This window comes from Phoenix dactylifera, unplaced genomic scaffold (genome assembly GCF_009389715.1).
Source record: "Phoenix dactylifera cultivar Barhee BC4 unplaced genomic scaffold, palm_55x_up_171113_PBpolish2nd_filt_p 000592F, whole genome shotgun sequence".
Classification (NCBI taxonomy): Eukaryota; Viridiplantae; Streptophyta; class Magnoliopsida; order Arecales; family Arecaceae; genus Phoenix; species Phoenix dactylifera.
This window is the reverse complement of record NW_024067991.1, coordinates 90,025-162,113: the sequence shown is the minus strand read 5'-3', so window position 1 is coordinate 162,113 and position 72,089 is coordinate 90,025. Positions and strand designations below refer to the sequence as shown.

Genomic DNA, 72,089 nt, shown 5'->3' with positions numbered 1-72,089 from the left:
ATATTTGAGAGAGACTCTTGTTTGTGAGGCTAGGGTTCTAGAGAAGAAGAGGATTGGGATCCTACTTCTTGTGCAAAGGGAATTCTGTTGTGAATCTCTTGTAGATCGATCGCTTGTGATCGTTCGGCGTGTGTGCTATCTCTGTAATCAGTTCATCCTTATTGAGATTTGGAGCGGTGGAGGACGTAGGCTATTTGTAGCCGAACCTCGTTACATTTTTGTGTTTGCTTTGGCTATTTTCTTCCTTTCTTCTTCCTTTTGATCTTTGATAATCCGTTGCGGTGCTCAAGTGTTTTACCCTACTGATACCACGGGGTAATCTTTTGCCCTTCGTAGGGCGGAGCGAAGAGGTGATCCTTGAGTCCGGAGTCGAGGGAGCGAGAGAGTGCTTATCCGTTTTGTATCTCTCTTGCTTGTCCGACGTCGGTGGCTGGCGCTGGTGTGAGTGGGGTTCCGGTGCGGGGCGCCGACAACAAATTGGTATCAAAGCTATTGGTTATTCTGGCAATGGCGGATGAAGGGAAGTTGCGAATTGAGAAGTTCAATGGCACGAACTTCGGATTTTGGAAGATGCAAATAGAAGATTACCTTTACCAGAAGGATCTCTATTTACCTCTTGGAGGTAGAGGCAAAGAAACCAGAGAAGATGTCCGATGAAGACTGGGAGGTCCTCGATCGGAAGACGCTCGGCACCATCAGATTGTCACTTGCATCCAAGTGGCATTCAACATCAAAAATGAGAAGACGACGATGGAGTTGATGGCAAACATTGTCGCGATGTACGAGAAACCCTCAGCATCAAACAGGTATTTCTCATGAAGAGGTTGTTTAATCTTCGTATGAAAAATGGCGGCAGCATAGCAGAATACCTCAACGAGTTCAATGGACTCACGGCCCAGTTGGAGTCAGTGGAGATTAGTTTTGACGATGAGATTCGGGCATTGGCTAATCCTCTCCGGATTGCCTGATAGCCGGAGGGCCTAGTGATGGCGGTGAGCAACTCTTCGGCAACGGGGAAGTTGATTTTTGATGACGTTGTGGGAGTGCTTCTGAGTGAAGAAGCAAGAAGGAAATCTTCTGGAGCTACGGAGTCGTCTGGAAGTGCACTAAACACCTCTGACCGGAGAAGACAAAAGAAGGACGGTCGATTTCGAAGCGACTCGAAGTCGAGATCCAGCAGGTCTCGAGCACCTCAGAACAAGGGAGCGAAGTGCTGGAACTGCGGGAAGACGGGGCACTTTAGGAGGGATTGCAATCTCCTAAAGGGAAGCAAGGCGACCACACCGAAGGAGTCAGCAAGGATCTGGCAAATCTTGCTGAAGACGGTGATATGGATGCCCTCGTTCTATCTTTGTCTACCTGTGACGAGTCTTGGGTGATAGACTCGGGCGCGTCTTTCCATGCTACATCCCAACGGAAGCTTCTTGGAGGATATGAGAAGGGAGACTTTGGCAAAGTCTACCTAGGGGATGGAGAGCCTTGCACCATACAAGGAAGGGGAAGCGCGGAAGTGAAGTTGGTTTCTGGATCTTCACTTGAGCTTGAGGACGTACGGCACGTACCTCAACTGCAGAGGAATCTGATTTCTGTTGGACAGTTGGCGAGCCAGGGGTACAAGGCTACTTTCACAGCTGATCAGTGGAAGATATCCAGAGGTTCGTTGACGGTGGCTAGTGGCAAGAAGGTTGGGACACTTTATGTCACCAACGGCACGGAGAACTCTATTGGAGTTGTTGCAGGCAGATGTGGACACCAAGTTTATGGCATTGTAGACTTGGGCACATGAGTTATCAGGGACTGGAGGTGATGCACCAGTTGGGAAAGCTGCAGGGTCTCAGGAAGTGTTGAGATGGACTTCTGTGAGGATTGTGTTCTCGGAAAGCAGAAGCGTGTTTTCATTCAACAAAGAAGGTAAACCTCGGAAGCAAGAAAAGCTAGATCTCGTGCACACGGACGTGTGGGGGCCTGCACCAGTTTTCTTCCATTGGTGGATCTCAGTACTATGTTACTTTTATTGATGATGCTACCAGGAAGCTTTGGGTGTTCTTCTTGAAGCACAAGTCAGAGGTATTTGGGGTCTTCAGGAGATGGCAGGCGATGGTAGAATCGAGACAGGAAAGAGGTTGAAATGCCTGAGATCGGACAACGGTGGTGAGTATTGTAGCAGGGAGTTTGAGGACTACTGTGCAGATGCTGGGATCGTTCAGGCAAAGGACAGTTCCAGGAACACCACAACAAAATGGAGTTGCTGAAAGGATGAACAGAACAATTAATGAGCGTGCCAGGAGTATGAGGATACATGCTGGATTGCCACAGCAGTTTTGGGCGGAAGCAGTTAACACTGCTGCCTACTTGATCAACAGAGGGCCATCAAAGAAACTTGAATTTGGGATTCCTGAGGAAGCATGGACAGCGAAGAAGATTGATTTGGCGCACTTACGAGTATTCGGTTGTACCAGTTATGTCCATGTTGATTCCAGTCAAAGAAGCAAACTAGACGCCAAATCAAAGAAGTGTATTTTCGTTGGATACGGAGGTCAACAGTTTGGGTACCGGCTTTGGGATCCCGAACACAAGAAGATCATTCGTAGTAATGATGTGGTATTCAATGAGAAAATACAGCAGAGCACTGAATCAGAAACAAAACCTGTTGAGCCGTGTTTTGTGGATCCTGAAGAGGAGTCTACAAATTCTGGTCAGAAGACTCAGTCAGAGCAAGAACCTGAAGCATTGGCACCCCCTCCACAACTAAGAAGGTCCACTCGTAGTACTCATGCGAAGCCTCCTCAAAGGTATGATGGGACTCTTAGTTATTTGCTGCTCACAGATAATGGCGAACCTGAATGCTTCACGGAAGCATTGGAGGTTGATACCCAGGAAGGAGTGGGAGTTGGCCATGGATGATGAGATGAAGTCATTGGAGCAGAATCAAACGTGGGATTTGGTGGATCTGCCCAAGGGGAAGAAAGCACTGTCAAACAAATGGGTTTACAGGCTGAAGGAAGAGCAAGGCGGGAAGAAGCGATACAAGGCCAGGCTGGTTGTAAAAGGATTTCAGCAGAGAGCAGGTATCGACTTCACAGAGATCTTTTCTCCTGTAGTCAAGATGAGTACTATTCGAGCGGTGCTGAGCATGGTGGCAGTAGAGGATCTTCACTTAGAGCAGCTTGATGTGAAGACGGCCTTTCTCCACGGAGATCTCGATGAGGAGATATATATGCAGCAGCCGGAGGGATACATTGCAGCTGGCACGGGTGACTTAGTCTGCAAACTAAAGAAAAGCCTCTATGGTTTGAAACAGGCACCCAGACAATGGTATCTCAAGTTCGATAGTTACATGCTTGAGATAGGATACAGGAGATGTCAGGAGGATCACTGTTGCTACTTCCGGGACTTCGGTACATCTTACATTATCTTGCTATTGTATGTTGATGACATGTTAGTTGCAGGAGCTAGCATGCATGAGATTGCAAAATTGAAGCTGAAGCTGTCAAGAAAATTTGCAATGAAGGATCTAGGAGCAGCAAAACAGATCCTTGGGATGCGGATCAGTAGAGATAGGTCTAAACATATCCTCAGACTATCTCAGGCGGAGTACATCAGCCGAGTACTCAGGAGATTCTGCATGGAGGGTGCCAAACCTGTTGGCACACCGCTGGGGTGCCCATTTTAAGCTCTCAAAAGGGCAAAGTCCGAAGACGCGGGTGGAGGAGCTCAATATGTCAAAAATCCTGTATGCATCGGCAGTGGGGAGCTTGATGTACGCTATGGTGTGTACGAGACCAGACATTGCTCAAGCAGTGGGAGTTGTGAGTCGCTTCATGAGCTACCCAGGCTTGGAGCATTGGCGCGCAGTCAAATGGATACTGAGGTATCTGAAAGGCACTGAGCACATGTCATTGTGCTATGGAGGTTCTGAGATCCGGTTACAGGGCTATGTGGACTCAGACATGGCAGGAGACTTGGACGGCAGGAGAAGCACGACAGGGTACTTGTTCACCTTGGGCAGTGGAGCCGTCAGTTGGATTTCCAGGTTGCAACCAGTTGTTGCATTGTCGACTACGGAGGCGGAGTATGTGGCAGCCACAGAGGCGTGCAAGGAACTAATATGGCTTCAAGGCTTGATGAAGGAGCTTGGGAAGGAACAGAAGGATTGCATGTTATATTCAGATAGTCAATGTGCAATTCATCTGGCAAAGAATTCAGCTTTCCATTCAAGGACGAAGCATATTGACATACGGTACCACTTCGTGAGGTCATTGCTCGAGCAGGGACTCGTCAAGTTGGAGAAGATTCATACAAGTCAGAATTCTGCAGATATGTTGACGAAGGTCGTCACGGTGGAGAAGCTGAGGAGTTGTTCAGCTTCTGCTGGTCTTCATGCTTGAAGACGTTGAGGAGGCATCGTACCTATTTCACTAGGATGATTTAGTTTCAGTGGGAGCACAGAGGAGAGCCAAGTAATAAGAGGATATACCCAAGGTCTCCAAGTGGGAGATTGTTGGGGTATGTGGAGACCTTTGGTGATGAAGAGAATTGAAGGAAAATCAATTCTGCATAGTTTTCTGTCTGGCGGACTGTCGGAGTCGACTCGAGCTTCAGTCGAGTCGACTCGGGAACAGTCGAGTCGACTCGAGGTCTGTCGAGTCGACCCGAGAGGAGAAAGCCGCAAAAACCATGTTTCTGTCTGGACTGTCAGAGTCGACTCGAACTACAGTCGAGTCGACTCGGAGCATCGTCGAGTCGACTCGAGATATAGTCGAGTCGACTCGAGATCGTGCCAGTTAAACTGGAAGTTGTTCAGACGTGCCAGAGTCGACTCGGACTTCAGCCGAGTCGACTCGGGCTCGCGAAAAATCGTACGGACGATTTTCTTTTGGTGTTTTTGGTGGCGTTTCGACGGCTATGATCATCTGAAGGTCTTGAGACTATATATAGGACTCATGAGAGCCCTAGGGAAAGGGTGATTGGCCGTATATTTGAGAGAGACTCTTGTTTGTGAGGCTAGGGTTCTAGAGAAGAAGAGGATTGGGATCCTACTTCTTGTGCAAAGGGAATTCTGTGTGAATCTCTTGTAGATCGATCGCTTGTGATCGTTCGGGTGTGTGCTATCTCTGTAATCAGTTCATCCTTATTGAGATTTGGAGCGGTGGAGGACGTAGGCTATTTGTAGCCGAACCTCGTTACATTTTTTGTGTTTGCTTTGCTATTTTCTTCCTTCTTCTTCCTTTGATCTTTGATAATCCGTTGCGGTGCTCAAGTGTTTTACCCTACTGATACCACGGGGTAATCTTTTGCCCTTCGTAGGCGGAGCGAAGAGGTGATCCTTGAGTCCGGAGTCGAGGGAGCGAGAGAGTGCTTATCCGTTTGTATCTCTCTTGCTTGTCCGACGTCGGTGGCGGCGCTGGTGTGAGTGGGTTCCGGTGTGGGGCGCCGACAACAGACTCAACGTTGGGTCGACCCTATTTTGGGTTGGGTCGACCCAAGTTCAGAAATTTTTCCTTTCTCTTCCTTTTCGCTTCTAAAAATTTTTCTCGCTTCCAATCCTTACAAATTCTTTCTGGGACAATGATACATGAGTAAGGAATCTATAGATGACAAGTTTGACTCATGTTCCATGGGTTTTTAGAAATGGGAGGAATGTATCATGAGACTGCTTGCTCCCTTTTATATCTCTTCAATAAAAAGGATCACATATGCCTAATTCCCTCCTTAGCGTGCAGAATCTATCTTCGCTCAAGGGTTTTGTGAATATGTCACCTAATTATTTTTCAGTATATATATGCTCAATACATATGTTTCCATTTTGCACATGATCCCTAATAAAATGATATCTTATTTCTATGTGTTTGGCTTTAGAATGTTGAACCGAATTTTTAGTGAGGTTGATGGCACTAGTATTATCACACTTAATAGGAATGTTATCTAGCTTAACTCCATAGTCCTCTAGTTGTTGCTTAAGCCACAGTACTTGAACACAACAACTGCCAGCAGCTATATATTCAGCTTCAGCTGTTGACGGTGCCACTGAATTCTGCTTTTTGCTAAACCATGATACTAAGTTGTTTCCTAAGAATTGACATGTTCCACTAGTGCTCTTCCTATCTAATTTGCATCCAGCAAAATCAGCATCTGAGTATGCAAGCAAATCTAGACAGGAGTCTCTTGAGTACCATAATCCTATGTTCGTAGTTCCTCTTAAATATCTAAGGATTCTTTTAACAGCACTTAAATGTGACTCCTTAGGATCTGATTGGTATCTAGCACATATTCCTACACTAAACACGATGTCTGGTCTACTAGCAGTAAGGTAGAGCAAGGATCCAATTAGTCCTCTATAAAGCTTAATATCAATACTCTTTCCTTTCTCATCTTTGTCTAGCTTGCTAGTAGGATTCATTGGAGTGCCTACTTCCTTATGATTTTCATCCCCAAACTTCTTTAATATTTCGTTTGTATACTTAGTTTGATGAATGAATATACCTTCTTTAGTTTGTTTGATTTGTAATCCTAGAAAGAAACTTAGTTCTCCCATCAAACTCATTTCGAATTCTCCGTGCATTAAATCAGCAAATTCTTTGCAAAGAGTATCATTTGTGGCACCAAAGATTATGTCATCCACATATATTTGTACCACTAATAGATTTTCGCCCTTTCTTTTGAGAAACAGTGTTTTATCTACATTTCCTCTACTAAAGTCATTATTTAGCAGAAATTTGCTTAATCGATCATACCAAGCCCTAGGTGCTTGCTTCAATCCATATAATGCCTTATGTAATCTAAACACATGATTTGGCAATTTATGATTCTCAAAAGCAGGAGGTTGCTCTACATATACTTCTTCCTCTATAAAACCATTTAAGAATGCACTTTTTACATCCATTTAATACAATTTGAAATCCATGAAACATGCAAATGCTAGAAGTAATCTAATAGCCTCTAATCTTGCTACAGGAGCAAATGTTTCATCAAAATCTATCCCTTCTTCTTGATTGTATCCCTTAGCTACAAGTCTAGCTTTATTTCTTATAACTAACCCATTTTCATCTAATTTATTTCTAAAGATCCATTTTGTTCCAATTACAGAGTTATGTTTTGGTCTTTCAGTTAATGTCCATACATTACTTCTTTTGAATTGATTTAATTCTTCTTGCATGGCATTTATCCAATTGGTATCTTTTTCAGCTTCTTCATAAGTAATTAAGCATAATCCATTTTCTTGCCTAAATCATGAAGATCTACCATGTAAATATTTCTTTGCCTTTGTCCTACAAGTACAATGCTATTATCTTTAGGATTTGTGATTATGCATACAGATCCTTCAAATGTGACTTTAAACCCTTTATCACAAAATTGACTTATGCTAAGTAGGTTATGTTTCAAACCCTTAACTAATAAGACATTTTCTATGAAAGTAGATGGAGTAATGAAAATTTTACCCTTTCTAATGATATACCCTTTTCCATTGTCTCCATAGGTTACTACTCCACCCTTCTTAGATTCCAAGGTGACAAATTGATCTACGTCACCGGTCATGTGTCTTGAACAGCCGCTATCTAGATACCATCGTTTTTCCACTTTATTAGCTGCAAGACACCCCTGCAATAAAGATCAAGAAAGAGCTTTAGGTACCCAAACTATGTTGGGTCCTTTAGGGTTAGTACTTGATGTTCCTTTTGGAACCCAAACTTTCTTGAATTTAAGCTTATGATTATTACTCAATTTGTTTTGACTGGACTTTCTATAGTTACATTCATATGCTTTATGTCCTAATTTATTGCAGCAATGACAAGTAATATTTTCATTTTTAGCTTTTACAAAAATGTTCTTTAAGTATTTTTGTTTCCTATTTGTTTTATATCCTAATCCAGCCTTATCATATACAGCTTTTTGACTATCAAGAATCATATTTAATTTGGTAGAACTAAGTGTAAACTTATCTACTAAGGATTTATATTTTTCAGCATCTTCTTTTAACTTGACATTTTCAGCAATTAGATTCTTGGTTTCATTTGTGAGTTTCCTACTTAATGTTTCATAGTTATGAGATAGTTTTAACTTATCTTTGATAAGAGATTGATTTTCTTCTTTTAGAACTTTATTTTTATTGATTAGTTTTTTATGTTCTTCCATAAGTTCTAAAAATGCATCATGTAATTCATCAACAGTAAAATCACATTCAAGTTCAGAATCTACCTCATCGTCATTGGCCATATGACATATTTGGGCCGTCTCTTGATGATCTTCCTCTTCCGAACTTGACTCCTTAACTTGATTAGTCCCTTCATGTGTGACCTCAAGTTTGTCCCAAATTTCTTTTGCAGAGATGCATGTAGATATTCTATTGAATTCACTTACATCTAATGAACAGTAAAGTACATTAATTGCTTTTGCATTTAATTGTGCTAATCTTCTATCACTTTCATTCCAATCCATTTCTGGTTTGGGTATGATAGTGCCTTCTATACTAATTGTGGATGTGTGAGGTCCTCTAGTAATGATATACCACAATTCATAGTCTAAAGCTTGAATGAATATCCTCATCCTAGCTTTCCAGTATGTGTAATTTGTGCCATTAAATAGAGGAGGTCTATTTGTAGATTGCCCCTCACTCATAGAACATCCCACTTGGGTTGTCATGATCTTTAACTCTTGATTGTGAGATCAATAAGTACTATTGGAGCACCTTGCTCTGATACCACTTGTTGCCCAAGGTGACAAGCCAAGAGAGGGGGGGTGAATTGGTTTCTCTTAATTTTAACTATCTTACTTATGTTAATTGATGAGTTAGTAGAATTAAACAAATCACAATACAAACAACAAGAAGCATAGTGGTTCGGTGCTCTCCTAAGCACCTACGTCCACTCCCCAAGCGACCCCTTGGAAATTTACTATAATCCCGCGGATTACAGTTGGATTGTTTTCTGGGCTCACAATCCAAAAACCTTTACACTTTGGATTTTCGGGATCACCAACAACCTATGTTGGTTTTACGGGCTCACCAACGAACCTTCACAATTGGTTTTACGGGTTCACCAACAACCTATGTTGGTTTTACGGGCTTACCAATAACCTATGTTGGTTTTACGGGCTTACCAACAACCTATATTGATTTTACGGGCTTACCAACAACCTATGTTGGTTTTACGGGCTCACCAACGAACCTATGTTGGTTTTTCGGGCTCACCAACGAACCTTTACAATTGGTTTTACGGGTTTACCAATCAACCTATACCGTTGGTTTTGCGGGCTAACCAACTAACCTTTATAAGTAGTTTAATAACTAAAGTAAGAAGATTTAAGCTCCTAGATGAGCAAATATAACAATATAATCTACAAAGAAGAGTTTAGAGAATAGTTATCGCTTGATGTGACTTCTCTCTTCTTTGTCAAGGATGCTTCACTCTTCAAGGATGGATGGAGCTCTTAATGACTCTTTGAATCTGCTCAACCACTTTCTTTTGACTCTTGAATGAAGCACTTGGATCAAGAAGATTAGGGCACTTTGTCTTTCTTGTGTACTCTTTGATATTTTGCAAAAGGATGATCTCTCTAATGAATAGTGCCACTTTAAATAGTTTTCTTCATCCATTGGACAAGCCCCAATGGTTAGAATTCAAAAACTAGCCGTTACTCACTGTTGAAAGGACAAAAAGTACTTCTGCAGAACTAGCCGTTATGCTTCTGCCCGTGTTTGGGTCGGCTCAACCTGTCCTTGGGTCGACCCAACTTTCACTTGGGTCGACTCAACCTTTCCTTGGGTCGACCCTCTCAGAACCACAGAAACTTGCAATTCAGCCTTCCTTCACTTGGGTCGACTCAACATTTCTTTGGGTCGACTCAAGGTTCAGTTGGGTCGACTCAACTTCTTCTTGGGTCGACCCTCTCAGGGTTTCCAGAGAACCTTTTCTCTTATGTATTCTGTCATTGTCTTTGGGTCGACCCTCTCAGTGTTTGGGTCGACTCAAGCTTCATCTTGGGTCGACCCTCTCAGTATTTCCAGAGAACCATTTTCCTGAGTCTTTGGCTTGAGGTTTGGGTCGACTCATGCTTTCCTTGGGTCAACCCAACTACTGTTCATCCGTGCCATTTTTGCAGAAGTGTGCCAGATGCTTTCTTTATGTGCCGGGGTCGACCCAATCAACCTTGGGGTCGACTCAATCCACACTTTGCTGCAACTCAAGGTTAGATTCATCCATATAAATAATGAAATGCATCTTTATCTTATTATACGAATATAATGAGAGTAACAGACTTATAAATGAAGTATCGAATTAACTTGTAACATACTCTTGATTATTGCTTGTTAATCATCAAAATAACACTATCATCCTCAACTACCTCCGTCGACCGCCGGTGAGCTTCCCTCCTCCTTGTCTTCGTTCTGTTGCCATTAACCCTTGGTTTTCCCCTCTATTTTGGCCCCAAACCGAGACCACTCTCTGTCTCTTCCTCCTTGTTGGCCACCGCAACGGCCGCCAGCCGCCATGGCGGCCAGCTGGCCGTCAACCGAGGGGTGGCCTCCGCCGCCCCGCCGCCCCCTTCCTCTTCCGCTCTCCCTCTCGGTTTTCCCCTGCCGTGGGGGGGGGCGTTGGGGAAGAAGAAGGCCCATGTGGGCCGAACTGGGCCAAGGCCCAGTTCACTGTGGGCCCAATTTGGGCCCAGTTGGAACCTGAAACAAAAAAAAAGAGATGAAACCCAATCCAGACCCGAAATCCGAAATCCAGTTCAGACCCGAAACCCGAAACCAGAACCCAAAACCCGAACCCGTTTAGCCAATAAATGAAATTTTGCAGATAAGCACTTGACAGTATATTATTTCACAAAAGGGTATTCTGTAATTTATGTTTGGTCCCTATAAGAAAGATTATTACATAAGGATCCCCAAATATATTTGATTGGTCCCTTCAGTAAAGTTTTATTATAGAACAGTACCCTATAATTAAGTATTAGTCTCTGCAATGAATTGTATTACATAAATAATCCATTAGAGACCAACTTCGGGGGCCCTATTTGGCCGAGTCTATGCGGGCCCATTGGGCCGTGTCCGATATGGGCCCTATCGGGCCATGCCCATTATGGGCCAACTCTGGACCCTGTTGGGCCGTGTCCAATAGTATTATTTTTGGATTTTGCTTAATTCTGAAATTAACAAGAAATTAATTAAATTTAAACAGGTGAACCTGATTCGCCTATCTGAAGTAGGGATTAAGCGAGAAGAGGTAAGTAACTTAACACTTCAAGTGTGATTTATAAATTATTTGATAAACTGATTAAGTTTTGACATATGTTTTGTATTCAGTAAATTGGTCAGGCATGTTAAATTTTATTTGAAAATCATGTTATATGCTCTGAAATCCGTGAACTATGACTAGATAATTTATGAAATCTATTTTTATATATATGCATTCTCAGGATGGCTATGATCTGTTCTGTTCTGGCCCCGCCAATGGGGATTATACGTTGGACCTGTCGACTTGTAATCTGTGAGAAACCGGTTTCGACGCCACGCCACCGGTGATTAGAATAGTAGTTTCTGAATACCGTTGCCACCGGTGACTAACAATAGTGGTTTCTGGCACTCTGTGCAACCCATGCCACTGGGTTACGTGGTCGTAGCCTATCATGTTGAGATTCTGGTATCAAAGTTTTTGAAAAAATGATAATAAGTTTTGAAAATAGTAAAACAAAGACTTTAATTATCCTGTATTTTGATCTGATATGCTCTGACCCTACTTTGGGGTATTTTGTTGCTTACTCGGGTAGTGTAGCTCGTTATTTTATTTTCAATATTTTTCAGATCCAGAGGCTTGATCGCATAGGATTGGGGAGTGCGTTAGATTTTTCGATAATTTCTTCAGTTATTGGCATTTTAGTTAGATTAGTTTGGATATTTAAATTTAGCAAATGTTATTTTGAAATTTTGTAAGATTGCTTTTGAAAGATTTTAATTATTTATGTTAATTTTAAGCATCTGTGATTAACCCTTAAATAAGTTTTGAACATCCGTGATTGCTCCGATATGATTAGTTGCCTTGCATGCCTGTGCGGCCCGCCGTGCGGGTGTGCGGCGTCTGCCGCGCCTCGGACTCGGGGCGTGATAGAAAAAGTCTCGGGATGCGGCTGAGGAGCTTTTGCTGCGCTTGCTTGAGGCCAAGCTCGATGATTTTATGATCTTGACCGACACTGTGAGCTGGATGGCTGACGACCCGCCTCCAAATGGGAATGAGTATGCGAATGAGGTAATTATATACCTTGAGACCTTGGCCTCCACTGCACAGCAGATACTGCCCATCCCAGTCCTCCGGCGGGTGCTTTATGGGGTCCTCGCCCAGGTATCTGAAAAGATCGTGGGGCTTGTCCTTAGTGATTCAGTCAAGAGGTTTAATGCAAATGCTGTGACAGGAATAGATGCTGACTTGAGGCTTTTTGAATCATTTGCTGATAACCAATCCCATTTGTTTGGAGATACTGAGGACTCGGGTGCAAGCGAACTGAAAATGCCTTTATTGGAAGCAAGGCAACTGGTTAATTTGCTCATGAGCAATCACCCAGAGAATTTCTTGAACCCAGTGATCCGGGAGACGAGTTACAATAAGCTGGACTGCAAGAAGGTAGCCACAATATCTGAGAAGTTCAGAGATTCGTCAGATAGGCTGTTCTCAACATTTGGTACAAGGGGTTCGAAACAGAACCCAAAGAAGAAATCACTGGATGCCTTGATAAACAGGCTCAAGGATGGGAGCTGAAAGCAGCGGCTTCATTATAGTAAGAGAGCATCTCTTTCACCTTGTTATGTTAAATCTTGTGATTTAGAGTGTGTTTGTCATCTACTGATTGTCAATCACTAACTACGATTGTCGATACTTTCCATATTACTGCCTTCTAGTTCTACTTTTTGTGATGCTAGATACCTAGTATATGCATGGAAAATATGTTCTTAGCTATTTTATTATAACCCATGCCCTGTTCTTCAACACAAGTCCATGGTTGGGAAGCGTTGTCTTTTATCTGGAAGCCAAGAGAATGGCAAATAGTCTTTGTCACATTCAGACCAAGGACTAAATGCCCAGAGAGCGAGAGAGATTCCATAGATTCACGTGAAGTGGAATAGAACATCAAGACAATAATGATCCAATTAATAAGACACATGTCACCCTCTCATAAATCCAAATTACATGGAGTTCATGCTTCCACAGATCAAGGCTCTCCCGTGGTGTTCATTTTCCTAACTGCTATAACAATAATTAATAAATACAAAATTTTAATTTGTTTGCATTAATTTTCTGCATATTTACTTATTAGTTAGTTGCTGAAATTAATATTTACCTATCAAGTTTTTATTCCGCTGCATTATATTTAAATTTTCGAAAAGCCCAATTCACTTTCTCTTGGGCTACATAATTGGAAGATGGGCTCCTCGATTGACATAATCTTGATTACCCATCCTCTGCTTTTTTCGAGCTCATTTTTGTCCTGCTGAGCCGTTTATGCTTCTACTTTCCGAACTTGTTCCCATCTGATTATCGTCCAGCTATCACAACTTTTTCTGCATTATATTCTTTTCAGCTCGGATGAGAAGCTCCCGATGGCTTTTCGAAATCTTCTCAAGAAAGAAGAGGAATCAAGAGGTTTCCATCCCATGCTTCAATGCAAACACAGCGACCAAAGGATCTAGGTCACACACTTCCAAAGTCACAACGTTAAAATAGTTGGCATAGTCACAAAGGAACTCTCAATTCGACTGCTTGATAGCAAATAGATACTCTGATCACTTCCTCTATCTATGACTGCTAACAAAGTGCGTCACAAATAATCGGCCAAACTATTCAAAGAAATGAATTGAGTTTGGACACAATATGGTATACCACAATCGAGCTACTTTCCGAAGAGTAGCTAGAAAAGCTCGGCAAAGCACTGCATCAGTGGCTCTATAAAGCATCATGAAAACTCTGAAACTTTTTTAAATGGTCTAGAGGATAAATAATTCCATCATATATCTCCAGCTAGGACATCTTGAATTGAAGAGAAGAATAAATGCCTCCATAATCATTACCAAGAACACAAAGTCGATATTTAAATCAACTCAGCCTCAAGCTTGGCATTACGACCTCTTAAAGCCTCACGACATTGATCCATCTCCTCCAATCTACAATCGAAATCAACCTTCCTCCTGAAGACCTACTCAGAACGATGGTGAAATCAATGCCTTGGCGTCAATCCCTTTTGAGACTGCAAACTCAAAGATTGACACTGCTTCGCTCCTATATTCCATGAGCCAAAATAGAGCTTGTGTCAAGCCAATATTGAATTCCAAAGACCAAAAAAGTGACTCAACTACACCAGATCCTCCTATTCTCACAAAGCATGAGTCAGTTATGGTAACTGCCGTGGCCACGATTGCAGCTACTACTAGTTGATGCCAGCTGCTGCAGATTCTAAACGGCGGGAGCAAACATCTTGACCTACAGCATGAGTAGATAAAACTCCTCTATGAAAATTACCAACAAGTCAGACTTTGTCTCGTATAGTGGAGGAGCCCTCCAAAAGTCCTATAAAGAGCCGTGAGTCTTTAGTGTTGCATTTTATTGGGCAGTTGAAGTAGTTGCCTAAATTCTCATTTATTTTACAACTGTGCATTGTTCACCTGATCCACCAAACCTCAAACCTCCGATGACAGAATCAAAACTCTTCCTCTAACATAAATCTGTTCCGGCTAGAAGCTCCCAAGTTAATAATGATGGCTGAAAATTCCTAACTCATCATCCATTCGAAACGATCAGATAACATCGTTACATACCTTCCCAATATAGCCAATATAAATCTCCTCTTCCATACTTTTCAATAGCAGAATTTACTCGAATAGCGTGAATACCATAAAACTACGACCGATACAACCAAATTGTTGCCATATATAAAAGCTAAAATTATAAAAAAATTCTCCACATTGTAACCTTTGAATGATCCAGACGGTAAATTTGATCAGTTCATCTTGTTAACATGGATTGTCCCGATAGGTAACAGTAGCATCGCTTATCTTCCACATCATTGTATACCCATTTTAGAAAACCACCAAAAAAAAGATAAACTTTCATAAATATTATCCTCCAAAGGGAGAATAGAGCGATAATCCTTTTCTGCCCGGCACACGGCAATCACACTTTCATTAGCAAGGCTATCAACGTCTCCGCGAAGCCAACCAAGCTAGCAACAAGCTTAATGCTCAACAAACGACGGAGCCGGTCAGAGGGGATGACGACTCCTTGCAGAGGCCAAGTAGTTCTAGACCCAAGCCTGACGGTATGTACGATATGCACGGTCACATCTAATCACGTCGCACGTAACAGCGAGTTCAGTACCCAGCAAACAAAACCCCCCATCTTTCTCCATACTGTTTTATAGCTCCCCTTTCACTCCCCGTAATTTCCTCTCTCTCTCTCTCTCTCTCCCCCCGCCCGCTCTTTAATACCACTCTCACGTTCTCCCATCCTTGTACGGCGCAGCGCAGCGGAAAGCAGCTGCAGGGAAGAAAGGGTACGTTCTTTTGGTTCACACCTACATCCCATTAAGGAATGTCCGAACGCACCTCCGGGCTTGGGGCTGCACTAACCGGTTTCTTTTCCAAAGACGTCATTTCGTTCCTTCACTCACACACCACACACACCACACCCACGTAGAACCGAGCGAACATTAGGAGAGAGAACACATAGTACTAGTAGAAACCAGAAGATAAAGACGGGCAGCTCCACGCTACCGCTACTCGCCTGACAAAAGATAAAAAAGTCTAAAAAAACTTAAAAGATTACAAAGAGGTCATAAAAAAAATACTGTACTGAAGACCATATTATGAAGTCCTCCCTCTGCTCATTCCATAGCCTGGGATGCAACGTGAATCCGCCTACAAACATACTCCGGCTCTGCTTGATTAAAGCCATTGCGGCATGGCTGGAAGCACATCGGAAGGAATTGATCACGCTCGCAGATGAATACAGAGTTTTTGAAGTGATCCTTGAGATCCTGTAAGCCCTAGTTTCAAGAATTGATGAAAGTTTATGATATTAGACTGTAGAAGTTAGCTTCATCAAGCCTACTACATTATTTCTTATCCCTTCCCCTTACAAAAATATACAGATGTTAAGTATAACAAAAATATAATATAGACCAAAGAGGTTCATCGTCCTTGAACATAGCTCAGAACGTGAGCCCGATACTAAACCATTCCTCTGGTACCATATGACCCAGGTACGGAAATTAGAAAATAACATATAAATATGTGATTAAATAAAACAACAGTAGTTAGAATTCATCCATCCTATTAGAACCCATAACTGAAGCACGGATGGCTGGATTTCCGTCCCTTCTATCAAAGAATTAAGGAGAAAAAAACGATATAGAAAGTTAATAACGAACTTCGAGTAGATAATAAAATTTGGGACCCGAATGTATGATGTCTACCTGGATCCTGGCGTAGGTAACCTCGCATATCTTGCGAGATCCGAAGCATTTCCATTCAAAGTCATGCAGATAGTCGTGCAGCCTCCGGGCTGCAATTGAGCTTGAGAAGTTCACGAAGGCGTAGCCCAAATTACTGCCGCTCCTGATGCCATCCATCCAACATACCCTCCATAAATATAGGCAAGTAAAACCAAAATGGAAACAAGGAGGAAAAGGAGGGAATTTCCCATAGACTTGTCGAAAGAAACCCTGACTAATGTCATGCACATATTTATTAATGTGTGGAGACGAGCGACGGAGAAATGTTTAATTACCTGAAGTCTATGGGAAGATATAAGAAGTCGAACTCGGATAGGGTCGTGACTACCTCAGCATCTCCCAGTTTCACATCAGATGCTTCCTCCTCTCTTTTTAAAGAGAGAACCTTCTTATTCTCTTCTAGGCAGTGCTGATCGAGTATGGCCAGGAGCTTCTCCGTGCTGCCAAAGAGAGTGGAAATATAAGCGAGAGAAGACAACCAAAGAAAAAAGATTTTGTACTAGATAAGGAGAAGGTCATATATAGGACTCAAGTACGTGAACTTATTGGGGAGATTCTTTATCATGACTGTAGTCTTGGCCTCACGTATTGAGTCTCCAGCGCCGGTCTCCACCTTCTTGAACTCGAAGTCGCCGGTGAGCTTTCTCCGGCGAAGGAGAGGCGGGAGCCCCCCCTGGCGTCGCACTGGCTTCTGTGCATACACTCTCTCCCCCCTAAAAGAACCACTCCCAGAGCCTCTAAACCCCTTCGAACCCGTGACACCCTTATCACCTTCCCTTCCCACCACTCCCTCTTTGACTCCTTGCTTCAGTTGGGTCTCGGAGACGACGTCGTCCTGGGGCTTATGTTTGTTCGTCTCCTCGCTTATGAGAGCTAGAGAAGCCCGTGGCTGATCGAGGCCACAAGGAGGGGGAGGGACAGGGACAGGGACAGGGAGTGGGAGTGCGTGTGGCCTCTCTGGGCAAGCTTGGGGAATCTGAAAGTAAGTAAACTCCTTTCTATAGCAACAACCGTAAGAGGTCGAAGGGGAGATACAATAGCAAAGGTCCTGCGTGTAAGGAGGCAGAGAAGAGGTATAGAAGACATCGTTTGGGTATGGAGTTTGGTTGTACTGGAAATAGAAGGGAGGCAACGGAGGTTGGTGAGGGAGAGGAAGAGGAGAATAGTAGCCGCCCAATGAAAGGAGGTGGAGAGATGGGATGTAGAGCGGCGCGTTTGGGTTCAAAGCGGCCATGTTTGAGGGTGGGAGGCCCAAAGGTCGGCAAGGGAGGAGAAGGGAGAATGCGGACGAGAAGCGAGGCGATGCCTTGGGGCTTGTGAGGAGAAGACGCCGCGAACAAGGGGATGCATAATACCGAAGATGTTATTGAGATCGTGGTATTGGGGTCGGTGAGGGGTAGGGACAAAGAACGCGGAAAGGGGGAGGAGAATGAAAGGCGGCAGACTCCATCATTAGTATCTTCTACAACCCTCAAGGGCTATTTAATGCATGGATTTGGCTTTCAAATCGAACTGTTGAACGGAGATACTATTGCGCTCGCTCTTTCTCCGGCCTTGGGAGTGCACCAGCCTGCTGGCTAACGGCCGTTAACGGTCTGTTATAACGGTTTGTGAGATCTGGCATGCTTCACGCTAGCTTGGTACTATAGTGTAGGCTGCATGTGCCCATTAGGATTTCTTAGAATGAAATATATATATATATACATATATATATATATATATATATATATATATATATATATATAGATATATATATAAATATATAATTATAAATATAGATATAAATATATTGGTAACATTCTTTTTTAGACAATAACAATAAATCTTTATTCAATTATATTAATATTATAAAAATAGAACAATATTTGTCCTGCAACAGTAAAACTTAATTTAACAATACCCACTGTAACATATGGTTGCTAGAATTAATTAAATCATAATTAAAATAATTATTTTGGTTAAATACTTCTATGTATTGCATAACGTAGTTTAAAAGCTCTCAAATTGTAGTATTGTCCATTATAATATCGTACTGGCTTTTACATTAAACATCAGTTATATTGACTCAACTTATTTTAGTTCAGCCCATATTGTGGTAGTTTATGATTCAGTCAACAATTAAAATTGTAGTCAAATATTGATTATGCTATTAACAATTATTGGTTGTGAAGCATTCATAATATTTCAGGCATTATTAAGCTTCTATTATTTCACAAATGTGGAACATATCTCTTATTATTTCTAAGCTTATTTATAGCCTCCTAGAGCTTATGAAAATAATTGTTATTTGTCTTTTAGAATATTGTTAATTAAAGAATATGAAAATCATGTATTATTTAGATAATGCCGTGTGGTAGAGAGTGAATGACATCTGAGAATTTGCTAATTTGTTTCATTCTATTTGAATTTAGTGGTGGATCCTAATTATTGTCTCCCATCTTTTAATTGCTTATTCTCTATATTGAGGCCTTCCTCTTCTTTTGCCTAACCCTCTATCATTTCCGACATCAATATTTTTTTATATTATAAAATTAAATTCATACTCAAATATTAATTTTTCTACTTTGAAAGATTCTATGGTGTAAATAGTTACATAATCAAATAATATTATTATCGTGTCATTACTTACTCATATTATGCTACTATAATGGCAAATGTTAATTTTGATAATAGAGATTATTATTATTTTCATAGCCAGTATACTATCACATGCTATCATATAATTCATCTAACGGAAATTATATTTATAAATTAAATATTAAACTCTTATCATCAAATCATTAATATTATTCTGTTATATGGGAATAAAGGTAGATAACATGTGATGAAATAGGTTAAAAATAGTAATAACTATAATGGTTGTTATTTGCAATTATAACATAACAATCCATAACAAAAAAAAAACAATTATTTGTCGAAATTGCTATCAACCTGATACGTTTCTTATGCTATGATAACATAAAAAAAATGCTTTCTCGAGGTAAGACAAAGATTTGAATTTAAAATGTAAATTTGACATCATAAATTTCTTAAATAATAATCAATTTAATATTTTCTGGTAAGCTCACAAAGGCAGAATAAACATGAAATAGATGCAAAAGAACGGAGTAGCTAGTCCTGGGATAAAAGAATGCCAATAAAGTACTTCTCGAACATTTTATGGCTAACCATCAATTCTCAATAAATGAGATGCAAATAAATAGTCTTTTATTTCGATTATATGACTTCTAAATATAGTACATATCTTTGAAATTGTTTATTATAGAATAAGAGAAATATAAATGGAATTTAGGAAAGAAAAAAAAAAGATAATCAGCCCGATGATAATAAATCTTAAGAATGTTCCTCTAGCTACAAAAAAGAAAAAAAATATTAGCGACGCTTTTTAAGATCTTTACCGACGTCGGCTAAAACAAAAAAAAGCGTCGCCAAAGCGTCGGCGATACTTGAATGGGAAAAAGTTTTTCCGATACTTTGGAAAAGCGTCGTAAAAGGTTGATTTTTAGCGACGCTTAAAAGCGTCGCTAAAAGCCTCGAATTTTTTAAAAAAAAAATTATAAGGGCCTGTCCATGGCATTCACTACATTCATCAAAATAAGGATGATTCTGTTCTTTAAGAGCCTTCAGCGTCATTTAGAGCAGAAAATCGTTACAAAGAAAAATCGTAACAGTCAAAGATCCTCTCGATTACTTACTTCAAGCATGAATGACATCCTGTAGATCGCTCACGGTGGCCTGCAAACACATCATAGAACAAGTTTTCTCAGTTTTTATACTCATCAGAAACATATTTCAACTGTCCCAAGATAGAATTTTAATTGCATTCATCCACAATAAATTTTAGATCCACAGGGTAATTTCAACAAGCGACATGGATGCACTTAAAAGACTAGAAGTATAGAACACAAAAAATCTAAACTTTGTTGGACCTAAGATTAACCGAGAGAACATAAAAATCAAAACATTTCTGGAAACAAAGAGAGAAAAGGAAAGGGGCACACCGAATCCTTGAGATCGATCTCGCCCTTGATGACTTCTCTGCCGTTGCGAGAGACAACGGTCACCTTCATCGCGTCCGAGCGTTCGAAGCCAAATCCACCGCGGCCAAAGAGGGAAGAAGGAAGAATGCGGCGTGGGGCAGATGTGGATCAGAGACAGAATAGGGGCGGCTAGGGCATCGATCGACAGAGTATAAGGAGAGGGGGGCGAGCGGTTGTGAAGGGCTTTCGTCGACGCTTAAAAAGCATCGTCGATTGCCTAGATTTATCGATGCTTTTTAAAAGCGTCGGTAAATCTTGGCGCTCAACAAAAATCTCCCGACGCTTGCCCCCGGCGTCGGGGAAAAAGTGTCGGGATAGCACATATTTTACAAGCGTTGGGGAAAAAGTGTCGGGAAAGCACATATTTTCTGTAGTGTCTCAATAAAAATAGTAATGGCAAAATAATCTAGAACGATGACGAAAAACCTAAAGCTAGCCTTGTTATCTAGACATCAATTTACATGATCCAAATAGATATATAACACATATTCGCCAACTTAATATTTATTAAATATTATTTTATAGTTTATTATATTCACATAATCCATTTAGATTATATATATCAATAAAAAAAATTTGTCTTTTTTGATGCTATATAATGCATATACCAATGCTTATAAACGCTGATAATTTCATTGCTGACAATTTCTAAAGCGTCGGTAATATCAGGATGAAATTTTTTTTTGCCAACACTTTACACGACGCTTCTTAGCGTCGTCGTAATTTTATGGTTGTCGATGCTACTTTAAAGTATCGACAAATTTTGGCGCCGAAGCTAAAGGTGCCAACGCTTCTACCTAGCATCGGCATCTATATGTCGTTATTCCCTACCTTTGCTGTAGTGTATATGTAGTGCAAATTGCATCTCATTTGAAATAATCTATTTTGTAAGTTTCTACAAATTATGAGTTAGTAGTGTTAAATTTTCTAGCTCATTCTAGACCCTTCTTCTTCAAGTATGTCCTTAGGAGTATGAAAATATATATATATATATATATATATATATATATATATATATATATATATATATATATATAGGGATTGATAACCTACTCTCTGTTATGGTAGGTTATCAATCTACCCATTTTTTATTAGACAAAAATGTCCTTAGTTTCTATAACTTTTAAGGGTGTTTTTTGTCTTTTCATAATTTCATATTAACTAACCCTCCCAACGTGCAATTAATACTCTCTCTCTCTCAGAATTCTTACCGTCACGGAGAGAGAGAGTATTTGCCGCCAAAATAGAAAGAGAGAGAGAGTACGCATTCTCTCTCTCTCTCTCCAACAATAAAGAGAGTACGCTCTTTCCATCTTGGCGGCAAATACTCTCACACACTCTCTCTCTCTCTCCATAAAAATTCTGTTCTTATGGCAGGGGGTTCTGTTCTTACGGCAGGGGATTGAAAATCATTGGTGAGCCTCTTTTATTAGTTTCTAAGGTATCAACTCATCCGTTGCAATATACCTTTTATTTCTCAAAATGCCTATTGCTCAATTTTTTTTTGCTAAGACCTTATAATGCATGTTACACTATGTGTGTCAGATGACTACTTCATACTTATGATATGTTTTTTCAATTAGATGTCAACAATTCCATTTATTGACACTAGTGGAGGTCGGTCAAAGCGAATATGTCCATGTGAAAGTACTGAGTGTTATCTTTTACAAGAAAGACATGAGGAAAGTACTAGATCTACTTGCAGTGAGCCCTTATATTCATATGATCAATTTGAAATTGAAAACTCTGTATGTGAAGATGGTGACACTAGTATTTTTCCATATGCCAAACAGTCATTCAATAGTGATAATGATGCCTATATGTGGTATTCTAACTTTGCTAGAAAGAATGGTTTTTCAATAAGGCGGAATTATCTTTTAGGAGGTAAAAATCATCCGTTGGGAGTCTATTGGAGGGAACTTGTTTGTCATCGTGCTGGTAAAGCTCAGCCAAGCAAAGTGTTTGAAGTTGAACGACAAAGAAATAGAAAATCTTCAAGATGTGGCTGTGGGGCAAAAATGATAATATCAAAAGACATTGTTGATGGGGTTTGTCAGTGGAAAGTTACTAAATTTGATAATGTTCACAATCATGAATTATTGAAAGATAATGAGGTTCGATTTCTTCCGGCATATCGTGACATAGATGTCATTGATCAACAGCGTATTAAAATATTATCAAAAGCTGGTTGTTGAATAAAAATCATAATGAGGGTTCTTGAATTGGAAAAGGGATTGGAACCAGGTAATTTACCATTTACAGATCGGGATGTTAGAAACTTAATTCACTCTCAAAGTTATCAAGGACTAGAAGATGATGCACTAGAACTTCTTAAGTTGTGTAAGAGTTTGAAAGACCAAGATGCAGACTTTTGTTATGACTTCACAGTGGATGAAAATCAGAAGCTGTAACACATTATTTGTTCTTTTGGTGACTCTGTTCGAGCATATCAGACTTTTGGTGATGTACTTGTCTTTGATACAACATATCGTTTGAATCGTTACGATATGCCGCTTGGAGTATGGGTGGGCTTGGATAACCATGGAAATTCAATTTTTTTTGGTTGCGTTTTATTGCAGGATGAAAAAGCTCCTTCATTTACATGGGCCTTGAAGGTATGTACATTTTTCCTAATGGTAGATTTGGACTCTATATATTTATCATAAAATTTTATTTAAGTTAATTTTTAATAAATGTTTATGCAGACTTTTCTTCAATTTATGAATAAAAAATCCCCACAAACAATTTTAACCGACCAAGATCTTGCACTCACAGAGGCTATATCAATAGAGTTGCCAAGTACAAAGCATGCATTTTGCATTTGGCATATAGTAGCAAAGCTGTCAACTTGGTTCTCTTTTATTTTAGGTGGGCGATATAATGATTTCAAGGCTGAGTTCTATAGACTGTATCATTTGGAGAGTATTGAATATTTTGAAAAGCAATGGGATAATATGGTTTGTCAATTTGGACTTGCTTCAGATAGACACATTGGTTTATTGTTTTCTCATCGAGCATGTTGGGCGCTACCATATTTACGAGATTTCTTTTTTGCCGGAATGACAACAACTGGACGTTCAGAATCTATAAATTCATTCTTGAAAGCATTTTTGAATGCAAGAACAAGTCTAAAGGATTTTGTTGAGCAGGTAAATTAGACTATGCTTTATTTATTTTTTTAGCGAACATATAAATTTAATATTTGAGTTAAAATTCTAATATTTGTCTAATGAATTCTCATTACAATTTTCTAGATGGGTATTGTTGTGAGTATAAGAAACAGAGCTGGGGAAGAAGCGGCCATGCATCAAACATATCTCAATCCCAGCATAAAAACATCTATGCCAATGGAAGAACATGCCTCCAGTATTTTCACCCCTTATGCTTTTGAATTGCTACAAAACAAAATGGTTTTGTCTAATCAATATGCAGCAATTGAAATGGGAGCTGAAATATACACAGTAAGACATTGTACGAAGAATGATGGGGGGCGTTTCGTGACTTGGGATCAAATGAATGAGGAAATTCATTGCAGCTGCAAAGAATTTGAGTTCTCAGGTATTTTGTGCAGACATGCTATAAGAGTTCTCTCCATAAAAAAACTATTTTCATCTCCCAGAGAAGTATTATCCAATACGATGGAGACGTGAAAGCTCATTAATATTGAAATTCAGTCATATCATAAGAAAGAAAGATGACAACTTGGAGCAAGCATTTCAATCTCATGTTGCAATTCTGCATTTAGAGTCTTCCAAGTCCAAAGGGGCGTGCACGATGTACTAATAAAGAGTTGCAAAAACTTATAAGCCTTATTAGAGGCATGCCAATAGGCAATGATTCAACATTGGAATTGGAAAGTTGCCTAGTAGAGTCATTAAATCGTGATGATTGTCAGTTCATTCGAAATCCAGAACCATCCAAAACTAAGGGACGTCCGAAAGGGAAAAGACTAGTTGGAGGAGTTGAGGTTGCTAAGAAACCAAGAAGATGTCATGTGCAGAATTGTGGTGGAACAAACCACGATTCAAGGAATTGCCCAAACAAAAAAAGGCATATTGAAGAATCCATTGTTAATTCTCCCATCAAGTACGTATTTTTAGTCTTTTTTACAAACTTATAATTACTTGATGCATGTCCATATTAAAAAAATTGTCTTCTTATTCTTGTATGTTAATAATGCTTTTAGGACACGGAAGGGCTAGAAACGAGGAAATGAACTATCTCAAAAATAATTGTTGCAGCTTTTGTTCTGATATTTGAGAGATTATTTTAAAGTAGAGTAGATATATGAGGCTCTTGGAACAGACGATCTCTAAGCAGGGACAGAACTCGTGTTTGCATATTCAAGCGTCCATCATGTTTGCATATTTTTTGTGTGGAATCATTCAATTTGATACTTACAGTGTACTCTCTCTTTCTATTTTGGAATCATTCAAATAGGGACAGAACCGATATTTTGATACCTTAGAAACTAATAAAAGAGGCTCACTGATGATTTTCAATCCCCTGCCATAAGAACAGAATTTTTATGGAGAGAGAGAGAGTGTGAGAGTATTTGCCGCCAAGATGGAAAGAGTGTACTCTCTTTATTGTTGGAGAGAGAGAGAGAGAATGCGTACTCTCTCTCTTTCTATTTTGGCAGCAAATACTCTCTCTCTCTCTCCGTGACGGTAAAAATTCTGAGAGAGAGAGTATTAATTGCATGTTGGGAGGGTTAGTTAATATGAAATTATGAAAAGACAAAAAACACCCTTAAAAGTTATAGAAACTAAGGACATTTTTGTCCAATAAAAAATGGGTAGATTGATAACCTACCATAACAGAGAGTAGGTTATCAATCCCCTATATATATATATATATATGGGATTGATAACCTACTCTCTGTTATGGTAGGTTATCAATCTACCCATTTTTCATTGGACAAAAAATACCCTTATTTTTTGTAACTCTTAAGGATGCTTTATGTCTTTTTATAATCTCACCTTAACTCACCCTCTCAACCCCCAATTAATGCTCTCTCTCTCCCTCTCTCTCTCTCTCAGGTGTGTGTGTGTGTATATGTGTGTGTATTTATGTATGTACATACATATGTATGCATGTATGTATATGTATGTATGTATGTCTATATATGTATGTATGTATGTATGTATGTATATGTGTGTGTGTATGTATGTATGTGTATGTATGTATGTATGTATGTATGTATGTATGTATGTATGTATGTGTATGTATGTATGTATGTGTATGCATGTATGTATGTGTATGTATGTATGTATGTATGTGTATGTATGTATATATGTATGTATGTATGTATATTTATATGTATATGTATGAGAGAGAGAGAGGGAGAGAGCATTAATTGGAGGGGTTAGGAGGGTGAGTAAATGTGAGATTGTAAAAAGACATAAAGTGCTCTTAAAAGTTATAAAAAGTAAGGGTACTTTTTGTCTAATTAAAAATGGGTAGATTGATAACCTACCATAACAGAGAGATATACACATACATACGAGGAGGCCTGTTGGTGATAAACTACATGGGGGTGGTACTCTACCAATACCCCTTAACTCCAGAACCTCGGTAAAAGTCAGAATTTAATATATGTCATTTGACACAACCATCAAAAATATCATATTGGTGTACTATATAGCACACTATTCGGTCATTGACTTCTAATTAGTCCCTATTTTATAAACTCACACGTTTCATTTATGTGGAAGAATTCTTATACTGACAGATGCAAGAGGTAGGCCGTCTATTAGTATCTTTACTATTTTCTTAAGTATATCATCACCATAGTTTTAAGAATTATAATCCAGTATAAAACTCTTCATCACTCTCCCTTTTTGTGAGCTGGGCATAAGAAATGGAGCTCTTCTACTCATATTTGCCCATTCTTTGTACCATGTCCATAGCCTTTTCCTTGCCAAAAAATGAGATTCTAGGTGTCTTATTCATTTCCAAGTTAAGAGACCATGATACAAGAGGATTGTCAAATCTGTTACGGACCAGTTTGGTCACTTCAAGGGGATCCAAATGGAGTTTTGGAGCATGATCCATCCGCATCCAGGACTCGATCACAAAATTGTGACTAGGCAAAATTTCTCATAGGACAGCCATTTCTGACATGTGCAAAGATCACACTAGTACTACAAGGGTGTGCAACCATTATTAGTAGAGACTTGTTTGTAACTCGTTGATGTAGATATTTGATAATTTAGGGCTTAAAATAGGTCTCTCAAACTAAAACTTTCTTTTCAAGCATACTAGAATTGTTGATATCTTCTAATCTAAGAAAAATTACGCAATACAAGAACAAAACAAGTTGATGTAGAAATAAAACTCTAAATCTTAAATAAGTTCACTCTAATATAATTTTCTTATTATTTTTAAAAGAAATTCTTTTTTGTTCAAAAGAGGAATCTAGTTATATTTAATTAAGGAGATTAACTTTACTATTATAAATAAAGGGATTTTGCATCTATTTATCATTAATCAATGAAAGTAAAATAAATTCAAAATTTTATTATTATTTTTATTTTTTTACTACTTTGAAGATGGCTGAAGCAAGTAAATTGAAGAATTTGCTTTATTAAATCTCTCCTCCAATGGATCAGAGCAATTAATAGAATGCATCAATCTCTACTCCGTGCTGCAAATTCTAGGTCTACCATTAAAACTATTTCTTTGATTAATTGTTGGCATACCATATGGCATAAGAAAGATTTCTGTAAGGGCAAATTCCTCATTGCATGGGGCATGTTAATAGTTCAAGAAAATATTTTGATTATAAATTGAGCCCCTATATGGCACATTTTCTCTACAATTATCTTAGTTGATATCCAAAACGATCTTTATTTATCTAACTATGATTACCTATGTACGTACTATATACCATACAGTACCAGCAGGATCTCCTACGTGTACTAACAGTCGCCAGAACTCTGAACATCACGACTGCCATTATTTCAGAGATGGCCCCAAAGTCCTCTCGACGTTCAAATAGCGTGCTTGCAGGGGTACAAAGGGAAGGCTTTATGTAAGAGCCCAAACTTTTGGATTAATGAAAATCTAAATTTTTGGATTAATGGTCGGCCTGAAGAGACGAGACTCATTAACCGGCAATCAAGATTGTTTGTTCCTGGTTGACCGATCATAAAAGAAGTGGAGAAGAACTTCCACCTCTCTGATTGTACTGAAGGTCCAACCACTTGCTCCTCCGAATTTCTCGTAGGGCATCGCATAAAAATTCTTTTTTTTCTTTCCCTTGTTCCGTCATCAAGATCAAGATCCCGACGCCCTCCACCTCATTGACAAGCACTACGGCATCGTTGCTATCTTTGTTAGATTTTTATTAAATAATAATTAAAAGTTTTCATACTTAAAACATATATATTATGTATATATGTTAAGAAGGGAGTGTGGTGTGGATGGTTGGTGTGCCCGCTTGAGGTGCTTGAGGTAGGTGGTTCGAATCTCTGTTCCCTCCTTTTTTAAATCTCTCATATGGAGGATTTATTTACGTGAAGGCTCGGTTCTGTGCCTGTGCTCGTCCGACCCGACGGTCTTTGCGCTTGAGCCTGTGCTCGCTCGGCCCTGCTCGTCCGAGGTTCCTTGCACTTGTGCGACCCAGAGCTGAGGTCGTCTAAGAGACTGAGGCCCTGCTCGTCTGAGGTTCCTTGTGCCTGTGCTCGTCCGAGGTGCCGAGGTTGAGGTCGGACCACAGGTGCAATGAGCCCAGAGGAGCCGAGGTCGGACAACAGGTGCGATGAGCCAAGAGGCGCATGAGTCGTGCTTCGCACCCTTAGCACGAGGAGCCACGTCGCTTCCTCGATAGCACCTCTTCGCAACCGACCTCGCATCCGCTGGCCATACTCCCAGTGTTTTTTCAAACTTTCTTACCGGTTTCGACCGTTGGATCATTTTTGGGTCGCGTCTGTCCCGAAGAAGTCTATAAATAGACCTCTTCGGATTAGACAGTATATAGAAAATTGAAAACGGAGAACTTCTATTCTTCCTGTTTGCTGTTTTTCTTTTAATCAACGGGCTTGCTGCATACTGATTCTGGGTTCGAAAGCTTCTTTGATCCGTGCAAATCATTGAGGCAGAAGGAACAGTGCGAGAGGCTGTTGTATCTCAGGAGTAGAACGCCATCCAAGCCTAGTGCACTGTAAGGCGGCGAAATCTACTTCAAGGAAAGTGACCAACATACCACGCCTCAGCATCTCGGGTTCCATTTTTCCACTTTCTCTATTTATTTTCTCTAAGCCTATTTCTGCCTATTATTTATTGAAGTAGAGTATTATAGATTTAAAATTTTCTGGGACAGTATATTCCCAACATTCTTGAAGTAGATTTCTTCCTACATATAATAGGCTAGTACTTAGAGTTACCCCAATGGCCAATGCAAGTGACCCGGTTCCTCCTGAAAAATTTAATGGAAATAACTTTAAGCGTTGGAGACAGAAGATGGAAATCTTCTTAACCACACTTGGGTTATTTTCCATAATCTTTGACTCTCCTCCAAATGAGGAAGAAAATGAACCAGCTAGAACTTGTAATTTGGAGGAATTTAAGAAGAAAGACTACCTGTGTAGGGGAAGGATTCTGTCCTATCTTACTGATCCCCTTTTTGATGTCTACTGCACTTTTAAAACCTCCAAGGAGATTTGGGATGATCTTAATAAGAAATATGGTATCCAAGATGCCGGAATGGACAAGTATGCTGGTAGTCAATTCCTGTCTTATAAGATGGTTGACACCAAGCCCGTAGTTGACCAAGCCCATGAGTTAACAGTGATTTATCATGAGTTAGGCTTAAGGGGAATGGGAATAACTGAGAGCCTTCAAGTTGCTTGTACCATTGACAAGCTCCCACCTTCTTGGAAAGACTTTGGGTTATCCCTGAAACATAAAACCGAGGATATGACAATGAAAACTCTATTGTCTGCCATTAGGATCCAAGAACAACACCTTGAGAAAGATAATGAGCAACTCATTAATTTCTGAGCTTCTAACCAAGGTGAACTTTGTAGAAAGCCAAAATAAGACCCATAAGTTCAAGAACTCCAAATTTGAAAAAGGGTGGACCTAGAAACAAAAGAAAACCTATGAAGCCAAAACACCATATCAATAAGAATGATTGGAAGCCGATTTGCTACAATTGTGGGAAACTCGGTCATATGGCTCGAGTATGCCGGATGAAGAAGAAGAAGTATCAGAACTATGAACATGCGCCTTCTCAACCTGCAAATCCACAAACCAACATGGTGCTATCCAGTACTGGTCCTACTAGTACTGATGATCGGTATGTAACTTTAAGTCCAGAATTAAATTTGGCAATTTGCTCTACCGATTGGTTAGTGGATACAGGTGCGAATGTTCATATGTGTACTGATCATACCCTTTTTACTACTTATCAGGTCCGGAGCGGCCTAACAGTAACTATGGGGAACTCCACCTCGGCACGAGTGCTTGGAACTGGAAAAGTACTTCTAAGGCTGACGTCTGGGAATGTGCTTACACTATTTAATGTGTACCATGTGCCCGATGGAAGGAGGAATCTGATCAGTGGATCTCTTCTAAATAGAAGTGGTTATTCTTTGTTATTTCAATCTAAGAAAGTGATTATAACAAAGAATGGAACATTTGTAGGCAAAGGTTATGAGTGTGATGGCTTGTATGTAATAAATAATGTATCTTTGTGTTGCTGGTGGTCCAAACCGAGAACGATTGGCACAGCGGTGTGAACGGGATTCCGTCTGAGCTGCCTTGGTTGATGTTGATTGTGCTCCACCTTCCACCGGGAAACCTGCAAGCAAGCCTCGCACCACCACTGGGGTAGTGGGGGCCCTCCGACGATCAAGTCAGAGGAGATTGGAGGAGAAGGAGAGATAATTGCAGGTAGTAGGAGAATGCTCTGGAAGTTCTTGCTTACCCCCCCCCCTTCTCCCCCCAGCCGCATATATACCTGGCTGGGGGGTCTCTCCGGGGGGTTTGTCATCGTGGGGCGCGATGGAGTGGCCACTGACATGGCCGTTACAGGGCGTCGTGGAGCAGCGCTGGGTACGGCCATGACAGGGCGTAGTGGAGTTCCGCTTTGTACGGCTGATACAGGAGATCGTGGAACAGCATCGGATACAGCCGTTGCAGGGAGTAGTGGAGCAGGAGGCCTCGGCGTGCCTCTGGGAAGCAGCCTGTCGTTATCAAGAGATCTCCGACTCGGGGTCGGAGTGCTGGATCAGGGGGCAGCCGACTCGGGGTCGGGCTGCGGTGCTGAGGATATCCGACTTGGGGTCGGATTGCTAGATTAAGGGGCAGCCGACTCGGGGTCGGGCTGCGAAGCCGAAGATGTCCGACTCGGGGCCGGACTGCTGGATCGAAGGACAGCCGACTCGAGGTCGGGCTGTGGAGCCGAAGATGTCCGACTCGGGGTCGGATTGCTGGATCAAAGGACAGCCGTAGTCTTCATGGGCGCGCGTGCCGGTCACGTGGAGCATGGCGGCTTAGTTCCCCCGTAACAGTAGCCCCCCACTTCCGAGCCTGGAACCAGAAGGGGAACGGGTGAAGGGAGTGATGCTTCGAGATTGCCGCCATCCCTCGGAGAGGCGCGCGCGCTTCGAGCTCCCCGCCTTCTTTATGGCGTATGGCGGTTGTTGCTGACCTGGCAGTCTGAGGATTTCGGCGGACATCCTTCCTTAATGGTGTCGATTCGCCTTTGGGGCGCGAGCGACCCTTCGGCGGCCAGGCGTCCTCTGGCGTCATCGAGGCATCACCCGCCTTTCCGCCTATTTAACCGGGGGCCCTCCCCTGTCCGTCTTCCTCTTTACAGACATTTTCGAGTTTCCCCTTTGCGCTGCCGTTGTTGCCGTCGGACTGTTCGCTTGCTTCTCCTTTGACGCTCTCGGAGCCGTTCTTCCTTCTCTTCCGGTGAGTTACCCCATTTTTCTACTTAGGGCTCTCCATACTTTCTCCTTTTGTACTAGTGTACCCCAGTCGTCCCGGTCTTTCCCCCCTTCTTGTCCCCGTCCTGACCGTAGGTTTATTGGCCATTAGGAATGGGCGAAGTGAGAGCAGACCACATTAAGTCGGAGCTGGTCGCCGAAGACTTAGACAAACTCGTGGCTCGGTACCACCTTCCCGAGGCCTGCAACGTTACGCTCCCGGGGCCTGAGGAGAGGATGTCCCATCCTCCTCCAGGGAAGATCGCCATCAATGAGGGCATTCTCCAGGCCGGGTTCCGCTTTCCTCCTTCGGACTTAGTCGTGCAGGTACTCCGGGGTTTAAGAGTTGCGCCGACGCAACTGGTGCCGAACTCGTGGCGTGCCCTGACGGTCTTCCAGGTTCTCTACCGCATGCACGAGATTCCCGCCACTCTGAATGTTTTTTGGGAGTTCTACAGCCTGAGTGGCCACCCCCAGGACAAAGGGTGGTGGTGCTTTGCGGCGCGGCGAGGGTGCGGCCTCGTCAAAGAGGCTCCTTCCTCCATTCACGGCTGGAAGGAGCGTTTCTTCTTCATCGATGTAGATCCCTCTTGGGAAATCAGGGCGACCTGGGAGACGCCGATGAAGTCCCCGATCGGCCTATCGAGACTGTCGAGGGAGGAATCCGATGGCTTGGCCGCCTTGAAGGGGTTGGTTGCCGAGGGCCAGCTCCCCCCGGTGGCCCGCCTTATTTCCGAGGATACCTTGGTGAATGTCGGTCTGAGCTCGGTCCCCACCGACCGTGAGCCCGCCACCATTTCTTTTTTGACTCTTTTCTCCTCTTTCGTCTCGTTCTTTCCTTCGGTTTCTCAGCCCTCGACCATCTCGTTCTTGTTGCAGAGATTGACGACGTCATGCGGTCGGACAAGGGACCGGCTGTTGGTAGGTCGTCCCTATTGGAAGCGGTCCGGAGGAGGAAACGAGCTGAAAAGCAGTCCCGGAAGGTCGCGGACTATCGAGAGAGGTGGGAGAAGGCTCAGCGGTCTGCCGACAGCGCCCGCAACCGAACCCGGTCTCTTGAAGCCAAACTGGGCGAATTGGAGTCAGCCTTGGAGAGGTCCCGCGCGAACGACCAAGAGCTCCGTTCGCGCCTGGAGGAAGCTGAGGCCGCTCGCACTGCTGCCGAGGCGAAGCATAAGGAGGCTCAGGTTAATCTGCTGAGGGTCTCCTCCGAGGCTGAAGACCGGATTGTGGCGAAGGTCTTGGAGGCTAAGGCTCAGATTACGGAGCGAGCAGAGGCGGCGCTGGCCGAGAAGAGTGCGGAGATCGGGCGCCAGGCGGTACAGGCTTATCGTCAGTCCGCCGAGGTCACCCGTGATATGTCGGAGGCGGTACGGGCCTATCGTCAGTCTGACGAGTTCGTCCGTGACGCGTCGGACGCGGGGTCCGAATCCTTCATCTTAGGCTTCGAGGAGGGCCTGGCAAGGGTGTCGGCTAAGTACCCCGAAGTTGACCTGAGTGGGATTTCCCTTCTCGACTCCTCTCCGGCGCCATCGCCTGCTGATTCTCCTACCGCCTCCCTACCCCCTGCGGACGAGCCCGACGCTCCCGACCCGGGGGTTCCTCCAAGCTGACCTCTTGTACCTTTCGTTGTCCTCTCTTTTTTTGTATGTCGGCGTTTTGCCAAATTGTATGGGCCTTGGCCCTGAAACAATGAAAATTAATACAAGTCGAATGTTTCTTCATCTCGCTTTCGTCCTCCTCTTTTTTTTTCTTTTTAACTCTTGGCAGCGTCTTGCCGACTCCTGACTCTCGAAGTTCTTCCGGCCCTAAGCCAGGCATCCGAGGGTTAGGCCTCAGAAAATTCTTCCGGCACTAAGCCAGGCGTCCGAGGGTTAGGCCTCAGGAAATTCTTCCGGCACTAAGCCAGGCATCCGAGGGTTAGGCCTCAGGAAATTCTTCCGGCACTAAGCCAGGCATCCGAGGGTTAGGCCTCAGGAAATTCTTCCGGCACTAAGCCAGGCATCCGAGGGTTAGGCCTCAGGAAATTCTTCCGGCACTAAGCCAGGCATCCGAGGGTTAGGCCTCAGAAAATTCTTCCGGCGCTAAGCCAGGCATCCGAGGGTTAGGCCTCAGGAAATTCTTCCGGCACTAAGCCAGGCATCCGAGGGTTAGGCCTCAGAAAATTCTTCCGGCGCTAAGCCAGGCATCCGAGGGTTAGGCCTCAGGAAATTCTTCCGGCGCTAAGCCAGGCATCCGAGGGTTAGGCCTCAGGAAATTCTTCCGGCACTAAGCCAGGCATCCGAGGGTTAAGCCTCAGAAAATTCTTCCGGCACTAAGCCAGGCATCCGAGGGTTAGGCCTCAGGAAATTCTTCCGGCGCTAAGCCAGGCATCCGAGGGTTAGGCCTCAGGAAATTCTTCCGGCACTAAGCCAGGCATCCGAGGGTTAGGCCTCAGGAAATTCTTCCGGCACTAAGCCAGGCATCCGAGGGTCAGGCCTCAGGAAATTCTTCCGGCACTAAGCCAGGCATCCGAGGGTCAGGCCTCAGGAAATTCTTCCGGCACTAAGCCAGGCATCCGAGGGTTAGGCCTCAGGAAATTCTTCCGGCACTAAGCCAGGCATCCGAGGGTTAGGCCTCAGGAAATTCTTCCGGCACTAAGCCAGGCATCCGAGGGTTAGGCCTCAGAAAATTCTTCCGGCACTAAGCCAGGCATCCGAGGGTTAGGCCTCAGGAAATTCCGCTCGTTGGTCGGCCAAGGCTGGCGCAAGCCGAGGCGACCGGTCGGGGCTTCATGCTAGTCTGGTCCCGGGATGGTCATCGGGTTAGCCTGGCATCCGAGGGCCGAGCCTCGGGAGATTCCGCTCGTTGGTCGGCCAAGGCTGGCGCAAGCCGAGGCGACCGGTCGGGGCTTCAGGCTAGTCTGGTCCCGGGATGGTCATCGGGTTAGCCTGGCATCCGAGGGCCGAGCCTCGGGAGGTTCCGCTCGTTGGTCGGCCAAGGCTGGCGCAAGCCGAGGCGACCGGTCGGGGCTTCAGGCTAGTCTGGTCCCGGGATGGTCATCGGGTTAGCCTGGCATCCGAGGGCCGAGCCTCGGGAGATTCCGCTCGTTGGTCGGCCAAGGCTGGCGCAAGCCAAGGCGACCGGTCGGGGCTTCAGGCTAGTCTGCTCCCGGGATGATCATCGGGTTAGCCTGGCATCCGAGGGCCGAGCCTCGGGAGATTCCACTCGTTGGTCGGCGAAGGCTGGCGCAAGCCAAGGTGACCGGTCGGGGCTTCAGGCTAGTCTGCTCCCGGGATGACCATCGGGTTAGCTTGGCATCCGAGGGCCGGGCCTCGGGAGATTCCGCTCGTTGGTCGGCCAAGGCTGGCGCAAGCCGAGGCGACCGGTCGGGGCTTCAGGCTAGTCTGCTCCCGGGATGATCATCGGGTTAGCCTGGCATCCGAGGGCCGTGCCTCGAGAAATTCCGCTCGTTGGCCATGCGCCTGTCGCTTGCAGCCCGACGGAGTTTCTCCGTGGCCAGCTGCGATCGTGTTTCTCCTCTTCTCCAAGCGTTGCCTGGGGAACACCAGAAGGGCATTAAACGCTAATTGATGCGTTACCTGGGAAATCGGATCGCCAGTTGCTGCTTGCGAGGAGTGTCAGTTAAGCGGCCGCGATGCGCGCGTTCTTCGAGGCGGATGCGGCCTGGGCGCGAGCGGAGATATGTGGACCTAGGGGTACGTGCCACCCGGAGTGTCCTGCACAAAGAATGCGATTAAGGAGAATGACGCTTAGGAAATCGCGGGAAGATACGCCTCGAGAGCCAGAACGGCTCCGGATTCAATGCGTCCGCATTTATGGGAGCCACCCGCATCGGAACGACCGGGGGGCTGCAGTTTGGCTATAAATACGGGTGCAGGTGCGATGGAGTTTGCCAAGCCGGAGCTGTTCAAGTTGCCATGGATCGTGGACCTTCTCTCTGGCGCATGGCTGAGAGACTCCTGCCGAAGGAACGGGAGGCGCGCCCCTCGCGACTTCAGCCAACTAGCCGTTTCATCTGGGATCAGCAAGGAGGGTCTCCCCGGCGGAACTCCGCTCTAGGCGTTTCATCCGGGATCACATCTCCCCTCCTTGAAGTTCAGCCTCCCGATTGAGCTCTGCACCAGACGCTCGATCCGGGACCGCGCCTCCATATGCTCTTCTCCCTCGTATTCCTTCTCTCCTCTGACACTGGGGAGGATCGGAATATCCTTTGGAGGCGGCGTTCCCCTGGAGGCAGCGGGAGCTTCGTCTGCGGCGGCTCCTCATCCTCTTCGTGGGGCGTGGATGGCGCCTCCGGTTGGAGGCAGTGTGGACTTCTCCTTCGTCCACTTCTTCTTCATCCGCGCCGGCTCTTCGTCTCTTTCGTGAGACGCCGATGGCGCCTCCGGTTGGAAGCACCCACTTCCGATGGGATTGCAACCGCTTCAGATGGAGGTTTCGGGATCCCAGATCTTCAGCTCCTCGGAGTCTCCACCTCTTCTTTACTTTCTTTACACCCTAATTCCCCTCTGAGAATTCCTTGTAATCACACGAGCACGCCGTCGTAACCAGAAATTATTGAAATGCAAAGTGTTATACATTTTTGAACTGTCTTTCTGGCATCGTCGTTCTACTGGTAATACATCCGCAGGTTAGCGGAATTCCAGCTCCTTAGAATTTCTCGACCATCTAGGGCCTCCAACTGGTAGGAGCCAGGTCGGTTTACCCAGCGAACCTTATATGGGCCTTCCCAATTTGGCGCTAGCTTCCCACCTTCCGCAGGTCGAGATGCTTTAGCTCGCCTTAGCACCAGATCTCCGATTCTGAAAAGCTTCGGTCGGACCTTGGAGTTGTAATATCGGGCCACCCTCCGCTGATACATCGCCATCCGAACCTGCGCCATTTCCCTCGCTTCTTCCAAGAGATCCAGGTTCCCTCGGAGTTGTTCCGAATTGGCCTCGGGTCGGTGCGCGGCCACCCGAGGTGAGGGGAGTCCGAGCTCCACGGGGACAACGGCTTCCGTGCCATAGGTTAGGCTGAAAGGCGTCTCCCCGGTAGGGGTCCGATGCGTGGTCCGATACGCCCAAAGGACATTCTCGAGTTCTTCGACCCAAGCTTGCCCCGTCCGACCGATTCGCGCTTTGATTCCTTGGAGGATTGTCCGATTTGTGACCTCGGCCTCGCCGTTGGTTTGGGGATGCGACACAGATGTGAACCGGTGCTCGATCCCGAACTCCTCGCAGAAGTCACGGAAATGCTTGTTGTCGAACTGTCGCCCATTATCCGAGATGAGGACCCGAGGTACCCCAAATCGGACAATGATGTTCTTCTTCACGAACTTCCGGACTTGCACCTCCGTGATAGTGGCCAGCGGCTCTGCCTCCACCCACTTGGTGAAGTAGTCGATTGCAACAATCAAAAATTTCCGCTGAGCTGAAGCGACGGAGAATGGTCCGAGGATATCCATTCCCCACTGGGCGAAGGGCCAGGGTGCAGTGATTGGTGCCAAGGGGACAGAAGGGACTCTCTGGACGTTGGTGTGGCGCTGGCAGGCGTCGCATTTCCGTACATGATCCTTTGAGTCCTCCAACAAGGTAGGCCAATAATAGCCTTGCCTCATGATCTTGCGCGCCAAGGACCTAGCCCCCAAGTGGGATCCGCAAACGCCTTCGTGGACTTCGCCGAGGACGTAGGCCGCTTCCGAGGGGCGGAGGCACCTTAAGAGGGGGGCGGTGAACGAGGTCCGATACAGCCTCCCTTCATAGAGTACGTAGTGGGCGGACTTCATGACGAGTCGCCGAGCTTGATCTTCGTCCTCTGGGAGGATCCCTTCGGCGAGGTAGGCGACGAGCGGGTCCATCCAAGATGGCTCCGGATCAATCGCCATCACCGCTCCGGCCTCGCCGATGCTCGGGGCATCCAGGGTCTCCAGGTAAATCGCCCTCGACAAGTTGTGCGCGTCTGCGCCCACCAAGCGGGACAGCCTGTCGGCCCTGGCATTTTCGCTTCTTGGGACCTGCTGAATGTCAACACTGCCGAGGTCGGGAATGAGTGCTTGCACCTTCCAGACATAGCTCTGCATGGTCGGGCTCCGAGCCTCGAACTCCCCTCGGACCTGCCCGACCACCAGCTGGGAGTCGGTGAAGACCTTCAAACGCCGGATGCCGAGCTCCTTGGTGAGTTTGAGTCCTGTGACTAGGGCCTCGTATTCCGCCTCGTTGTTGGTCACTGGAAATCCGAACCTCAAGGCATACTCGGCTATCACTCCATCGGGACTGGTAAGGACCAGCCCGGCCCCTCCACCTTCGGGGTTCGACGACCCATCAATGTGAAGCGTCCAGATTGGGAGGTCGAGGCTGGGTGTTTCCGGCGGCCTAGGTTCCGCCTCCTGCACAGTGCACTCAGCGAGGAAGTCCGCGAGCACCTGGGCCTTGATGGCGGGTCGGGGCTGGTAGCGGATGTCGAACTCACCAAGTTCTACTGCCCACTTCACCAGCCGTCCCGCATTCTCAGGATTGCTGAGGATCTGCCGCAGTGGTTGATCGGTCAAGAGGGTGACAGGATGAGCCTGGAAATAGGGGCGAAGCCTCCTGGCCGCGGTGAGCAGCGCGAAGGCGATCTTTTCCGCCTTCGTATACCGTGTCTCGGCATCCCGTAGGACCCGGCTGATGTAGTACACAGGCTTCTGGAGCTTTGCCTCTTCCCGAACCAGTACTGCGCTGACTGCGGTTGTGGAGACCGCCAGATAGAGGTAGAGCATCTCCCCCTCTTGCGGCTTGGACAGCAGGGGAGGAGACGCCAAGTACTCCTTGAGTTGGTCGAATGCCACTTGACATTCGGCCGTCCAAAGGAAGTCTTTCGGGCGCTTCAACACCTTGAAGAACGGTTGGCAGCGTTCGGCCGATTTTGCCACAAATCGTCCGAGCGCGGCGACCCTTCCAGCGAGCTCCTGAACCTCCTTCACTTTGGTCGGAGGGGACATATCTTGGATGGCCTTGATTTTGTCCGGGTTGGCCTCGATCCCCCGCTGGTTGACAATGAAACCGAGGAACCTCCCGGCCGAAGCACCAAAGGCGCACTTCGCTGGGTTCAGCTTCACGCGAAACTTCCGCAAGGTGGCGAAAGTCTCCTCCAGATCCGCAATGTGCTGGTCTGCATGGCGACTCTTCACCAGCATATCGTCCACGTACACCTCCATGTTCCGGCCAATCTGCTCCTTGAAGATTTTATTGACGAGGCGCTGGTAAGTGGCGCCAGCATTCTTCAGACCAAAGGGCATTACCTTGTAACAGTACAGCCCCCGGTCTGTTATAAAGGCAGTTTTCTCCTCGTCCTGTGGAGCCATCATTATTTGGTTGTAGCCGGAGAAGGCGTCCATGAAAGACAGCAGCTGATATCCGGAAGTCGCGTCGACCAGTTGGTCTATCCGTGGAAGCGGAAAGCTATCCTTGGGGCACGCCTTGTTCAGGTCGGTGTAGTCGACGCACATCCTCCACTTCCCGCTCGCCTTCCGGACAAGTACGACGTTTGCCAGCCACTCGGGGTAGCTCACCTCCCTTATGAAGCCTGCATCCAAGAGTTTGTCTACCTCCTGGTCGACCACCCGGATCCGATCCGGGGCACAGTGTCTCTTCTTCTGCTTCACTGGTCGGTGGGTCGGGTCGACGTTGAGGGCGTGAGAAATGACCTCCGGGTCGATCCCAGGTACATCGGCCGCCGACCAGGCAAATACATCAGCATTGGCTCGGAGGAACTCCACTAACCTGAGCCGAGCTTCCGAGTCGAGGTTGGCACCGACCCGGACCGTACGGTCCGGGCGACCCTCTTCAAGGGGAACTTCGATCACACCCTCGGCCGGCTCCCCGTGCCGCAAAGCCACCTCGTCTCTGGCGTCAAGGGACTCGACGCTTAGGGCCTCCATGGGCTTCTTCCCTTTGAGAGTTGCTAGGAAACATTGCCGTGCGGTCGGTTGGTCACCTCGGACCTCTCCAATTCCGGCCGCCGTGGGGAACCGCATTAGCAAATGGTATGTAGAGACTACCGCGCGAAGGGCGTTCAGTCCGGGTCGTCCGAGGATAGCGTTGTAGGCCGAGGGAACACGGACGACCAAGAACCCGAGCCGCACCGTGGCTTCTGCGGGTGCAACGCCCGCAGTCACAGGCAGCTCAATGACACCTTCGGCCGAGATAGCGTCTCCAGTGAATCCTATGAGGGGGGTGGATGTTTTGTGCAACACTTGTCGGGACAAGCTCATCTTTTGGAAGGCCTCGTAAAACAAAATATCAGCTGAGCTTCCACTATCCACAAGAACACGCCTTACATCATAGTTCGCCATAGTGAGGGAGATCACCATGGCATCATCATGGGGGGTCTGAACCCCCTTTACATCCTCATCACAAAAAGTGATTACATTTCCGACCCACTGCCTCTTCGCGACGGCCACCCCTGATGCTTCCACCGAGCCCCCTGCGTTCCTCACGGGCCGAGAGCAGCCCCCAGTGATGGTGTGGATTACGCCCGCGACGGGTCGATTCTGCTCCCGAGGCTCCTGAGGGGCCGGGTCGGCCGGATGCGGGTCTGCGGGGGGACGTCGGTCGTTTACATATCGACCGAGACGCCCTCGGCGGATGAGAGCCTCGATCTCGTCCCGAAGCTGGAAGCAGTCTTCGGTGTCGTGGCCGTGGTCTCGGTGGTACTCACAGTACGCCCGAGAGGGCCTCCTCCCAGGGATTTTCTTCATCTGCCTCGGGACCGGGAGGTTCTCCCGTCCCTTGACCTCCATAAGGATCTGGGCCCGGGGGGCCAGGAGTGGGGTGTACCGGTTGAAGCGTCGGTGCGGAGAACGAGGGCGTGGGGCGCCGTGGTTCCTCGCCGGTGACGGGCTTCTGCGCCGATGTTGAGGCGTCGGGCTCCTCCTCTGGGGTGCCTCTTTTCGCCTTTTCTTCCCGAGCTTTAGAGGGGCCTCGGCGGCCTCCTTGTTCCGGTGGGCGGCTGCCTCCTCGGCGTCTGCATACTGGTTCGCCCGAGACAACAGCTCCGGGAAGCTCCGCGGCAGGCGTTTGTCCAGGGAGAAGGTGAGTCTGCCCTTCCGGAAGCCACGCTTCAGGGCTGAGAGAGCCACCTCCTGGCTCAGGTTCCGGACCTCCAATGTAGCCTTGTTGAAGCGGGTAAGGTAATCCCGCAGGCTTTCTCCCTCGTTTTGCCGGAGATCAAAGAGGGAGTCGGAAACCAATCGCCGCCGGCTACTGACGGCGAAATGGCTGATGAAGAGGCGAGTGAACTGGTCAAAGGACTGGATAGAGTCAGCCTCCAGGCCGGCGAACCACGCCCTGGCTGGGCCACGGAGGGTCGCCGGGAAGGCCTTGCAGAGGAGAGGATCTGATGCTCCATGGAGGAGCATAAGAGTCCTGAAACTCTCCACGTGATCCCGCGGGTCCGCCGCCCCGTCATAGGGCTCGATCGCCGGCATTTTGAATCCCGGCGGATTTGGGGTCCGCAGGATCCTCGAGGCACGCGCCGGTTGGGAGGAGATCTCCAAGTCGGCGAAGAGATCTTTGGAGTGGCCCTTCAGGACCTGGAGTTGTCTGTGGAGATCGTCCACCCGCCGGTCCAGGGAGCGCGACCGGTGGGTGGGAGACAAGGAGCGGCGCGAGGGGGACCGACTGGAGTGCGGGCCCCTCGAGGACTGGGGGGTCTGAGAACGCGCCCTGGTCCGCCTCTCGTACCCCGCGCAGCTTCGATGAGAAGGTCCTGGCAGAATGGACCGTGCTCGAGAACCTTCCTCGCGCCGGCGCTCCTCCCCATGGGAGAGGAAGGAGCGCGGGTTGAGGAAGACAGGTGAGCGCTCGGGGGGCAGCGGCTCCTGGGCCCGCTGTGGCGCTCGAGTCATCACACCCTGCAGGTTCTGCACTGCCTCCGCGAGGGTGCGAACCTGCTGGGCTAACTGGTCGAACTGAGCGGCTTCGACCATCTGAATGGGGGGTGGAATGGTGGAGTGTTGCTGAGAATGTGTTGGAGACGCAGCGGCCTCCCGGCCGGAGGCGCGAGAGGCCCCGCGACCGGAGGCATTGGAAGCTCCACGACCACCTCGCCGTGCCATTACGATCGCTCTGAGATCAGGCCTTTCCTCTAGCGCCAACTGTTGCTGGTGGTCCAAACCGAGAACGATTGGCACAGCGGTGTGAACGGGATTCCGTCTGAGCTGCCTTGGTTGATGTTGATTGTGCTCCACCTTCCACCGGGAAACCTACAAGCAAGCCTCGCACCACCACTGGGGTAGTGGGGGCCCTCCGACGATCAAGTCAGAGGAGATTGGAGGAGAAGGAGAGATAATTGCAGGTAGTAGGAGAATGCTCTGGAAGTTCTTGCTTACCCCCCCTTCTCCCCCCAGCCGCATATATACCTGGCTGGGGGGTCTCTCCGGGGGGTTTGTCATCGTGGGGCGCGATGGAGTGGCCACTGACATGGCCGTTACAGGGCGTCGTGGAGCAGCGCTGGGTACGGCCATGACAGGGCGTAGTGGAGTTCCGCTTTGTACGGCTGATACAGGAGATCGTGGAACAGCATCGGATACAGCCGTTGCAGGGAGTAGTGGAGCAGGAGGCCTCGGCGTGCCTCTGGGAAGCAGCCTGTCGTTATCAAGAGATCTCCGACTCGGGGTCGGAGTGCTGGATCAGGGGGCAGCCGACTCGGGGTCGGGCTGCGGTGCTGAGGATATCCGACTTGGGGTCGGATTGCTAGATTAAGGGGCAGCCGACTCGGGGTCGGGCTGCGAAGCCGAAGATGTCCGACTCGGGGCCGGACTGCTGGATCGAAGGGCAGCCGACTCGAGGTCGGGCTGTGGAGCCGAAGATGTCCGACTCGGGGTCGGATTGCTGGATCAAAGGACAGCCGTAGTCTTCATGGGCGCGCGTGCCGGTCACGTGGAGCATGGCGGCTTAGTTCCCCCGTAACACTTTGGATTTTTCTTCTAATAATAATAATAAAATTGTGCTTTCAATATGTTCTTCATCTCTTTGGCATGCTAGATTAGGACATGTGAATAATAATACTATTAAAAGAATGATTAGCTCTGGTTTATTATCTAATGTTTCATTAAATGAAAAGGAAAGGTGCCAAATTTGTGTTCAATCTAAACAACCTAGAAAACCATTTAAAATAGTAAATAGAAATTCAACTTTATTAGAATTAATACATTCAGATGTATGTGATCTAAATAGAACTTTGACTAAAGGGGGTAGAAGGTATTTCATTACCTTCATAGATGATTATTCTAAGTATTGTCAAGTTTATTTAATGAAATCTAAAGATGAAGCATTTGAGATGTTTAAGACTTATAAATCTTTAGTAGAAAATCAACTTGACAAGAGAATAAAGATTCTCAGGTCAGACAGAGGAGGAGAATACACCTCTAATGACTTGAATGAATTCTGTAGAGTTAATGGAATTCTACATGAAGTTACACCTCCCTATTCACCTCAGTCTAATGGAGTGGCTGAAAGGAAAAATAGGACTCTGCAAGATATGGTAAGATCTTTGCTTGCCAACTCAAGTTTACCTAAGGTTTGGTGGGGGGAAGCAATGCTTACTGTATGTTTCTTGCTTAATAGGGTTCCATTTAAAGGTTCTAATGAATCTCCTTATGAACTTTGGAAAGGAAGAAAACCTAACCTAAACTTTGTAAAAGTTTGGGGTTGTTTGGCTAAGGTTAATATTCCTTTAATCAAGAAAAGAAAATTAGGACCTAATACTTTTGATGCTGTGTTTCTTGGTTATTCTCTTAATAGTGTTACTTATAGGTTCTTAGTCATTAGTTCTGATATTAATGGCATAGAAAAGAATACTATAATTGAATTTAAAGATGCTTCTTTTTTTGAAGACATTTTTCCATTTAAGGATAAAATAGAAAAGCATGTAATAAATAGATCTAATGATGCATCTTGTAGTTCGCCATCTAATTCTCTAATTATTCCTAATAATGAAAATGAAAATGAACTTAATGATATTAATGAACTTGGTAAAGGGAAAAGAATTAGGAAAAAGAAAGATTTTGGATCTGATTTCTATACTTTTATGGTTGAAGATGATCCTAAAACTTATAAAGATGCTATGAACTCATTAGATTCTATGTTTTGGAAGGAAGCTATTAATAGTGAAATGAATTCACTTATGACTAATAAAACATGGTTTTTAACTGACTTACCACCTGGTAGTAAGGCTATAGGTTGTAAATGGATATTTAAGAAGAAATTAAGACCTGATGGTTCTATTGAAAAATATAAAGCAAGATTAGTTGCTAAGGGTTTTTCTCAGAAAGAGGGTATTGACTACTTTGATACATATTCTCCTGTGACTAGGATAACCACAATTCGTACTTTAATTGCACTGGCTTCAATCCATAATTTGATAATTCATCAAATGGATGTCAAGACTGCCTTCCTTCATGGTGATTTAGAGGAAGAGATCTATATGAATCAGCCAGAGGGATTTGTGGCTCAAGGACAGGAAAGAAAAGTTTGTAGGTTAGTCAAATCTCTCTATAGTTTAAAACAAGCTCCTAAGCAATGGCATAGGAAATTTGATAAAATAATTGTTTCTTATGGCTTTAAAGCAAATGAATCAGATAAGTGCTTATATTCAAAGTTAGAAAATGATTCATGTATTATCTTGTGTTTATATGTTGATGATATTTTAATTTTTGGTACTGATATGAATATGGTGACTGATATCAAAACTTTCTTGTCTAATAATTTTGATATGAAAGATTTAGGTCAGGCAGAGATAATTCTTGGTAACAGGATTACCAGAATACCTGATGGTATAATCTTTGATCAATCACAATATATTGAGAAAATATTGAAGAAATTTGATAAGTACAACTGTAAACCAGTGAGTACACCTTATGCGCATGGTTTGAACTTGAAGTGCAATAAAGGTGATCCAGTGGCCCAAGAGAAATATGCTCAAATTATTGGGACACTGATGTATGTTGCAAATACAAGTAGACCTGACATTTCTTATGCTATAGGAAAGCTCAGTAGGTTTAATAGTTGCCCTAGTCTTAGTCACTGGGAAGCACTGGATAGAGTACTTAGATACTTGAGAGGTACAATATATTATGGTTTACATTACTCAAGATTTTCCACTGTACTTGAAGGATACAGTGATGCTAGTTGGATCACTGATTCAGTGAATCGAAAAGGAACTAGTGGATACATATTCATGTTGGGTGGTGCAGCTGTTGCTTGGAGATCATCCAAACAAACTGTGATCACAAGATCCACTATGGAGGCTGAGATTGTAGCCTTAGATTCTGCAAGTCAAGAAGCAGAATGGTTTAAGAATCTTATGTCTGAAATACCTATTATGGAAAAGCCTATACCTGCTATCTCTTTGTTATGTGATAATGAAGCTGCAATTAATACTTGTAGAAATACTGAGTATAACAAGAGAAACAGAAGACACATTAGTGTGAGACATAAGACTATTAGATACCTAATTAAAAATGGTATCATAACTTTGGAATTTGTTGGATCTAAAGATAACCTAGCAGATCCTTTAACTAAAGGACTGGCTAGAAGCAAAGTCATAGAAACATCAAAGGGGATGGGACTGAAACCCATAAGGAATCATTGACAATGGCAACCCAACCTTTTCTGACTGGAGATCCCAAGACGAAAGGTTCAACGGGAAAAACAAGTTGTTTAATGATTAGTTAGCACTATAATAAAATGACTTTATGTCATTTGGTCTCTCCCTGTGATGTGAGTGCTAAATACAGCAGAGGTATACGGAAGAGTTTAAAACTCTGAATGAGTCCGAGACTATGGCAAGGTGCTGTGCTGCGAGCACCCTTAGAGGACTCACCTATGTGAGTGTGACTGTGTGGCCGCAGTCTATGGGGATAAGGGTTTAACCCCTAGAGCACTCATGAAACTGAGATATTGGTGCATAAGGCCAGAAAAAGCACCACCTATAATGAACCCAGTATTTGCATTTGTCATGGGTGAAGTATATAGAAATCTGAACCAAAGGATTTGGTTCAAAGCTTTTTAGCTACCACTATACCTTTCAGATGAAAATATACTTTCACTAGGTAAAGGTTCAAAGCCGCAAGCTACCTTTATTGAAGTCGTGACATAAACAAGCCCAGTTTGACTATTTTTTATTTTATATAATTTTTGAAAACATTTTAATCAGGTGGGGGAATGTTAGATTTTTATTAAATAATAATTAAAAGTTTTCATACTTAAAACATATATATTATGTATATGTGTTAAGAAGGGAGTGTGGTGTGGATGGTTGGTGTGCCCGCTTGAGGTGCTTGAGGTAGGTGGTTCGAATCTCTGTTCCCTCCTTTTTTAAATCTCTCATATGGAGGATTTATTTACGTGAAGGCTCGGTTCTGTGCCTGTGCTCGTCCGACCCGACGGTCTTTGCGCTCGAGCCTGTGCTCGCTCGGCCCTGCTCGTCCGAGGTTCCTTGCACCTGTGCGACCCAGAGCTGAGGTCGTCCAAGAGACTGAGGCCCTGCTCGTCCGAGGTTCCTTGTGCCTGTGCTCGTCCGAGGTGCCGAGGTTGAGGTCGGACCACAGGTGCAATGAGCCCAGAGGAGCCGAGGTCGGACAACAGGTGCGATGAGCCAAGAGGCGCATGAGTCGTGCTTCGCACCCTTAGCACGAGGAGCCACGTCGCTTCCTCGATAGCACCTCTTCGCAACCGACCCTCGCATCCGCTGGCCATACTCCCAGTGTTTTTTCAAACTTTCTTACCGGTTTCGACCGTTGGATCATTTTTGGGTCGCGTCTGTCCCGAAGAAGTCTATAAATAGACCTCTTCGGATTAGACAGTATATAGAAAATTGAAAACGGAGAACTTCTATTCTTCCTGTTTGCTGTTTTTCTTTTAATCAACGGGCTTGCTGCATACTGATTCTGGGTTCGAAAGCTTCTTTGATCCGTGCAAATCATTGAGGCAGAAGGAACAGTGCGAGAGGCTGTTGTATCTCAGGAGTAGAACGCCATCCAAGCCTAGTGCACTGTAAGGCGGCGAAATCTACTTCAAGGAAAGTGACCAACATACCACGCCTCAGCATCTCGGGTTCCATTTTTCCACTTTCTCTATTTATTTTCTCTAAGCCTATTTCTGCCTATTATTTATTGAAGTAGAGTATTATAGATTTAAAATTTTCTGGGACAGTATATTCCCAACAATCTTTGCCTGCATTGACCTTGGTGACAACGCCGTCTAGTAGCCACTCAACCACAATGAGGCCATCTCCGCCATCCAAAACAGGAACAGGAGCAACCCCATGCCACCACCCCCTACTACTCCTGCCATCGAGAGGATGCGCCGGAGTAGCTCTAGATCCTCGGGATCACTGGCGACTTGAAGATCAAGAGGCTGGTGGATAGATCTGGTGGCTTCCATGAGCAAAGATTCTAGGGAGGCCAGTCGGGCAGTGTTGGAAAGCATATGCTTTTAGGTGAATGATGTGCTTAAATCTATGCATAAAGATGCACTGGAGAATGGTGGAGTAGAAAGCAAGGATGGGTCATTCTTACTTCGAGTCAATGGTGGTGCCAATGCCAATAATCTTCTGATGCAGACTGAGGCTGATTCATTAGATCACACCATGGACTGTTCGGCACAATTGCATGCAAGCTTGGCCTAGGTGTGCTAATGAACTACGCATTGGAAGGGTCTATTATCGACGGGAGGCAAAATGGATCATCCTATTCCAGCGTGGAACCACCCAAAATGGCCAAGCAGACCTTAGAGCCGAGCAGGCCAGGCGTCGGCCTCGCTAAGAGTCAAGCCGACCTAAAATTATATTAGGCCTAGGGTCGACTCCATCTCTATAAGAGCCGGCCCCTTAACAATATGAGTCGAACCCCGCAGTCATGGGTCGACCCTAAGGTAGACCTCGGTCCCGTTAAGAGTCAGGCCGATTTCGGACCCCGCCGAAGGCCAAGCCGACCTCGGCCAGAGGCCAGGCCGACCTCCCCAGAGCCAGGCCGACCTCCGACCCACTGAAGGCCGAGCTGACCTCAGCCCTATCAATCTTGATTCCGTTAAAGATCCTGCAGATCCTCAGAACCCATCTTTAAACAAAGCTGGAAAGATATCTCCCAAATCCTCCGCCCGCGAGATTGATCTCCGTGATTCACACCGCCTCCAGCTAATGGCTAGCTGATCACAGCTCGCTCCAAAATTTCAAGTAACGGCCGAAACCCTCACCCTATAAAAAGGAGGTAGGGAAAGGCCCTAGGGAGGCCATTGAAAAGCAGTCAGAAACCTTTTCCAAAACTCTGGATCAACTCTAACTTAGCTATTGGAGGGCCTTCGCCAAAATTTCCAGCCAAGGTGATGACCCAAAGATTGATTTTGATGATCACAAAACCTTGAAGTATAATTACTAATGTTTGTGTTGCAAGAAAAAGATAATTTGTTTTGCAAGGAACATAGCAAGTTGGAAAAATACAAGAAGGCCTCAAAAGCTCTCAAAAAGTTGAAAAAAAGTTATACTTTATTGGCCCAAGTTTCAAGTTTAAAGGATTCAAGTTGGAGGAGCAAATTCAAAGAAAGATTCAAAAGAATAGTCCTCGAGTCGACTCCTGAAAGTTCAGAGTCGACTCTGGCACTCTAGAGTTTTAAGAAACAGTGCTCGAGTCGACTCCGAGACTCTGCGAGTCGACTCCGACTGAGAACAGACAAAAAGACAGAGAGTTGATTTTCAGCGCTACAGTGCTCGAGTCGACTCCCAGCTACAGTGCCGGCAGACTCTTATTCACGAGTCGACTCCTACTTCAGCCGAGTCGACTCGAACACGCTGGAAGGCATAACGGCTAGTTTTTTCTCAACTCCAACGGCTCTATTTTTGGTCTCTAACGGCTAGATCTTTATTCCCACGCCATCCAAAGCTATAAAATTAAGGGGAGAGCTAGGAAAGAAGTTAAGGAAGTGGGAGAAAACACATAGGGAAGAGATTTCAAAGAGATTTCAAGAGAAACCTTCCAAAAGCACAAAAGGGCCATTCAAAGCAAAAGAGAGAAAAAGAGAGCATCGAGTGAATCCTAAAGCTTCATCTCTGATGACCCAAAGATTGATTTAAAGATTGATTTTGATGATCACAAAAACCTTGAAGTATAAATACTAATGTTTGTGTTGCAAGGAGAAAGAATTTATTTTGCAAGGAACATAGCAAGATTGGAAGAATACAAGAAGGCCTCCAAAGCTCTCAAGAAAAGTTGGAAGAAAGCTACAATTTATGGCCCAAGCTTCAAGTTTAAAGAATTCAAGTTGGAGGAGCAAATTTAAAGAAAAATTCAAAAGAATAGTCCTCGAGTCGACTCCGGAAAGTTTAGAGTCGACTCTGGCACTCTAGAGTTTCAAGAAACAGTGCTCGAGTCTACTCCGATACTCTACGAGTCGACTCCGACTGAGAACAAACAAAAAAGACAGAGAGTTGCTTTTCAGCGCTACAGTGATCTCGAGTCGACTCCAACTTCAGTGCTACAGTGCGGAGTCGACTCCCAGCTACAGTGCCGGCAGACTACTATTCACGAGTCGACTCCTATTTCAGCCGAGTCGACTCCTGCTTCAGCCGAGTCGACTCCTGCTTCAGCCGAGTCGACTCTAGCACGCTGGGAGGCATAACGGCTAGTTTTTTCTTGATTCCAACGGCTCTATTTTTGTCTCTAACGGCTAGTTTTTTGTTTCCACTCCCTCTAAAGCTATAAAATCAAGAGGAGAGCTAGGAAAGAGGGCATGGAAGTGGGAGAAAAATATTAGGAAAGAGATTTCAAAGAGATTACAAGGAAAATCTCCCATAAGCACAAAAGGGCCATCCAAAGCGAAATAGAGAGAAGAAGAGCATCCTAGTGAATCTCCAAAGCTTCCTCTCCGTCCGTGTGTCTGCCCTCAGATCATCCTCTACCCTCGTGGCCAAATCAGAAGAGGGTCAAGTAAAGAAGATAGCCGAGTTCCTTCATCTTCAAAATTCCGTTTGAGGCTTCTCTTTACTCCATTTGTCTATATTTGATATATTTGCTTAGTTAAGAAGCTGTACTTGCTTTAAATTCTTAGTCTGAATATTGTTGCCGCAAGGTGACAACCCAAGAGGGGGGGTGAATTGGGTTTCTAAAAAATTATGTTCCCTAATTTTTACTTTGATAGAATGCAGCGGATAATAAGATGTTAATTACTTAAGCTCTAGGCAATTACAAGTAAAGCAGTGGAAGATTAAGCTAGAGCAATTTATACTATGGCTTTAGGGTGCAATTGATCTAAAACTAACTTATAGTTGTATGATCAATTTTAATCTATGTGTATGGTAAGAATGGAGTGGAAGCTAAGCAAATCACTTATAAACTCTATAGAAAACAAAGCTAGAGATATTACACAATCAAGCATGAATGGAAGGCCATGAAATACAAGAGATAAGGCATCACAAACACAAAGATGTATAGTGGTTCGGTGCACCCCAGCACCTACATCCACTCCCCAAGACCTCTTGGGAATTTCACTATAATCCCTTAGATTACAGTCGGTTGTTTTACAAGCTCACAACCAACTTGTTGTTTTGCGAGATCACAACGAACTCGGTCGTTTTTCACAGGCTCACCGACTAGAACCAACCCCGATTGTTTTTCCGGGCTCACAATCAAAACCCTTACACGTTGGTTTTACCCTCGGCTCACCAAACAAACCTATCTCCGTTGGTTTTCCCCTTTGGCTCACCAACAAAACCTATCTCCGTTGGTTTTCCCTTTGGCTCACCAACAAACCTTACACCGTTGGTTTTCCCTTTGGCTCACCAACAAACCTTACACCGTTGGTTTTCCCTTATGGCTCACCAACCAAACCTTTAACCCCTTGATTCATCCCTTGATTGAATCAAGTTACAAGAATTAAAACAAAGAATAAAAAAATCAAAGCTTCTTAAACAAGCAAATATAACCAATATAAACAGATAGAGTAAAGAAGCCCTCAAACGAGTTTTGAAGATGGAGGAGCTCGACTTCTTCTTTACTTGACCTTCTTCTGATTTGGCACGAAGTAGAGGATCACGCGGCAAAGCACACGGATGGAGAGGAAGCTTTAGGATACACTTGGAAGCTCTTCTTCTCTCCTATTTCTCTTTGGATGGCCCTTTTGTGCTTATGGGAGATTTCCCTTGTAATCTCTTCCTAAATGTTTTCTCCCACTTCCATACCTTCTCCCCTAGCTCTCCTCTTGATTTTATAGCTTTAGAGGGAGTCCCAACAAAAATCTAGCCGTTAGAGACAAAAATAGATGCCGTTGGAATCAAGAAAAAACTAGCCGTTATCCTCCAGCGTGCTCGGTCGACTCGGCTGAAGTAGGAGTCGACGTCGGCTAGAAACAGGAGTTGATCTGTGAATAGTAGTCTGCCGGCACTGTAGCTGGGAGTCCGACTCCTGAAGTTGGGAGTCGACTCCTGAAGTTGGAGTCCGACTCCTGAAGTTGGGGAGTCGACTCGAGATCACTGTAGCGCAGAAAATCAACTCTCTGTCTTTTGTTTGTTCTCAGTCGGAGTCGACTCGTAGAGTCCCGGAGTCGACTCGAGCACTGTTCCTTGAAACTCTAGAGTGCCAGAGTCGACTCGAAACTTCCAGAGTCGACTCGAGGATATTCTTTTGAATTTTTCTTTGAATTTGCTCCTTCAACTTGAATTCTTTGAACTTGAAGCTTGGGCCAATGAATTGTAGCTTCTTCCAACTTTTCTTGAGAACTTTGGAGGCCTTCTTGTATTCTTCCAACTTGCTATGTTCCTTGCAAAATAAATATCTTTCTCCTTGCAACACAAACATTAGTATTTATACTTCAAGGTTTTGTGATCATCAAAATCAATCTTTGAATCAATCTTTGGGTCATCAGTCTCCCCCTTTTTGGATGATGACAAAACTTGGAGTATATGCAATATAAAAGATATTGTTTTCTAGAAGTAATACATAGCAAAGTTGCATGAAGTAGAAAACATATATATTTAAAAAAACATACTTCATGATAATGCTTTAGATTTAATCAACTTAAGATAATCAATATATGTCAATTCCAGCTGATTTGTATTCAATTCAAAACATAAAGCATTATGAGCATATACTTAGATATTTCTCCCCCTTTTTGACAACATCAAAAAAGATAGAAAAACATTAAGCACAAAGATCAGAATACTCATATATTTCTTTTCCTTATTGTACTCTGATTTGAATGTTAAATTATTGCAAGGATATGAATCATATAACTCAAGGCAATAATATTGGAATCAGATTAATGAGCACAGATCAGAGCCAATTAAGATAATTTCAGAACAGAAACATTAAATGTGATTTCAAGAAGTTTTCTAATTTGATACCACAGATAGTTTTCTATTCAAGTGTAGGTGGAATCTTCCTTAGGTTAATTCAAGAAGTACTACAAATGATATTCAAAGAAAACACGAGTGGAAATCTAACCTCTCTTCAATAATAAGTATGAAAGCTTGTTCATTTAAGACCTTTTGCCCAATCTATTAAGTATTTTATCAAACATGAGAGCAATTTTAGTTAATTTTCAGAGTAAAAGATCAAAACTTATATATTGAGAGACATATCATCATGTTGGATCATTAATTTTTAATGTCTTCAAAGTTCTTTTATTCCTTTAGAAAATAAGCACAATTGATACATATATAAAAATATTAATTGGCACAGAATGACGTTCTAAAGAGCAAAGCTAATTAGGACTTATTAGTGAATTTCAAAATAAATTTTCTAAGAGATACTCAAGACCATTCAACACGTTATTCTCCCCCTTTGTCATTAAGTTAAAGGCTCTTAAGATCAACTTGCAATTTGGTTCATGATTTATGCATAAGATATACTAACCAAATAACACGCCTCAAGGTGTATCATAAAGGTTTTCAGATTTAAATTTCAGATGATACATATTGGAGAGTATTAGGATCACTTTTCATTTAGTATTCTTCTCTCTCCTTTATAAATTTATGCAATTAAGTTCCATCAGACCTCTCCTTCTGAAATTTTCTTTCTCCCCCTCAATTGATCATTCCATCTAAGAGTTTTAAAATTTGAAGATAATGTTCAATAAAATCGTCCAATCTCAAAAATATATTTTCTATAAGTTTCAGCTTATTTTCACAAGACTCAAGGTTTGAGATAAGACAACCTTTATAGAACTCATCTCAGGTAATTAAAGCATGTCTTGCAATATAAGGAGGTTCATCAAAATCAATCCATAAAGTGCAAGGTATGCATCAAATTGAAGTGACTTTAGGATAAATACTGAAATCTAAAGCTCCCCCTTAAAAGATGCATTCTTCTTTAATCTTTCTTTTCTTTTGTCGAATTTCAGATTTTAATGATAAACGTGAATAGAGCTGAAACTTTATGATATCAAGAATGTAGAGTGATCTAGAATATTCACAATTATAGTAATCACTCTTTTTAATCTTTTAAGAACAAGTTATGCTTTCTCCTAATCTTAGAGAAAATGTATGAAAATATTAATCAAAAGTAATTCATTTGAAGCTTAGTTTCTTTCAAAAGCATTTACATTTTCTTTCTTTTAGATCATTCACTCTATTGATGAAAGTCTTTAATGATATAGGAGAGAAAAAACATATAGATGATCATGGAAGTATATGTATTTATAGACTCAATTTCTTAATCACAATTTTTCAGCAATGTATACATGAAACTCAATAAATTTTTAAATATTAAAATAAATCATATATTTTAAAAAATATTTACTTGCAATCAAGATCATTGAAAGACACATCATTTAGACCAATATTGGTACATTTTAATGATAAGAAAAGATATGTTTCGGATGCGTATCGAGCAATCAAAATAAATTCTGTTTTTCTTACATTAACATTTTATTTAGTAATCATATGGAGTTTAAGCTTTTATAACAAAAATCAAATTCTGAATTTCATAAAGATTTTCAATAGAGCCTTTTAAGTCATAATTTGATATATGTATCTTTCACATTGTGGCTCATCTTAAATTATTATGATTGAAAAATACATATTCAATACCATTAAAGCACTTTCAGAATCTTTGTGTTTAATTTTGAGTTTCGATACAAAATAAAGGATATTTTAACAAGTATTAGGACATTATGTATCAAAGTTAGGCGAGTAGAAAGATAGATCAAAATCAATTTATTTTTCCTAAATAGAGATATTCTTCTCTTCTCCTTTCTACAATTTTATTAGCTTTCAGATTTTAACAATGATTGTAAATGACAAATCTGAAATTTCTTTTCAGATAAAACTAAACAAAAGATGTATGTAGCCAATTCATGCATTCAATCAAATTTCCAAGTATGAAACATTACAAAATATTGAGAACCCATAAATCAAGACATCATACTATATGGCAAAATATATTAAGTATTAAGTCATGCATTAAAATATATAATAACCAAGCATGTCAAGGGATCAAAGGTCAATTCTTTTCAAATACACTCCCCCTATTTAAATATCATCTTGCATTGACTTCATCCTTATGGTGGGTTTCCAAGTGACTAATTAATTAGACTTGATCTCTTCTTATATATATTCATTTACTTTGTCTTTCATTTTTTAACTTTCTTATGCTTTATATTCTATTTTGCTCCCTATCCGATGCGAGTTGGAAAGGGGCACGAGGTACTACCACTAGCCTCCCTCTGTGCCGTCCCCTAATATGCCCTACACCGAATAGTTGGGTCAAATAGTGCCGGGTACTACCACTAGCCTCCCCATTGGCACCATCCCTATGATGAGCAATATAGAAGGATTAAAATGTTTGCTTCGAATTCTCCCTGTTTAAGTGTAATTAATTATGGATTTTATCCCGTTCCAAATGTGCCAAATATATTATGCTTGTTTTACTTTTCCTTAAGATTGGAGTATTTGCCTTTGCTTAGATTCTACACCTCTTGAATAATATTCATTTTCTTTTCTTTATCTCTCTCTCTCTTTTTGTTATTCTCAAGTCAATTTACATGAAAGAGCAGAATAAAGAATTAATCTTGTGTATCATATATATGTATATCATGCAAACAACATTTTTATTATGCTCATGGATTCATAACTTCTCACAAGTTATTTTACATCAAACTTTTTAAGCATTATACCTTGTGTATTTCATGGTTATGATATAGGCAAAAGAAATCATTTAATTTAGGCAAACCATGAAACAATTTCTAAGAGCATAAGTCAATCAATATGTATGGAGCCATGATATCAAAAGTTAATAATTAAAGAACTTAAATCATGGCCATAATAAGACTTAAGTTGTTGACTTTGCTCAAGAAGTATCTAGAATACCAATCCATTCTGCATTCTTCAGTCCAAATACCTACTAGAGTTTCTATGTATGAACCTTTTGGCTGAAGAAGGTCCTCTCTCTTGTTTGCAAGTGAATGTTTATTGTATCTTACATGGAGATATCCTTCAAGTTGAGATCTCTCATTTTCTTGCTCAAGGATCCTGCATTATTAACAAACTCCTTTTCTTTCTTGAAAGAAAGTCATTAGTTTCTTCAAGATGCAAAACATTCATCCAACATTTTTTTTTAACTAGATGACTCAATATAAGATATGACAATAGTTACATGTTGAGTCACTTTACTCAAGAGATTGCCTAAATATAAGCAAGCACATATCACTTGAACTAAAGAGATAGGTTTCATTAACCAAGCTGGTTCAAGGACAAGCATGTGAGGCAATGGAAAGATTTATCAAGGTCAAATCAATTTTTTTACTTTCAGAATCAATTTAAGCTTAGATTCCTATTTGCTTAAGATGATATCAATAAGACATGTTAGCTAAGTTTTAATCAACTTTATCTTAAACAGTTGTTTCTATCAAGATTCTGATGTCTGATTTATTTGTTATCAATAAAATAAATTCATTAAATGTTAGAGTGAAGTCTTGCACAAGGTCACATAATGAGCATTACAATCTGGTCTACTAGCTGTATGATAAAATAATTATTCTATCATGCTTCACTACAGCTTTAAAACAATAGATCTACTTTGCTCATCCTTTTCAAATTCTACAAGATGGGGTTATAGACATACCTTCTCATGCCAATCTTCTATAAGAGTTTCTTGTGGACTAACTTTGGTCAATGAAGATCCCCTTTCTTGTTTGTCTTAATTTGGAGTTTGAGAGAAGATGTTAATTCATTCATCATACGTATTTCAAACTCACCTTACATGAGCTAAGTAAAATTTTCATATAACTCTTCATTAGTAGAACCAAAAATGATGTCATCAATGCATATTTTGAGCAAATAAGATATCACAAATTCTTCTTTTTGATGTGTAGATTTATCATTATTACTTTCTATCAAAAGGGTTGCTTAAACTTTTATATTATGCTTTTGATGCTTGTTCCAAATTATATATTGCTTTTATCATATTTGTAATGAGTATTTTCAAATATGGTGGTTATTTAACATATATCTTCTTTAATAAAGTAAGCATATAGGAGTCCATTCTACACACTCATTTGATAGAATATAAAGCTCATAAAGCAAGCAAATAATAATGGTGATCTTTACTTCTAATCATGCAAGAATCAAGATCTATTTCATTTTCTAAGCAAAACAATTTTTCTTCATTAAATGTATTTCTGAAAAACTCAATTTGGTTATAATTATTAACATATTTTCAGATTGTTATATGTAAAAGATTAACCATATACATAAATAATTTAATTTTAGTATTTTGATAATAAATCAGTAGTCTCATAAAGAATAAGATACCTTGATATTTTTGCACCTAAAAATTTTTCATTGAATACTCTATATGCATTGCTTGATGAATGATATCCAAGGGGTAGACATATCTCTATCAGATTTGGCATTATTTTCATAAGAGCATATTAAGCATAACATGTACGACTGAAAAAATGTGAAAGATATGCAATGGTTCATTTTCCATTTTTTCAGAAGATCAAAATTTTCATCAAAAATAGATTTAATAGAAATCATATGTATGACAAGCAGTGATGATAGTCTTTTAAAAAAAATCATTTAAGTAGATGACTATCATACACAATTGCCTTTTTCAATTCTTCAAGAATTCTATTAACCCTATTTTACTTAAGGTGTCCTTGGTGCTGAAATAATTAATTTCTGTATAAACTTTATCAGAATTTTGGTTTTCAACACTGTGCCATGATACTCTTTATCTTCACAGTTTGGAAACCTTTATCATTTGAAACACTTTTACAAGATTTAGCAAATACAGAAAATATTTCAAGTTTATTTGCCAAGAACACATCCAATGTAAGCTTTTGAAAACTTAGTGATGGAAACAACATCTTTAGATTTAGGAATTGATTTTTGTTTGTTTCCTTAGTTAGCATGCATAGTAAACTTTGACCTTTCAGAAGATAATCTAAGTAAGCTAATGGCAAGGTCTTTTGAGATTAAGTACATACTAGCATGAGTTGATTTTATATGCCAAAGATGGTTTCTTTAATCTTGGTATTCATAGTGCATATATTCAAAAGCACACCAAGTACACATTATCATATCTATGATCAATAAACAATAATGCCATGGATAAAAACTCTCAATCAAGCATATAGAGAATTCATAGAGTTATTCTTAATAAATTGATTAATCTTTTAGCAACTTATCCAATAGTGAGTAAAGTATACTATAAAAAGAAGTGATTTGATTATATTTTCAAAAGTATTTTCTATATCATAAAATTGGTCAATACTTGCAATTCATATTTTAATCAAATACTTAAAGCAAAAATAATGATGAAATGCAAGGTTTACTGATTTCATTATTATTATTATTATTTTTATTATTTAAAATTACTTTTCATAAGTATGTTTTAAGTTTCATTTTTGACGTGTGTCTAGAACACCCATTTGTATGAAAGTTCTATTTGTTCCATGGGTATCTTGGCACACCTATATCTACATCCTCATAATTTCATTTTGGGTACCCAAGCTTGCTTGGGTCCTTGAGAGTTAGGACATATGGTTCCTTTTGGAACCCAAATCTGTTTAATAGTAATAACTTTTCCATTTGATTTAATTGTACTAGAACTATAGGTAAGGTTGTTATGTCCATTCTTTTGATGTTTGAAATAAGTTATCTTATTTAATGGTTTGCTTGGTGAATTGATAACCTTTTTCTCTAGAGATTTATTATTAAGTAAAGGAGTCAAGCCAAATTTTGATTTATCATAAGCAACATATTGGCTTTCAAACATCATTTTTAATCGTTCTGAACTTACGGTGAATTTGTTAATAAAAGATTTTAATTGATTAATTTCTTTACTTAAATTTTGATTTTCTTTAATTAAGCTATGATTTTTCTGAATCAATTCTTCTGAAAATGATCTTAAGCTTTTATTTTCAGAATTTAGTTTGTCTTGTATTTCAGCAATAGAATTCTTTCTTTTGAAATTTCCAAATTTAGCTTTTTAAGATTTTTATTTTTCATAGCTAATTTTCTACATTCACCATACAACTCATGAAAAGCATTTAAAAGTTCATCATAAGAAAATTCTTTATGAAATTCATTTGGTCTAAAATTAGATTCAGATTTTACCTTATCTTCTTGTGCCATAAAGCAAAAGTTAGTTACCTCATGTAGTTCCTTGGAGCTAATATCATCATTGTTGCTCCTAGCTTTTATTTCCTTGCTTGACTCTTCCTTGGTCAAAACTTTCTTCCTTTTTATCTCTTTCTTTCTTTCTTCTTGCTTCCTCTTCTTCTTTGTTTTTAGGAAGCTTTGAATTTTTTTGCTGTTATTTCTTCCTCGAGTCGACTCGAGTTTACTTGGAGTCGACTCGACTGACTTGAGAGTCGACTCGAGATCTTCGGGAGACGTCTCGTTCTCAGAGGCCTAAAAGATGATTCTCTGTCTTTTGAATTGTTCTGCCTCGGAGTCGACTCGGGCCTTGTCGGAGTCGACTCGGCTAACTTGGGAGTCGACTCGGAACTACTTGGAGTCGACTCGTTCACAGGGTCTTCAAGACTGTGTCTCTGCCTTTCAGACTGTTCTTCTCTAGGAGTCGACTCGGACAAACTGGGAGTCGACTCGGCTACTGTGGAGGATTCTGCAATCTCATTGTTAGTACGCAATTGAAGCACATGTGAGCTAATCTGAGATTTATCATAAATATTTTCTAAAGTATCCCAGATCTCCTTAGCAGATAAGCATGCAGAAATTTCATTAAACTTCGTTTCATGAATAGCACAATATAATATGTTCATAGCATTAGCATTCAATTGTGCTAAGTCCTTTTCATTAATAGTTTGAGAGAGTGTGTGAAGGTCATTTATTATGATTTTCCATAAATAATAGTTTTGTGATTGAATAAAAATGCGCATGCGAGCTTTCCAATATGTGTAGTCTATGCCATTAAACAGTGGAGGCCTATCAATTAACTGTCCCTCTCCTAGAAAACTATCTATTTGAGTTGTCATGATCTTTGGCTCTTGATCGTGAGATCAACAATTAATCTTGAGCACCTGCTCTGATACCACTTGTTGCCCAAGGTGACAACCCAAGAGGGGGGGTGAATTGGGTTTTCTAAAAATTATGTTCCCTAATTTTTACTTTGAATAGAATGCAGCGGAATAATAAGATGTTAATTACTTAAGCTCTAGGCAATTACAAGTAAAGCAGTGGAAGATTAAGCTAGAGCAATTATACTATGGCTTTAGGGTGCAATTGATCTAAAACTAACTTATAGTTGTATGATCAATTTTAATCTATGTGTATGGTAAGAATGGAGTGGAAGCTAAGCAAATCACTTATAACTCTATAGAAAACAAAGCTAGAGATATTACACAATCAAGCATGAATGGAAGGCATGAAATACAAGAGATAAGGCATCACAAACACAAAGATGTATAGTGGTTCGGTGCACCCCAGCACCTACATCCACTCCCCAAGACCTCTTGGGAATTTCACTATAATCCCTTAGATTACAGTCGGTTGTTTTACAAGCTCACAACCCAACTTGTTGTTTTGCGAGATCACAACGAACTCGGTCGGTTTTCACAGGCTCACCGACTAGAACCAACCCCGATTGTTTTTCCGGGCTCACAATCAAACCCTTACACGTTGGTTTTACCCTCGGCTCACCAACAAACCTATCTCCGTTGGTTTTCCCCTTTGGCTCACCAACAAACCTATCTCCGTTGGTTTTCCCTTTGGCTCACCAACAAACCTTACACCGTTGGTTTTCCCTTTGGCTCACCAACAAACCTTACACCGTTGGTTTTCCCTTTGGCTCACCAACAAACCTTTAACCCCTTGATTCAATTCCTTGATTGAATCAAGTTACAAGATATTAAAACAAAGAATAAAACAAATCAAAGCTTCTTAAACAAGCAAATATAACAATATAAACAGATAGAGTAAAGAGAAGCCCTCAAACGAGTTTTGAAGATGGAGGAGCTCGACTTCTTCTTTACTTGACCTTCTTCTGATTTGGCACGAAGTAGAGGATCACCGCGGCAGCACACGGATGGAGAGGAAGCTTTAGGATACACTTGGAAGCTCTTCTTCTCTCTATTTCTCTTTGGATGGCCCTTTTTGTGCTTATGGGAGATTTCCCTTGTAATCTCTTTCCTAAATGTTTTCTCCCACTTCCATACCTTCTCCCCTAGCTCTCCTCTTGATTTTATAGCTTTAGAGGGAGTCCCAACAAAAATCTAGCCGTTAGAGACAAAAATAGAGCCGTTGGAATCAAGAAAAAACTAGCCGTTATGCCTCCCAGCGTGCTCGAGTCGACTCGGCTGAAGTAGGAGTCGACTCGGCTGAAACAGGAGTTGATCTGTGAATAGTAGTCTGCCGGCACTGTAGCTGGGAGTCGACTCCTGAAGTTGGGAGTCGACTCCTGAAGTTGGGAGTCGACTCGAGATCACTGTAGCGCAGAAAATCAACTCTCTGTCTTTTTGTTTGTTCTCAGTCGGAGTCGACTCGTAGAGTCCCGGAGTCGACTCGAGCACTGTTCCTTGAAACTCTAGAGTGCCAGAGTCGACTCGAAACTTCCAGGAGTCGACTCGAGGACTATTCTTTTGAATTTTTCTTTGAATTTGCTCCTTCAACTTGAATTCTTTGAACTTGAAGCTTGGGCCAATGAATTGTAGCTTTCTTCCAACTTTTCTTGAGAACTTTGGAGGCCTTCTTGTATTCTTCCAACTTGCTATGTTCCTTGCAAAATAAATATCTTTCTTCTTGCAACACAAACATTAGTATTTATACTTCAAGGTTTTGTGATCATCAAAATCAATCTTTGAATCAATCTTTGGGTCATCAAATATCTTGTAACTTGATTCAATCAAGGGATTGAATCAAGAGGTTCAGGTTTGTTGGTGAGCCAAAGGAAAACCAACGGTGTTAAGGTTTGTTGGTGAGCCAAAGGGAAAACCAACGTTGTAAGGTTGTGGTTGGTGAGCCTTTGGGAAAACCAACTGGGTTGATTGTGAACCCGGAAAACAATCGTTGTAAGGTTGTGGTTGGTGAGCCTTTGGAAAAACCAACTGGGTTGGATTGTGAGCCCGTGAAAACAATCGGTAGGTTCTAGTCGGTGAGCCTGTGAAAACCGACCGAGTTCGTTGTGATCTCGCAAAACAACAAGTTGGGTTGTGAGCTTGTAAAACAACCGGCTGTAATCTGAGGGATTATAGTGAAATTCCCAAGAGGTCTTGGGGAGTGGATGTAGGTGCTGGGATGCACCGAACCACTATATTTTTGTTGTGTTTGTGATGCTCTTTGTTGTCTGACTTCCTCACTCACTTACTTACTTAGATACTAAGCTTGCTTAACTCTTCTTCGTGCATCCTTTAGTTGCAAGCATATTCAATTTACTTAATCAAGTCTCATTCAATTGAATTGCATACTTGGGCAAACTTAGACTAATCTCTTATTGAATCCGCTGCTTAATAGTTGATTAGATTAGAATTATACTCTTGCTAAGTTTAAATTTCACTAAGCATCCGTACAACTTAGCTTAATTAACTCTGAAAGATTAGAAGTAGTTTAAAAGTTTTTAAAAGACCCAATTCACCCCCCCTCTTGGGTTGTCACCTTGGGCAACAAGTGGTATCAGAGCAGATGCTCAAGATTAATTATTGATCTCACGATCAAGAGCTAAAGATCATGACAACTCAAATAGATAGTTTTCTAGGAGAGGGACAGTTAATTGATAGCCCTCCACTGTTTAATGGCATAAACTACACATATTGGAAAGCACGCATGCGCATTTTTATTCAATCACAAAACTATTATTTATGAAAAATCATAATAAATGACCTTCACACACTCTCTCAAACTATTAATGAAAAGGACTTAGCACAATTGAATGCTAATGCTATGAACATATTATATTGTGCTATTCATGAAACGAAGTTTAATGAAATTTCTGCATGCTTATCTGCTAAGGAGATCTGGGATACTTTAGAAAATATTTATGATAAATCTCAGATTAGCTCACATGTGCTTCAATTGCGTACTAACAATGAGATTGCAGAATCCTCCACAGTAGCCGAGTCGACTCCTAGTTTGTCCGAGTCGACTCCTAGAGAAGAACAGTCTGAAAGGCAGAGACACAGTCTTGAAGACCCTGTGAACGAGTCGACTCCAAGTAGTTCCGAGTCGACTCCCAAGTTAGCCGAGTCGACTCCGACAAGGCCCGAGTCGACTCCGAGGTAGAACAGTTCAAAAGACAGAGAATCATCTTTTAGGCCTCTGAGAACGAGACGTCTCCCGAAGATCTCGAGTCGACTCCAAGTAAACCCGAGTCGACTCGAGGAAGAAAGAACAACAAAAAAATTCAAAAGCTTCCTAAAGACAAAGAAGAAGAGGAAGCAAGAAGAAAGAAAGAAAGAGATAAAAAGGAAGAAAGTTTTGACCAAGGAAGAGTCAAGCAAGAAATTAAAAGCCAGAAGCAACAATGAACTACAAAAGGTAACTAACTTATGTTTTATGGCACTAGAAGATAAAGTAGAATCTGAATCTAATGAATTTCATGAAGAATATTCTTATGATGAACTATTAAATGCTTTTCATGATTTGTATAGTGAATGTAGAAAATTAGCTATCAAAAATAAAAATCTTAAAAAGCTAAATCTCGAAATCTCAAAAGAAAAAAATTCTATTGCTGAAATATATGACAAACTAAATTCTGAAAATGAAAGCTTAAGGTTAAATTCAGAACAATTGATTCAGAAAAATCAGAATTTAATTAAAGAAAATCAAAACTTAAATGAAGAAATTAACCAATTAAATTCTTTTATTAACAAATTCACTGTAAGTTCAGAAAGATTAAAAATAATGTTTGAAAGTCAATATGTTGCTTATGATAAATCAAAATTTAGCTTGACTCCTTTACTTAATAATAAATCTCTAGAGAAAAAGGTTATCAATTCACCAAGCAAACCATTCAATAAGATAACTTATTTCAAACATAAAAAGAATGGGCATAACAACTTTACCTATCGTTCTAACATAATTAAATCAAGTGGTAAAGTTATTACAATTAAACAAATCTGGGTTCCAAAAGGAACCATATATCCTAACTCTCAAGGACCCAAGCAAGCTTGGGTACCCAAAATGAAAATATGAAGATGTAGACATAGATGTGCCAAGATACCCATGGAACAAATAGATTCATACAAATGGGTGTTCTAGACACACGTCAAAAAAAATGAAACTTAAAACATACTTATGAAAAGTAATTTTAAATAAAAATAATAATAATAATAATGAAATCAGTAATCCTTGCATCTCATCATTATTTTTACTTTAGTATTTGATTAAAATATGAATTGCATGTATTGATCAATTTTGTGATATAGAAAATACTTTTGGAAATATAATCAAATCACTTCATTTTATAGTATACTTTACTCACTATTGGATAAGTTGCTAAATGATTAATCAATTTATTAAGAATAACTCTATGAATTCTCTATATGCTTGATTGAGAGTTTTTATCCATGGCATTATTGTTTATTGATCATAGATATGATAATGTGTACTTGGTGTGCTTTTGAATGTATGCACTATGAATACCAAGATTAAAGAAACCATCTTTGGCATATAAAATCAACTCATGCTAGTATGTACTTAATCTCAAAAGACCTTGCCATTGGGTTACTTAGATTATCTTCTGAAAGGTCAAAGTTTGCTATGCATGCTAACTAAGGAAACAAACAAAAATCAATTTCTAAATCTAAAGATGTTGTTTCCATCACTAAGTTTTCAAAAGCTTACATTGGATTTGTTCTTGGCAAATAAAATTGAAATATTTTCTGTATTTGCTAAATCTTGTAAAAGTGTTTCAAATGATAAAGGTTTCCAAACTATGAAGATAAAGAGTATCATGGCACAGTGTTGAAAACCAAAATCCTGATAAAGTTCATACAGAAATTAATTATTTCAGCACCAAGGACACCATAAGTAAAATAGGGTTAATAGAATTTTTGAAGAAATGAAAAAGACAATTGTGTATGATAGTCATCTACTTAAATATTTTTTTTAAAAAGCTATCATCATTGCTTGTCATACATATGATTTCTATTAGATCTATTTTTGATGAAAACTCCTTTTGATCTTCTGAAAAATAGAAAATGAACTATTGCATATCTTTCATATTTATACTTAATATGGTTTCTTGAAAGTAATGCCAAATCTGATAGAGATATGTCTATCCTTGGATATCATTCATCAAGCAATGCATATAGAATATTCAATGAAAAGATTTTAGTTGCAGAAATATCAATTCATTTTATTCTTTATGAGACTAATGATTTATTATCAAGATACTAAAATCAAATTATATATGTATATGGTTAATCTTTTACATATAACAATCTGAAAACATGTTAATAATTAGAACCAAATTGAGTTTTTCAGAAATGCACTTAATGAAGAAAAATTGATGACTACTAAAAGACTAAATCAAGAAAAGATGAAATAGATCTTGATGAGATTCTTGTATGATTAGAAGTAAAGATCACCATTATCATTTGCTTGCTTTATGAGCTTTATATTCTATCAAATGAGTGTGTAGAATGGACTCCTATGTGCTTACTTTATTAAAGAAGATATATGTTAAATAACCACCATATTTGAAAACACTCATTACAAATATGATAAAGCAATATATGATTTGAAACAAGCATCAAAAGCATGATATAAAAGCTTAAGCAACCTTTTTGATAGAAAGTAATAGTGATAAATCTTTGCATCAAAAAGAAGAATTTGTGATATCTTACTTGCTCAAAGTATACATTGATGACATTATTCTTGGTTCTACTAATGGAGATTTATATGAAGATTTTACTAAGCTCATGCAAGGTGAGTTTGAAATATGTATGATGAATGAATTAACATTTTCTCTCGAACTCCAAATTAAGCCAAACAAGAAAGGGGATCTTCATTGACCAAAGTTAGTCCACAAGAAAACTCTTAATAGAAGATTGGCATGAAGAAGGTATGTCTGTGACCCCATCTTGTAGAATTTGAAAAGGATGAGCAAAGTAGATCTATTGTTTTAAAGCTGTATTGAAGCATGATAGAATAACTATTTTATCATACAGCTAGTAGACCAGATTGTATGCTCATTATGTGCCCTTGTGCAAGACTTCAATCTAACTTTAATGAATCATATTTTATTGATAACAAATAAATCATAATCTGAATTTTGATAGAAACAACCGTTTAAGATAAGTTGATTAAAACTTAGCTAACATGTCTTATTGATAGTTATCTTAAGCAAATAGAATCTAAGCTAAATTGATTCTGAAAATAAAAAATTGATTTGACCTTGATAAATCTTTCTATTGCCTCACATGCTTGTCCTTGAACCATCTTGGTTAATGAAACTATCTCTTTAGTTCAAGTGATATGTGCTTGCTTATATTTAGGCAATCTCTTGAGTAAAGTGACTCAACATGCAACTATTGTCATATCTTATATTGAGTCATCTAGTTAAAAAATATGTTGGATGAATGTTTTGTATCTTGAAGAAACTAATGACTTTCTTTCAAGAAAGAAAAGGAGTTTGTTAATAATGCAGGATCCTTGAGCAAGAAAATGAGAGATCTCAACTTGAAGGATATCTCCATGTAAGATACAATAAACATTCACATGCAAACAAGAGAGAGGACCTTCTTCAGCCAAAAGTTCATACATAAGAAATCTAGTAGGTATTTGACTGAAGAATGCAGAATGAATTGGTAATTCTAGATACTTCTCTCATAAATTAATTGAGCAAAGTCAATAACTTAAATCTTATTATGGCATGATTAAGGTCTTTAATTATAAATTTTTGATATCATGTCTATATATATATATTGATTGACTTATACTTTTAGAAATTGTTTCATGGTTTGCCCAAACTAAAATATATCTTTGCCTATGTCATAACCATGAAATACACAAGTTTATGCTTAAAATTTTGATTTAAAATAACTTGTGAGAAATTATGAATCCTTGAGCACAATGAAAATGTTGTTTGCATGATATACATCTATATGATACATAAGATTATTTCTTTATTCTACTCTTTCATGTAAATTACTTGAGAATAACAAAAAGAGAGAGAGATAAAGAAAAGAAAATGGATATTATTCAAGAGATGTAAAATCTAAGCAAAGGCAAATACTCCAATCTTAAGTAAAAGCAAAACAAGCATAATATATTCGGCACATTTGGAAGAGATAAAGTTCGTAATTAATTACACTTAAACAGGGAGAGTTTGAAGTGAACTTTATAAATTTTCTATATTGCTCATCATAGGGATGGTGCCAATGGGGAGGCTAGTGGTAGTACCCGGCACTATTTGACCCAACTATTCGGTGTAGGGTATATTAGGGACGACACAAGAGGGAGGCTAGTGGTAGTACCTCGTGCCCCTTCCAACTCCACCGGATAGGGAGCAAATAGAGTATAGAGCATAAGAAAGTAAAAAAAAAAATGAAAGACAAAATAAATGAAAGTATATAAGAAGAATCAAGTCAATTTTTTTTATCACTTGAAAAACACACTTTAAGGATGAAATCAATGCAAGATTATATTTAAATAGGGGGAGTTTATTTAAAAAGAATTGATTTTGATCCTTAACATGCTTGTTCTTAGTATTTTTATGCATGACTTAACACATAATATATTTTGCATGTGGCATGATGTTTTGAATTATGAGTTCTCAATATTTTGTAATGCCCATGCTTGGATAAGTTGATTGAAATAGGTCTTAACTTGGAATATGTCTTAACTTTGCTCACAAGTCTTTGCTTCACCCTTGCCTCAAACTAACTTGTGTTCCAAAGCTTGAATGTTTAAAATACTACATAAAGTTTTTTTAATATTAAAAAGAAATTTCAGTTTTATCATTCATGATTAACTTTGAAAGTTAAATAGATTTACAAAAAGAAGAAGAGAAGGATATTTCTATTTAGGCAAAATGAATTGATCTTGATCTATCTTTCTACTTGCCTAACTTTGATACATAATGTCCTAATACTTGTTAAAATATCCTTTATTTTGTATCGAAACTCAATATTAAATACAAAGATTCTGAAAGTGCTCGAATGTTATTGAAATATGTGTTTTCAATCTTAATGATTTAAGATGAGCTACAATGTAGAAGATACATATCTAAAATTATAATTGTGAAAGCCTTCTTGGAAATTCTTATGAAAATTCAGAATCTAATTTTGTATAAAAGCTTAAACTTAACTTAAAAATGCTTATATCATTACATCTTTGTAACCTTAGTTATATGCTTCAATGATCATGTCATTCAGGAGAATAACTCAATATGATTTCTAAATGAAAATTTTAATATAAGAAAAACAGAATTAATTTTGACGCCTTGGTTGATTGTCTCGATACGCATCCGAAACATATCTTTTCTTATCCTTAAAGTGTACTAATATTGGTCTAAATGATGTGTCTTTCAATGATCTTAATTGCAAACAAATATTTTTAAATATATGATTTTATTTTGATATTAAAAAAAAAGATTTATTGTGCTTCATGTATACATTGCTGAAAAACTATGATTAAGAAATTGAGTTCTATAAATATATATACTTCAATGATCATCTATATATTTTTCTCTCCTACATTATTAAATACTTCCATCAATATATATATATATATATTATTTAGAGAGTGAATGATCTTAAGTCTAGAAATGTTTCAGCTCACTCAAATGATTCTTAAAAGAAAGAAAATGTAAATGCTTTTGAAAGAATTTGAGCTTCAAATGAATCATTTTCTGATTAATATTTCAGTACATTTTCTCAAAAATTAAGAGGAAGCATAACTTGTTCTTGAAGGATTAAAAAGAGTGATTGCTATAAATTTTGAATAATTCTAAATCACTCTACATTCTTGATATCATAAAGTCTCAATTTTATTCACGTTTATCATTAAAATCTGAAATTCAACAAAAGAAAAGAATGATTAAAGAAGAATGCATCTTTTGAGGGGGAACTTTAGATATTCAGTATCTTATCCTAAAGTTACTTTAATTTGATGCATACCTAGAATTTTATGGATTGATTTTGATGAACCTCCTTATATTGCAAGACTTGCTTTAATTATATAATAAGTTTATACTTTGAGATGAGTTCTATAAAGACTGTCTTATCTCAAACCTTGAGTCTTATGAAAATAAGCTGAAACTTATAGAAAATATATTTTCGAGATTGATAATTTTATTGAACATTATCTTCAAATTCTAAACTCTTAAATGGAATGATCAATTGAGGGGGAGAAAGAAAATTTCAGAAGAAGAAATTTTATGGAACTTAATCGCATAAATCTATAACTAAAGGAGAGAGAAAGAATTTATGATACACCTTGAGGCTTGTTATTTGGTTAATATATCTTATGCATAAATTATGAACCAAATTGCAATTCAAACAGTTGATCTTAAGAGCCTCTAACTTAATGAAAAAGGGAGAGAATAATGTGTTGAATCCATATTTTGGTATTTGTGCCCCAATGCTCTTATTATCATAAAAGAACTTTGAAGTCATTAAGAATTAATGATCCAACATGATGGTATGTTTTTCAAGTATATAAGTTTTGATCTTATACTCTGAAAATTAATTAAATTGCTCTCATGTTGATAAACAAGCTTTATATATTGGGCAAAAGATCTTAAATGAACAAGCTTTCATACTTATTATTGAAGAGAGGTTAGATTTCCATTCGTGCCTTCTTTGAATATCAGTCTTGATACTCCTTGAACTAACTTGAAAAAGATTCCACCTACACTTGATTTGAAAACTATCCTTGGAATCACATTCGATGTGCTCTCATCATAATTTGCTCTGAAATCATCTTAATTGGCTCTGATCTATGCTAATTAATCTTGTTCTGACATTATTGCCTTGAGTTATATGATTCATATTCTTGCAATAATTTGACATGCATTAACTGAAAATCAGAGTACTATAAAAAAAAATATATTTGAGTACCATTATCTTTGTGCTTAATGTTTCATTATCTTACAACCTTTTTGATGTTGTCAAAAAGGGGGAGAAATATCTGAGTATATGCTCATAATGCTTTATATGTTGATTATCTTTAAAGCATTATCATGAAGTATATTTTAAAGATATATAATTTCTACTTCATGCAACTTAGCTATGCATTACTTCTAGAACACAATATATTGCATATATACTCCAAGTTTTGTCATCATCAAAAAGGGGGAGACTGATGACCCAAAGATTGATTTAAAGATTGATTTTGATGATCAAAAAACCTTGAAGTATAAATACTAATGTTTGTGTTGCAAGGAGAAAGAATTTATTTTGCAAGGAACATAGCAAGATTGGAAGAATACAAGAAGGCCTCCAAAGCTCTCAAGAAAAGTTGGAAGAAAGCTATAATTTATGGCCCAAGCTTCAAGTTTAAAGAATTCAAGTTGGAGGAGCAAATTTAAAGAAAAATTCAAAAGAATAGTCCTCGAGTCGACTCCGGGAAGTTTAGAGTCGACTCTGGCACTCTAGAGTTTCAAGAAACAGTGCTCGAGTCGACTCCGATACTCTACGAGTCGACTCCGACTGAGAACAAACAAAAAGACAGAGAGTTGATTTTCAGCGCTACAGTGATCTCGAGTCGACTCCAACTTCAGTGCTACAGTGCGGAGTCGACTCCCAGCTACAGTGCCGGCAGACTACTATTCACGAGTCGACTCCTATTTCAGCCGAGTCGACTCCTGCTTCAGCCGAGTCGACTCCTGCTTCAGCCGAGTCGACTCTAGCACGCTGGGAGGCATAACGGCTAGTTTTTTCTTGATTCCAACGGCTCTATTTTTGTCTCTAACGGCTAGTTTTTTGTTTCCACTCCCTCTAAAGCTATAAAATCAAGAGGAGAGCTAGGAAAGAGGGCATGGAAGTGGGAGAAAACATTTAGGGAAGAGATTTCAAAGAGATTACAAGGAAAATCTCCCATAAGCACAAAAGGGCCATCCAAAGCGAAATAGAGAGAAGAAGAGCATCCTAGTGAATCCCAAAGCTTCCTCTCCATCCGTGTGCTGCCTCAATCATCCTCTACCTCGTGCCAAATCAGAAGAGGGTCAAGTAAAGAAGAAGCCGAGTTCCTTCATCTTCAAAATTCGTTTGAGAGCTTCTCTTTACTCCATTTGTCTATATTTGATATATTTGCTTAGTTAAGAAGCTTGTACTTGCTTTAAATTCTTAGTCTAATATCTTGTAACTTGATTCAATCAAGGGATTGAATCAAGAGGTTAAGATTTGTTGGTGAGCCAAAGGAAAACCAACGGTGTTAAGGTTTGTTGGTGAGCCAAAGGAAAAACCAACGTTGTAAGGTTGTGGTTGGTGAGCCTTTGGGAAAACCAACTGGGTTGATTGTGAACCCGGAAAACAATCGTTGTAAGGTTGTGGTTGGTGAGCCTTTGGAAAAACCAACTGGGTTGGATTGTGAGCCCGTGAAAACAATCGGTAGGTTCTAGTCGGTGAGCCTGTGAAAACCGACCGAGTTCGTTGTGATCTCGCAAAACAACAAGTTGGGTTGTGAGCTTGTAAAACAACCGGCTGTAATCTGAGGGATTATAGTAAAATTTCCAAGAGGTCTTGGAGAGTGGATGTAGGTGCTGGGATGCACCGAACCACTATATTTTTGTTGTGTTTGTGATGCTCTTTGTTGTCTGACTTCCTCACTCACTTACTTACTTAGATACTAAGCTTGCTTAACTCTTCTTCATGCATCCTTTAGTTGCAAGCATATTCAATTTACTTAATCAAGTCTCATTCAATTGAATTGCATACTTGGGCAAACTTAGACTAATCTCTTATTGAATCCGCTGCTTAATAGTTGATTAGATTAGAATCATACTCTTGCTAAGTTTAAATTTCACTAAGCATCCATACAACTTAGCTTAATTAACTCTAAAAGATTAGAAGTAGTTTAAAAGTTTTAAAAGACCCAATTCACCCCCCCTCTTGGGTTGTCACCTTGGGCAACAATCTCTAACTGTGTGCTACCTCAGTGATCCTCTACCTCGTGCGAAATCAGAAGAGGGTCAAGTAAAGAAGAAGCTGAGTTCCCTCATCTACAAAACTTGTTTGAGGGCTTCTCTTTACTCTATTTGTTTACATTATTATATTTGCTTGTTTAAGAAGCTTTGATTTGTTTTAAACTCTTGTTCTAATATCTTGTAACTTGATTCAATCAAGGGATTGAATCAAGGGGTTAAGGTTTGTTGGTGAGCCATAGAAAAAACCAACGGTGTAAGGTTATGGTTGGTGAACCAGAAAAACCAATTGGGTTGGATTGTGAGCCCGTGAAAACAATCGGATTGGTTCTAGTCGGTGAGCCTGTGAAAACCGACCGAGTTCGTTGTGATCTCGTGAAAACAACAAGTTAGGTTGTGAGCTTATAAAACAACCGGCTGTAATATGAGAGATTATAGTGAAATTCCCAAGAGGTCTTGGGGAGTGGATGTAGGTGCTGGGGTGCACCGAACCACTATACATCTTTGTGTTTGTGATGCTTTATCTCTTGTGTTTCATGCCTTACATTCATACTTGATTGTGTAATATCTCTAGCTTTGTTTCCTATTGATTTATAAGTGATTGTTTAGAACTTGCTTAGCTTCCACTCCATTCTTACCATTCACATAGATTAAAATTGATCTTACAACTATAAGTTAATTTTAGATCAATTGCACTCTAAAGCCATAGTATAACTGTTCTAGCTTAATTTTCCACTGTTTTACTTGTAATTACCTAGAGCTTAAGTAAGTAGCATCTTATCATCCCGCTGCATTCAATTCAAAGTAAAAATTAGGGAACATAATTTTTAGAGAACCCAATTCACCCCCCCTCTTGGGTTGTCATCTTGGGCAACAAGTGGTATCAGAGCCTCGTGCTCTAATATTGATTGTTAATCTAACAATCAAAGAGACAAAGATCATGACAACTCAAATAGATAGTTTTCTAGGAGAGGGACAATTAATTGATAGACCTCCACTATTTAATGGCATAAACTACACACATTGAAAAGCATACATGCGCATTTTCATTCAAGCACATGACTATGATTTATGGAGTATCATAGTCAATGGTCCACACACAAATACTAA

The 72,089-nt window shown here is 41.2% G+C and overlaps 2 protein-coding genes and 1 pseudogene across 2 annotated transcripts in view; 2 read left to right on the top strand and 1 right to left on the bottom strand.

Annotated features, from left to right (window-relative positions):
- Nucleotides 1–12,749, top strand: part of LOC103721846 (exocyst complex component SEC15B-like) — a 21,572-nt gene extending 8,823 nt beyond the window's left edge. The window contains exon 3 of the mRNA XM_039119668.1: nucleotides 12,105–12,749. Within this exon, the coding sequence (XP_038975596.1) occupies nucleotides 12,105–12,749 (645 nt within the window). The remainder of the gene's footprint in view (nucleotides 1–12,104) is intronic.
- Nucleotides 12,750–15,864: 3,115 nt separating this feature from the next.
- LOC103721845 (protein terminal ear1-like) lies at nucleotides 15,865–20,564 on the bottom strand. The gene is made up of 5 exons (XM_039119667.1): nucleotides 20,496–20,564; nucleotides 17,031–17,470; nucleotides 16,770–16,934; nucleotides 16,456–16,597; nucleotides 15,865–16,026 (listed from the first exon to the last, which is right to left on the bottom strand). The coding sequence occupies exons 1-5, from the start codon at nucleotides 20,562–20,564 to the stop codon at nucleotides 15,865–15,867; spliced, it is 978 nt and encodes a 325-aa protein (XP_038975595.1).
- A 1,348-nt stretch (nucleotides 20,565–21,912) lies between these two features.
- LOC103717035 lies at nucleotides 21,913–24,317 on the top strand (annotated as a pseudogene).
- The last annotated feature ends 47,772 nt before the right edge of the window (nucleotides 24,318–72,089 follow it).

What these genes read in the sequence shown, in the direction of transcription:
- LOC103721845 (XM_039119667.1), bottom strand. Translation starts at nt 20,564, where the DNA reads ATGAAGGTGACCGTTGTCTCTCGCAACGGCAGAGAAGTCATCAAGGGC. An exon ending in AGATCGATCTCAAGGATTCG is followed by an intron (nt 17,471 to 20,495) that starts GTGTGCCCCTTT and finishes ACTTACTTTCAG; the next exon opens with ATTCCCCAAGCTTGCCCAGA. An exon ending in TATCTTCCCATAGACTTCAG is followed by an intron (nt 16,598 to 16,769) that starts GTAATTAAACAT and finishes GGATGGCATCAG; the next exon opens with GAGCGGCAGTAATTTGGGCT.